This window comes from Azolla caroliniana, unplaced genomic scaffold (genome assembly GCF_043228905.1).
Source record: "Azolla caroliniana isolate FFs.n. ecotype wild unplaced genomic scaffold, voAzoCaro1.0.p SCAF_13, whole genome shotgun sequence".
Taxonomy (NCBI): domain Eukaryota; kingdom Viridiplantae; phylum Streptophyta; class Polypodiopsida; order Salviniales; family Salviniaceae; genus Azolla; species Azolla caroliniana.
This window is the reverse complement of record NW_028230448.1, coordinates 570,124-641,351: the sequence shown is the minus strand read 5'-3', so window position 1 is coordinate 641,351 and position 71,228 is coordinate 570,124. Positions and strand designations below refer to the sequence as shown.

The following is a 71,228-nucleotide window of genomic DNA, read 5'->3' as shown; positions in this document are numbered from 1 at the left end:
CCCATTCAAGCCAGCCATGGCTTGAACCGGCAATCAATACATTATTGTCATGGCTGATTATTATACCAAGTGGGTCGAAGCAAAGGCACTTGGGGACAACACGGCGGCCTCCATGGAAAAATTTGTTTATGAATACCTCTGGTGCAGATTCAGCTACCCTATCGAGTTAGTGAGCGACCAGAGAGGTCACTTCATCAAAAAAATCATTCGAGAGCTCACAACTCATTACACGGTGGTACATAAAAAGAGCACGCCATACTATCCGCAAGTGGATGGTCTTGTTGAATCGACAAACAAAACGTTGTAGATCATCCTCAAGAAAATCGTGAACGTAAATCAAACTGACTGGGATGACAAACTGCACAACGTGCTTTGGGCTTACCGCACTATGTTAAAGACCAGCATCAAGTCCACCCCTTTTCGGTTGGCATTTGGTTTAGAAGTTGTAATGCCAATCGAATTTCAGGTTCCGAGCATACGCATGCAAATTTCGGAACAACTCCCCAAAACCGAGTCCAAACAAAAGAAACTCCCCACCCAACAAATTTTCCGACAAGCAGCACGACCACGGCCAGTCTGAGGTAGGTGACACGGAGGCTCACGGGGCCACCAAGTGTTATTTAAGCACATAATGTAGAACGAGAAAAGAAAGTACAAATTGTTTCCGACGCGTCGCCTTAAAACCTAATAATGGCAGGAGAGATTTTGAATCTAGGGCACAAGGCCACAACTCAGGAAACAAAGCATATACAAAAACCAAGGCACCACACACAAAGAATTCCCTTAGGCACAGAAGCACACAACCCTCAAGCTTTCTCTCCAAGCTCTTCGCTCTCTTGTTCTCTGTATAGAAGCTCTCACTCTTACTCTCAATGAACTAGGCCACACATGCCACTCAAGGTCTCCATGGAGCGCCACACCTGGTTGAGTAGGCACGACCATCACAGATGACCAGATTCAGTCGGTGTTGGGTTTGAAACAGGGTGGCCATCATGAGATCGAGGTCCCACCTCAACACGTCCTCAAAGCCCATTTCGGGGAATACTGGGTTTCGGCAGAAGCCTATTGCACACAAGGAGGACCGAACGAGTTCTTCGGCGACCAATAGCCAAATTTCTCCTGGAAATCGCCTACGTGCACGCCAATAGCTATGATGTGTGGTTGACAACACCAACTAGATGCAAGCTGCTACTGAAGGATGTCCGACACGTTTCGGAGGTTCGTCTGAACCTGATATCAACTGGTCGGTTAGATGATGAAGGCTACATGGGTAGCATCTGGAACGGTGTTATGAAGTTCAGTAAAGGGAGCCTGATTGTGGCTCGGACCCAGAAGGTAAACACACTGTACCTGATGAATTCCCGGTTATGCCCAGAAGAAGTGAACATGGCTTCCGACACTGCCGGTGAGCTGTGGCACAAGAGGCCATGTCACATGAGCGAGAAGGGGATGAAGAGGCTTGTAGACGACAACCTCATTCCAGTGAAGAACGTGCACTTGGAGAAGTGCACTGATTGTCTGGCCGGTAAACAAAACTGGACCTTCTTCCGATCGAGGCCACCAATGAGACGTAATGCACCACTGGAGTTGGTGCATACTGTTGTATGTCAAGTCGACACGAAGTCACATGCCGGATCGCAGTACTTCATGACGTTCATAGATGACCACAGCCGGAAGCTGTGGGCCACACCGTTGAAGACGAAGGATCAGGTGTTATCCGTCTTCAAAGAGCTCCATGCGAGAGTGGAAAGAGAAACCGGCCGGAAGCTGAAGGCGGTTCGAGCAGATAACGGAGGTGAATACTGGGGGCAGTTCGAGGAGTACTGTCACTCGAAGGGAATCTGGCTCGAATTTACCGTGCCGAAGACGCCGGAACTAAATGGGCTGGCCGAGAGGATGAACCGGACCATAATGGAGAGGGTCTGGAGTATGCTGGCGCATGCAAAATTACCCAAGACATTTTGGGTTGAGGCACTGTCGACGACGACGTATGTGATAAACAGATCACCCTCAGTGCCCTTGGATGGAGACACACTGCAGAAAGTGTGGACCGGTAAGGAAGTGTCCTACCGTCATCTGAAGGTGTTCGGGTGTCTCGTGTACGTGCATGTTGCTAAGGACCGGAGAGGAAAGTTGGATCCAAAGACCCGGCCATGCATATTCCTCGGATACGGCGATGATGAGTTCAGCTACCGAGTGTGGGATCCAGTTGACAAGAAGGCTTTCCGGAGTCGAGATATTATCTTCATGGAGGACAAGACTCTTGCCGACTGGGAGTCGGAGAAGAAGATAATGAACTCCGATGAGATTCGGACACACCCGGTTAAGAGCCGGTTGACACTCGAGGAACCAGCCGGTTACGGTGAGAATACCGAACCGGCAAAAGAAGAAGTAGAGGAAGCTGAAATCGGAACCGGCCAAGACCCCAAATCGGATTCGGATGAAGAACAATTAGTGGAGTCGGTTGCCGAAGGCCAAAGACGGAGATATCCTCACAGAGAGAGAAGGCCCCCCCGGAGATTTGCGGATGCAGAGCATGTGCTGCTGACCAATGAGGGAGAGCCGGAAAGCTTCGAAGAAGCGAAGGATGACACCCACAACTGCAAATGGTTAAGTGCCATGCATGATGAGATGGATTCCCTGCATGAGAACCATACGTACGAATTGGTGGAGTTGCCGAAAGGAAAGCGGGCACTCCGAAACAAGTGGGTGTACAAGTTGAAACCGGGAGATGCCGGCAACCCCCCGAGATACAAAGCCAGGATCGTGGTGAAGGGGTTCCAACAGAAGAAGGGCGTGGACTTCAACGAGATATTTGCCCCGGTAGTAAAGATGACCTCCATCTGGACGGTGCTGAGTATAGCGGCAAGCATGGACCTCGAGGTAGAGCAATTGGACGTGAAGACGACATTCCTTCACGGTGACCTCGAAGAGGAGATCTACATGCAGCAACCGGAAGGATTCGTGGAGAAAGGGAAGGAGCACCTGGTTTGCTGGTTGAAGAAGAGCCTGTACGGACTGAAGCAGGCTCCCCGACAATGGTACCGGAAGTTCGACTCCTTCATGACCGATCAAGGGTACCACAAGACGCAGGCTGATCACTGAGTGTTTGTGAAGAAGTTCGAAGGAGGCGACTTCCTGATACTCCTTCTGTACGTGGACGACATGTTGATCGTCGAACGGGACCAAGCCAAAATACGGATGCTGAAGAAGGCTCTCAATCGAACCTTCGCAATGAAAGACTTGGGCCCGGCAAGACAGATACTGGGGATGCACATCATTCGGGACCGGTCAAAGAAGCAATTGTGGTTGTCACAAGAGAAATACGTGACAAAGGTGCTTCAGCGGTTCAACATGTTAGAAGCAAAACCGGTCGGATCGACACTCCCGGCAAACTGAAGACTATCCGGTAAGCAAAGCCCGAAGACGAAAGCAGAGAAGGCTGATATGATGAAGGTTCCATATGCCTCTGCCGTCGGGAGCTTAATGTACGCAATGGTGTGTACTCGGCTGGACATTGGATACTCGGTCGGAGTGGTGAGCCGGTTTATGAGCAATCCCGGCAAGGAGCACTAGAACGCGGTCAAATGGATACTTCGGTACCTGAAGGGCACTTCGAATATGTGTCTCCGATTCGGCTCCGGTAAACCTCAACTTGACGGTTTTACCGATTCGGACATGTCGGCTGATGTGGATACCAACCGGTCTACATCCGGGTATGTAATGACATATGTAGGGGGAGTTGTTTCATGGCAGTCGAGGCTGCAAAAGACGGTTGCGTTGTCAACCACGGAGGCGGAGTACATGGCGGTTGTGGAAGTGGACAAGGAAATATTATGGATGAAGGACTTCATCGGAGAGCTCGGTATGAGGCAAGATGAATATCGGCTTTATTGCGATAGTCAAACTGTCATCCACCTTGCTAAGAACGCAGCGTACCATTCCAGGACAAAGCACATCCAGCGTAGGTATCACTAGATCCGGGAGCGATTAGAAGATCGAGAGTTCGCGCTGACGAAGATCCACACGGTCGAGAACGGGTCAGATATGCTGACCAAAATACTGATACCTGACAAGCTGGATGCATGTCGAAAGCGGATCGCACTAGTAAGACATCCCATGCCGGAGTGAAGGGGGAGTTTGTTAGGAAACAAGTCCCTCTGGATGGGAAGTGATGAGAACCGGATGACGAGTACTCGACAAGAGCCGGATGGTGAAGGCCCGGTGAGAAGTGCTCATCGGATGAAGGGACATATTCGTAAATATGTTTTCTGAGAGTCCATCGGGGCTCTATTTGTAAATAGCTGAAAAGTCATATTAGTATAAATATGACTTAGGGCAAACTTAGTGGTAATATTGTAGTTGTCATTCTTGTTGGTGCAAGATTTGAGTGCGTGATTGTGTACAGAGAGAGAGAGAGAGAGAGGAAGAGGTCGTTGCCTCTATTGTAACCGCCGCCTGTGGCGAAGATAGCAAGCTCGAGGTTGTTGCCTCGGTGCTTTACTATTGTACATTGTGATATAGTGATAGTTTGCAGTCTGTGGGTTGATCTCGATGTTTTCTCTAGTTTGGGTTTTCCACGTAAACATATTGTGTACTCTTCTCTTCACTGTGTCGTGCGTACCTTACCCGTTTTCTATGTTTGATCCTAGACTCGGTTGTGGCCGAGCGTTGTGCTTATGGAGCGTGTATTCCTGTCAGATCGTTGGTGAATCCCTCCAAGAGGGTCTCAATCTCCGTGGTATGTGTTTGTGCTAGGGCGTGGAACTCCTCGGTGAGGTCCTCTTGAGCACTTGAATGCTACTCTCACCCATTTTAAAGAATCCGTGGCCCTCCTTTTTCCGATTCTCTGCATCTGCTCAGAAGATTTGTAATTCTGCCGCTTGTGCCGTCCATTTGTTCCATCCTCGAGCCAATGCATTTTGAGCTTCTTGTTCAACCGCTTACCATGTGTTTCGCTATTAAAGTCCTGGCTCGTTCTTCGCCCATCAAGTATTTGACACGAAGATTGTTAATTTCCTCTTTGGCGGTCACGGCACCAAGTTCAAGCTTGGCTTTTGCGACTTGGAATGAGGTGATTATTCCTTCGACTTGTGTCTAGAACAACTCCATATTTTGCTCATATTTCCGGATAATCTGGTCTTTCACCTCTTCCATCTCCTGCCTATACTTTTCTAGGTCTTGTTGTGATGTGGTCTAAAGTTCGTGGATGGAATCTTCCAAGGCATTCTTTTCGCTCTCCATCTTGCGAAAGGTTTGGTGCTATAACCCTAAGTGTCGCTACAGTTTAGTGTGCTCGTTTCAGAGAGTTAGGAGTTGGTCGTTTTGTATAGCGTATGCCTGTTGGTACCCTTCCTCTATCTCATGTATTTTGGCAGTCGATAATCGTTGGCGGCCCGAAGAGCGGGCACGCCCTGTGCTTCCATATCGTGGAGCTTGGTAGTCGACTCATCATTGGCAGCCTGAAGAGCTACCGCGGCTTTTGCTTCCATATCTTGGAGGGTTTGCGTATATTCGATCGTACTTGCATCGAGCTATTGTTGTAAGTCATCTTCTCGCTTCCGTGCTTGCTCGAAGATGCGGTCGATTTCCTCCTTGGCTATCTGGTATCATTCTTTGGCCTTCTCGGTAATTGCCTTCTGTGCTGCCAATTCTTCTTCATAGTTTAGTGGCGGTGCCACTATTATGTCGGGAGGTAGGGGTGTGTTGTGTTCGGTGGCGGTGGCCGAGGTGTGAGTTACCTTGACCTAGTAGATAGGTGGACTAACCGGTGTGGACTACTAGTGTTGGGAGGTGGGAGGGTCGTCTTGCCCTAAGCTTCCAATTTCCCGAAGCTTTCGTTCGAGCTCGGCAACTTTCCGAAGCCTTCCATAGCTCTGTCGCTTGCTTTGCTTGTTTTCGTTTTTTTGCTACTTGAAGCCATATCTTTGGCAGTGTGGGTCCTTTTAACCAATTCTTGGTAGGCTTTTATAAGGGCTGTGTCTAACTCAGGCAACTCGATGACGAGGTGGCTACTCCTATTTTGTTGTTTTCGGCCGATTTTCTATAGAACCGCATCTTCATCCGATTCGAGCTCTCCTATGATAGCCCTCTGCACCATCTCCTTGTTTGCATGTTCTTCGACCAGGCATGCTGCGACTGCTGCCTATGAGTTCATAAGATGTGTCGTGCCGCAAAATGCCACCTAACTCGAAAGCTTTGACTAGTAGATCAGGAATTGTCAGCACATCATCTTCCGAGATTCAAGAGGCCTGACCTTTTTCTAAATTCCCTTTCAAGGACAGAGGCTTGTCAGAGATAACGACTACCGTTTTGGTAGGTGCGACGATCATCTGTAGGGCTTCTGCTGAGGAGTCGCCCCTTTCCCTTTCCCCGTTGTGTCTCTTTGTAAGCGGTGGCGCTTCTCAGCTAGGCTCAGTTGTGTGGACGCCTTCGATGTCACCAAGGAATCCTCCCTCGGCCATTTCGGTCGATCGCCACAAGGTTGTGTCTTGCCTTCTTTAGAGAGTTTCCTGGTCTCCTCCCGGAGTTCTTGTCGAGGGCTTTGCAGGGCCGACCAGAGCTGCACCACCGAGATTGATGGTTTCGGCTTGTCGCGCCCCAGGATGGTGAAGTCTTCGATTGGCTCCTGTGGCCTGGTTGCATGTGTCGGCCGTGGGGATGTCGGAGTATGTGCAGGAACGACGTCCTATCATTCCACCTGGGCAAACAGTGAAGCCGCTTGTTGCTTGGTCTGAGTGGGCAGGGTCGGGTTTCATCGGGGGCGGTCATGGAATGGGGTGGGTAGAGCATAAATAGGTAGTGTGCTAAGGCAGGGATTAACTTCTTGCCTACTTGTAAGGCCAAAAGACCAGCTCGGACACCTTCCCCGATGATGGACCCCCAATCGAGCATGCCGCCTGTGTGGGCGGTGAAGATGATCCCCGCTTTCTTTTTCGGTCCTATGCCGACAATTCGGCATGTACCTTCATTCCCCATCCGGACACAACCGTGATCACCGGCTGAGTAGGATGAGAAGCATTTCCGGTCCGGGGTAAGGTGGAACGACGCTCCGGAGTCGACCACCCAGGTCATCTCGTCGCCGGCAAGGTTTAGCTCACTCTCCTCGGTGATGAGCATCAACTCTTCTTCACTTGCCGCGATTGCCGTCGTTCCCTACCGGTCTGGCCCCCTCCGGTCTTTACCGTTTTAGTCCGGTGTTCGCTTCGAATCGGTATCGTCGGTTTCCTTGTCTTTTCGAAAGTGCCGACAGTTCTTCTGGAAGAGTCCCGGCTTGCCGCAATAGAAGCAAGTAGGCCTCCCCTTTGACTTTGACCGTGTCCCCGACTTCTCCTGGTTCTAGGGACTACGGTTCCTTTGTCTTCCACGTTCCGATTCAGTAAGGAGCTCTTTGGAGTCGGAGCTCATATCCTTATCTTTCCGACGCGCCTCCTCATCTGGCAAGCTCGACTTCACTCTTGCCAGGGATAACTGTTTCCCTTCCGGCCCGGCGTTGCCCAGAGTGACAACCAACGTCTCCCAGCTATCTGGGAGGGAACCGAGCAAGAGTAGTGCTAGTACCTCATCGGTGAGAGGTACTTCCAATGATGTTGCCTGGTGGATCAACCCCTGGAAGGCATTCATGTGCTCCGCCATGCTGGAGCCATCTTGGTACCGGAGTCTTACTAGCTTCCGAAATACCGAAACCTGATTAACAACATTTTTGTTTTGAAACATAATGTCGATCTTCTCCTAGAGCTCATGAGCCTTGCTCTCTTCATTCAAGTTGTTGTATAGACTCGTGTCGATGAAGCACCGTATGTAAGCCATTGTCTTCATGTGCATCACCTCTCATATCGTGGCGTCGATTTTGTCCGGTCTCTTGTCCCCGAACTGAACCGGCAACCAAAGATCTTTAACCACGAGCATGTCCCTCATCTTCGACTTCCACACCAAATAGTTGGAGTCGGTGAGCTTGAACATGCCTCCCAACGAATCGTCCATTTTTCTATGTCGTTTCACTCTAATACCACTTTGACAGGAATACACGCTCCGTAAGCACAACGCTCGGCCACAACCGAGTCTAGGATCAAACATAGAAAACGGGTAAGGTACGCACGACACAGTGAAGAGAAGAGTACACAGTATGTTTACGTGGAAAACCCAAACTAGGGAAAAACTACGGCAGCCCACAGACTGCAAACTATCACTATATCACAATGTACAATAGTAAAGCACCGAGGCAACAACCTCGAGCTTGCTATCTTCGCCACAGGCGGCGGTTACAACAGAGGCAACGACCTCTTCCTCTCTCTCTCTCTCTCTCTCTCTCATTACACAGTCACGCACTCAAATCTTGCACCAACAAGAATGACAACTACAATATTACCACTAAGTTTGCCCTAAGTCATATTTATACTAATATGACTTTTCGGTTATTTACAAATATAGCCCCGATGGACTCTCAGAAAACATATTTACAAATATGTCCCTTCATCCGGTGAGCACTTCTCACTGAGCCTTCACCATCCGGCTCTTGCCCGGTACTCGTCATCCGGTTGTCACCAGGTCTTCCATAGCTGGGTACTCCACATCCGGTTCTCACCGGGTCTTCCGTTGTCGGGTACTCGTCATCCGGTTCTCACCACTTCCCATCCGGAGGGACCCGTTTCCTAACACGATCAACTCCTACTCGCCATCGAAATGGATGGGTATGAATGCGAGCACCTCTAGGCTACGAAGGTTGCAACGACCTCTACACAAGGAATCGAGGAAGTCTTGCTCGAAAGCGCAACACAAGAACCAAAAGAATTGCAAAGTGAGGATCCGGTGCGCCAAGCACAAGCATAGGAGCCCGAGGATTTGGTTCACCAGCAGGAGGAACAAGAAGCGGCACCATACACACTAACCCACCAGACCATTCCGGAGAATGAAATAAGGGAAGAGCAAGTCGTGCCTCTAGATTACAGGGCCAATCTCTCCGCTAAACTCATCGACAAACCAGAGGAGTCAGCACAAGCTGACAACATTTTTCCAATTTTGGAAGAAGACTAATGTGTTGACAAGTATGCGAACAGATATACGGAAGCATGTATGACGATCGGTGGTATTATGCTTAGCAAACAGCACAGAAAGTATGATAGATGAAAAGACAGAAACGTAGACACAGTTTGGAGCTCTAATTGAAGTTCTTATTTCGCTCTCTCTCTCTGTAACTCTACACTTAGAGATTCAAGAAGATTATCGTTACAATGTTAGGGTTCAGCTTATATACTCAAGCAAAGGTAGAATCGGTATATAGCCTGATTCAGCTAGTCATTTGGATCGTTTTGTCTTAATCGGTCAGATCGACTTGTTTGAAACGTTTTGTATTCAAGTCAGCTCATTTGTCTATATCGACTCATGTCCAATTCTTACTCTCGGCCTTGGGTTGATGATCAACTTACCTTCTACTCCATGCTTGACGCTCTTCGGCTCAGTCACTTGTCATAGTCCCATCCTTGTCCTTAGTGCTCCGAAGCGTTGTTCTAGGAGTGGATTTGTTAGGAAATCGGCGATGTTCACCTCGATGTCAATCTTCTAGACTTCGAGCTTCTTCTTTGTTACTAGCTCCCAGATGTGATGATATTGCACCTCAACATGCTTTGTCTTCACATGATACACAAGATTATTGATGAGGTGTATTGCGTTCTGTGAGTCGCAATAGATGGTCAACGTTGGTCGATCAATTCAGCTCGTAGCCGAGAAGTCGGCAGTCAATCGATGCAACTAGATGGCTTCCTTTGCAGCCTCTGTGGTCGACATGGCCGTGCACTCTTGCAGCTTTGACCTCCATGATATGGCACCGTCGGCATAGGTGAACATGTATCCTGATGTCGACTTCCTATTTTCTGTATTTTCGACATAGTCGCAGTCAATGTAGCCTTCGACTTCGGTCGGATTTGCAGATCCGAAAGTCGGTTGTGCATCTTCAGTCTCTCTTAGGTACCTGAAGATGTGCTTGACAGTCTCCAAATGCTTCCATCTTGGGTTTGACATGTACCGGTTGACGACCCCTACAACATATGAAAGGTTGGGTCGGGTCTCCACCATCGCGTACATGATACTTCCTACGGCCGATGCGTAGCGTATCTTCCTATTGAGCTCTCACTCCTCATCCATCGAAGGAGAGTCTCTGTTCGATAGTCACATCGATGTCAGTAGTAGAGTTAATGTTGGATTTGTATTCTCCATGTTGAAGCACTTTAGCACCTTATGAATATAGTCGGACTGGGAGTGTCAGAGAGTCTTTGCTATCCGATTTCGCTCTATCCTCATGCCCAGTATGTGTCGGGCTTCTCTGAGTTCCTTCATCGCAAACTTGTTGTGAAGACTCCACTTTAGTTTTTCGATTTCGATGATTTCTCCCTGCAATCAACATATCGTCAACGTAAAGGATCAGATAGATCTTGAACTCATCGGTTAGTTTCCGAGTATATAGACATGGGTCGGAGTCAAACTGGTTGTAGTGGAGCTGTCAGATGTAGAAGTTGAACTTCTGGTACCACATCCTCAGCGCTTGTTTTAAGCCATAAAGGCTTTTCTTCAATCAACATACGAGGTGACCTTCCTCCCTTGTCATCGTGAAGCCTACCAGTTGAGACATAATGATGTCTTCTTCCAAGTCTCCACGTAGGAAAGTCGTCTTGACGTCTAGCTACTCAAGCTCTAGGTCTTCAAATGCCACGACCCCGAGGAGGAGCTGTAGGGTGATCATCTTGACTACTAGCGAGAATATTTTGTCGTAGTCGACCACATGTTCTTGTTTGAATTCCTTCGCCATGAGCCGAGCTTTTTATTTGGGCTTCTCCAAATCGGATACATATTTGTATATGAATGCCCATTTGCAGGGCAACGACTTCCTTCCAGCTCGTCGTTCAACTACCTCCCATGTAATGTTTTGATGGATCGAGTCCATCTCGGATCTTGTGGCTTGTAACCATGTATCGGCATATGGTGCGGCTATAGCTTCTTCATATGTGCTTGGATCGCCTGCATTGATGTACTTGACGTAGTTTAGGCGTTGTTGGTTAAACTCAATCGGCCGTCAAACTCGTCCTGATCTCCTAGGTGCCGAATTGATCGGTTCGGATCCTTCGATCGGTCAATTGGAATTTGTTGAACCACTTATGTCAGGAGTCCAGTTGGATAACTTGCCCCTATCATAGGATTTCGGCGATGTTACGTCATCTTCCCCTATTTCGGATTGATTGATTTTATAGGTGGGGGACTTAGTTGACTTGGCTCAGCTTTTCCCCTTAGCCTTTGTGGGTGTGTCGGTTGAATCGACTCTGTCATTTTCGACTCTCACCTTGTCGGCTTTACCTTTCTCGATTCTAACTTATTTGTCTTTGCCTTGGTTGGCCAATATTGATCTTGTCAATACCTTAGTCGAATCCATTTCAACTAGTGAACCTCTTGCCGATTCGGAGTCGGCAAGTCTATTGTCACCTTGGTCGAGTTCGGTTGTTTGTCAAATCTCTGATTTGGCCCGGTGGGTCGGTCCTTCTACGACATCTTTGTCAACTTCGAAGGATACCTTTTTACCAACTATTTTTTGTTGCTTCTGCTCTAAGAGAATAGAGTCTTCATTGAAGACTATGTCACTGCTCCAGATCAGTTTCCGTTTCTCTGGGTTCCATAGTTGATAGTTGAATTCCCCATCAGTTCCATAACCGAGAAATATGCACTTTCTTGCATGGGGCGCCAACTTGGTTCTTTTCTCCCTGGGGATGAATGCGTAGGCTTCGCATTCAAATATATAGAGTCTATTGTAGGTTGATTGTTTGCCTCACCATAGTGCTTGTGGCACTTCAAGCCTTATTGCTTTCCACGACAATAGATTGATTAGATATACTTCCGTCTGCGATGCTTCGGCCTAGAACTCCAGCTTTAGTCCGGCTTGCTGGAGCACTGTCGTCACCCTCTCCTAAATCGTTCGGTTTATACGTTCAACTACTCCATTCTGCATGGGTGTGTATGGAACAATCTTTTGGTGCCGGATCCCTTTGTTGGACAGGTATTGTTTGAAGGCTCAGGAGGTATACTCACCTCCTTTGTCAAATTGGAGCATCTTCACTCGGTATCCTAATCGGTTCTCCCCTTCATCTATCCATCAAGTGAAGACCTTGAGCGCTTCGTCTTTTGACCTAATCGAGTAGCCCCAAACATTCTGTGTATAGTCATCTACAAATGTGATGAAGTACTAGGAGCCTCCTAGTGATTGCTCGGGCATCAACCCACATATGTCTGTGTGCACGAGCTCTAGGGGTTGCCGTATTGTCTTGTAGTGGAGCGAGTGCGGACTTCGAGTATGTTTGCCCTAGCGACAATGCTCGCAAAAATCCATCTTCGTTAGGAGTTTAGGGATGTAGCCGATCACCATTAGCTGGTCGAGTCGGCCATGCCATAGGTTTGGGTCGGATGATTTAGCTACATTCACAGCCCCTTCTGGATTGATCGTCATTATTGGATAAAAGTTATTGTACTTGTGTTTGTTTCCAATCTTTAGATTTCCTCGGTTGATCATCCATGTCGACTCACTTAGAGTCATTCTATACCCATCTCCGACTAACATGTGCAGGTACATGCCGAACTTGGTCCAAGGTGATCATATTGTCATTTGACAATCGGATTAGTACTTCACCAATTCCTGCAATTCTGCACTCTTGCCCATTTCCTAGTCGAACTATGCCACTAGCTTCGGCTGAATATTTCGAAAACCATTTGATGTTTGGGGTCACATGGAATGTGGCACTAGAGTCCAGTAGCCACGCTTGTGCATTTTGTGCATTGTATAGGACTTCTCCAATCATTGAGTTCTCTAGAGAGAGAATTTCTCCTTATCGGGTGTCGGCAACTTTTATTTGGTTGCCAACTAGAGACGGTTCGAGTTGGATCATCCTTGGTTCCGCTTGGATCGCCGGCCACTCTCTTTGCTCTTGATCAACGAGCAATTGGAAATATTGTGGCCAGCTTTTCTGCAATGCATGCAAAATCACTTGCTCGGCTATTTCCCAACTTTGACCGTTGTCGGTCTCCACTCTTACCCGGCCGACTAGTGTTCCGACCGGTTCTATCGAGATGTTCTCTCAATTCGCTGGATTGGTCGATCAACTCATTCGAGTGTTTGGCTTCTGCCGACTTGTCAATGGTCAGTCCCATTGATTTTCGCCGAATATCCTCATTGAGGACTTGTCTGATTGTCTCGTCCAAATTGAGATTTGGACAGTTGTTTGCGAATGTCGTGTAGAAAACCTCCCAACTCGCCGGAAAGCTCGAGAGGAGGGCAAGGGCTTTAACTTCTTCTTTGAAGTTGATCCCTTGTCGAATCAGTATTAACTTTGATGAGGATGATTTCTTTTTGTATATACAACCTGCATCTTCTCCCACGATGAGAACAATGTCGTCTCTTTTGCCATGCTAAAATAGAGGTTTTTAGCCAGATGCATATGAATGGTCAACCTGGCAATTTCGTCCAGTGAACATCATTCTTCTGTTGTCATTGAAGTTGTCTTGTTCCTGTGCCGTATTGCCTTGATTCGACGTTGGATGATAAGTAAATCCTGCATCATCTCCTTCCATAGAACAAAATGTTTGCGGTTGAACTTTCTGATTTCAACCCTGTACCAGATGTTGAAGCCATGTTCTCTTTTGAAAGTGAGATTTTACTGACCTGGTATTTTCTTTCAGCTTTTTCTGCTGTTTTGTTGCTGCTGAACAACAAGTTGCTCTGATACCACTTGTTGACAAGTATGCGAACATGCGTGTATGAGGACCGGTGGTATTATCTCAACAAACAACACAGAAAGTATGATAGAGGAAGAGACAAAAATGTAGACACGTTTGGAGCTCTAATGGAAGTTCTTATTTCGCTCTCACTCTGTAACTCTACACTCAAAGATTCAAGAATATTATCGTTACAATGTTAGGGTTGAGCTTATATACTCATGCCCTAACTAGAGGATGTGTTCACACTACGGTTACAAAGTGGAAGGAGTCCGCCTTTTATGTCAACATAATGTATGTCAATAGCATTTTTCGATATTTTCAAGTATACAATATTTTCGAGTTTTTCGATTTATGCCAATTTTCGGGGTTCGACGTGCAAGGCACTGTTCCACGGTGTCGTGAAGGATTCCGGCCAGAGGAAGAAAACGGAGCCAGATGCACATGAACGGAGGTGTGCACAAATGCACACAAAATTTGCCTTTATGTACAAAGTGTGTAAATAACATAGTACTAATAAGTACTAGAGAGTGTGATTTTGATGTACTTTAATCTCCCACAAAAAGAGAGGCCACCTTGAACTATAAAAGGAGGGAGAGAAGACTCAGAAGGTATCCACGATCTGGGGAGAAGTTAGAACGAAGAGCTGCCAAACCCAGCTCTGCAGGCTTCCATCTTATTCTATGTTTTCTGGCTTCCTATTGTGGTGTTGTGAGGCCCTCTGTTTCGAGTTGGTAGCCTGTGTGCTCTCGAACAGAGGCTCACTTGTGTCTGCGTGTGTGAGTGAGGGGAGCTCGAAGCTCCGTTGCCAGCCGAGACCGGTTGTAATTCTCTTGGTATAGATTAATAGACTATTTTGTTGTTTCATGGTTCTCTGTCTCTGTCGTTTTCTTATCACCGCTCCTACTCACTTGCATGTGCGTACCCAAGTGTGTGAGCCTGTGAGCTCATTGTTCACTATCTGGCACAGCTCCGGAACCGATAACGCGTGTCGAGCCTGTGTGCTCACCATTCCGCGTTCGGAGACTAGTCTGAATCGGTTACGTGTTTGGATCGTGCTTCAGCAAAGTTACCCAGAAACAGATCCGGATAATCCTCTTTCTACCAACTCCGGAATAGCTTTCCGGTTAGAGTTACCCGGACACGGATCCCAACATTTCTTCTTCCCTTACCGGCTCCGATGGTCCCGCCTTGTTTCAACACATACACGCGGATATCCACGACATCTTTGGTCAACCCAACATGAAAGGGGACGAGAGAGGAGTCCAAGATGAGAGGAAACGAACTTGCAAATGCGGTGGCGGTGAGCATCGACTATATATTGAATGTGCGGGAGAGCGTAGGTGGCCTCAACAAGGCCATAGAAACGATGGTCGGCACGATGGGCCGATTCAACGGAATGGATGTCTCAAGCTACTTGGAGGCCTATAAGGACGAGATGTTGATGCGGGACATCCCAGAGGACATGCGGCTATCCGGATTTCCCTGAGTTGTCACACCGAGCATCCATGCAGAGGTGCTCGAAATACAAGCCAACTGGCGGAATTGGTTGGAGCTCGAGGAGTGGCTCCTCAAAAGGTATGGCTTCAACGAATCGCTTCAGTTGTCTGAGAGGGAATTTATGGAGTGGATCGAGCTCCCTGAAAAGGGACGAAACACATCGGTGCTTCTTTAGGAATTTGAGAAGTGATTCGCATGCCTTTTGGCGTTGGACCGGACCGTGCGTGATACGAGCAAGGTCTTGTTATTCATCAAGTCGGTCGACCCGCTTGATCGTGCAAATGTGGGTCTCCTATTGGATATGAATGATGGACTCATGACCAACTGGACCGTGGTAAAGGGCGTTTGCAACCGTTTCGATAAACAGCAGGAATAGAACAACGAGGGCGCGACGTCGGCCAGCCCGACTGCCGTGAAGAAGCCGGGGGAACTGATTCCCACGCGGACGGAAGAGACGAGTCAGGCGCAGCTCCGGCCGACATAGTAAAGGGGCCATCCGGGGAGTCGCTTTGGAGGAGCTAACAAAGAGGGTGCGCGACCTTCATATCGCTCAAGCCCAGAGCGAAGGCAGCGCTCAATCACGCGATCGGCGCCCTCCGATCGACCAGAGATGCATGTGGTGTGATGGCATCAACCACATGCGGAGAGACTGCGTCGACTTTGTTGACGTATTTAGAAACAACGTCATGTACCTGTGGAACGGCCGGATGCACACTTGTGAGACCCAGAAACCCCTCAAACTGAACACCGACTGAGGGGGGATGAAGCGGATAATGGAGGAAGCCGCGGCCCAAAACATTGAGGCCATTCACAACTCGGTGTCGATAGGGATCCGGGTAGGCGGAGAGAAGGGCATTGGATCTGAAAGCCTACGTTCGGCCGACCAAAGTGTTGGGAAGTGTGAAGACATTGTCTAGGACATTGGATCCTTGACAGTTGAGCAAAGTGTTGGGAATAGCGAAGAAGGAGTTCCACGACGGCATCGTTGACCTTGTGAAGAGGAAGCGACTCTTGGTGGAGCCGGAGCCTGAGAAGCCGGCCGAGGTAAAGGCAGCCCACATCGAAGAGGTGGCAATGGAAGAAGAATTTCCGAATAGTCACTACATGAAGCCGCATTGGGCAAGAGCTATGACGAAGACGTCGGTCCGGATCGGTGATGTGTAGGAGCCAGTCGTGGCGTTGATCGACCACATGTCTGAAATAAATCTGATGTCCATGGATTTTTACAAGAAGGGCAGGTGGAAGATATGTGCGGCGACCCGAGCCATAGAGGAGCTACAGGGAGCGTGCCCGAATGTCCAAGTGAAGGTCAGTGACATCGAGATCAACCAACACTTCTTTGTGTAGGAATCCTCCTCGTATCCGGTCATCTTGGGTGAACCTTACATTACGGCGGCTCGAACGGAGACCAAAGTGCTAGACAATGGTTTAGCCTACGTGAGGGTAAAGAACTAGGACGACCGACACTTCGTCCAATTCTTGATGGTTCGGCCCAACCACGAGCAAAATCACGACACTCTCGGCAATGACGATTGAGAGGATTTTTCAAGAGGGCTATCAAGGTGTGGGCCGCGATAGTCCAGACTACTGGAAAAACCCCCACACTTGTACATTAAGTAGGAAATGTTGGCCCTCTGTTAATGGAGGTTGTACCATAGCTAGCATCGGTAGCCAGGAAAAGAAACTTGTTGAAGGACGTTTGAAGGCGTGTGGAGAATCATGCCGAAGGATATTTGAAGGCATGCGGAGAATTGGGCCCCGACGAAGAGATCAATGGCACCGCGGAGGCAATCTTGTTCAACGACACCCATCGAACTGGATGGGGAACCGTGTGCCTGTGTCGTTCTCTTGATTGATCATCCATTCGATTCTGCTCGGACTTGTGTCGACTGGAACTAATCGGGATACCGATTCTTGGTATTATTTCCAGATGCACAACTCCCAACCTAGCGATGCTTAGGAGGATACATACATCAAGTCCCTGAATCCGGAGATAAAACACAACTTCGGAAAAGACAAAGCCATGGCCAACATGTTATTGAGAGCATGGTACAACAATGAGGACGACATGGTATCGGAGGACGAAGAATTCGGCATGGTGGTTCCTGAGCACGATGGCGTCGGATGCGACATAGACAAAAGAGGAAGCGGCTCGGATTCGGAAGAAGGCTTACCGGTTCTTCCTATGAGACGGGAAGATTCGGCGACATTCGAATAAGCGGACCAGCACACCACTCTAGGTGGTGACGGAGGAGGAATAGTCGATGCTCGTGTCGGAATTCCACGAAAGCTCCTGGTTCAGACATTGGGCACGTGGGCAACATTTGAAAGGCTAAAAGAGAAGTACTGGTAGCCGGGGATGTACGGATATGTGCATCACTTTGTGTCAACGTGTGAGAGCTACTAGATGCATTCAACGATCCAGCACTGAGACAAGTTGCACCCAACCTACCCGCCAACCATTCACTTCAAGTGGATGGTCGATTTAGTGACAATGTCGATGGGGGTAAGGCAAATGCGGTACCTTGTGCTTGCGCGAGAAGACCTGACGAACCAGGTGGAGGGCCGAGCGTTGACAAACAAGACAACTGCAACCGTATGTTGATTCCTGCTCGAAGATGTGATTTGTTGGTACGGGTGCGTAGGGAAGATAGTAGCCGATTGAGGGGAGTTAGACGCGCAAGAAGCGGTGGAGCTATTCGACCGACTAGGGCTCAAGCTTTCCCTCACGACGGCATACAATCCGGAGGCGAACAGAAAGGTGGAACACGGGCATGGGTTGATTGTGAAGGCCATTGTACGAGCATGCCACGGATGAGATAAGAACTAGCCAAGGTTCCTACCTTATGCGCTACGGGTTGACCAAACTACACATAGTTTGGTGACCGGATACATGTCATCCGAACTCATGTTCGGACAGATGTTCGGACAGGAAAAGCTACACGTGGCGCGGGGAAGGAAAAAACAATGGTTCAATCGGCTGCACCGACTCTGGCCAAAGAAGATCGACGAAGGTGACTGGGTGCTGGTTTACGACAACAACCTCCACAACCAGCACCGGTTGACCCGGAAGTTCGCGCAATGGTGGTTCGGGCTGTATGTAGTGGCAAGCGCCAACGACAATGCGACATACCACCCTGTGGAGCTCGATGGGATGAGAATAGCAATATCTTCTATGGGAAATCAAATAAAGGCCATCAAGAAGCGACACGAATTCAAACCGGATCCAAAGGAAGAGGTCGGTAGCGCAAACGAGAATGAGGAGCCGGATGAAGACTAGATTTGTGACGGTTCAGAAGAGGACGAGTGAAGACTGACATGGAATCCCCACCACTTCACTACTTGGCACATGCCGGAGGATGTGCGGTTTGGTGGGGGTGGATGTCGTGAAGGATTCCGGCCAGAGGAAGAAAATGGAGCCAGATGCACGTGAACAAGGGTGTGCGCAAATGCACACGAAATTTGTCTTTATGTACAAAGTGTGTAAATAACATAAGACTAATAAGTACTAGAGAGTGTGATTTTGATGGGTAATTTAATGTCCCACAAAAAGAGAGGAATGAGAAGATATGATGGGAGAAAATCGAGGAGAGGATGAAGGACAGAAAGCAGTTGTCTTAACAGCCTTGAACTATAAAAGGAGGGAGAGAAGACTAAGAAGGTATCCACAATATGGGGAGAACGAAGTGTTGCCGGACCGAGCTCTGCAGGCTTCCTTCTAATTCTCTATCTTCCGGTTTCCTGTTGTGGTGAAGGGACAAAGAGTGAAGGGAACAAGTATGGCAAGAGTGGAAAAGACGCGGGAACGAACGTGAAAGGACCAAAAGAAGTCGATTACAAACAACCGAAGGTAGAAGCCGAAGATCAAGGAGGGAGTAGTTGGGAAAGTGCCGAGTCAAGGAAAAGCTATATAATCAAGAAGTGACGAACACATAAGGAGGGAGGAGGAACCAAACAGTTCATAGGCCAGACAAATTAGATTACTCTAAGCTCTAAGCTTAGATTAGAAACTAGTGGGTGAGAGTTATACCGATTTTACTCGATACTGTAATGTTATTGGATTGTATGCGTTTAGAGAGAGAGAGAGAGAGAGAGAGAGAGTTGGTTGATTCTCTTCCTTATGCTTGACTCCTCTCTCTTCTTCTTCTTTTCGTAAGTACCTTATCCTAGTAGTAAGTTGTTACACTACAAGCACTATATCTTGGGTTCGAAACCCAGTTACCTCACCTCTCTATTACATACTTCATATATACATATATCTCTTTTAATTCACTAGTTGCCACTTGTGGAATGTAGGGGGTTGAACCCATGACCTCCTGGTCTCCATTGGCTCCTCTCTCTCTCTCTCTTCTCTCTTCTCTCTCTCTTCTCTCTCTCTCTCTTCTCTCTCTTCTCTCTCTTCTCTCTCTCTTCTCTCTCTCTCTATCTCTCTCTCTCTCTCCACACACACACACACACACAAATGTTTGATGTTGTCTCTCTTGTCTTCTTCTCTTCTGTATTTCTGTCCCCACAGTCTCTTCTCTCTCTCTCTCTCTCTCTCTCTCTCTCTCTCTCTAACACAGACAGACACAGACAGAGAGACAGGCAGGCAGAGTGCCAATGCTCAGCTATGCCCTCTACCCTTACTCTTCTTCTTCTTCTTCTTCTTCTTCTTCTTCCTCCTCCTCCTCCTCCTTTGCTTCCTTTGCTTCCCCTCTCGACCGATTCGCAGAGTGGGTGCCCGAATGCCTTCATCCAGCCATCGCCATAGCCAGCGAGATGAATTATCACCACCATAACCAAGAAGAAGAAGAAGAAGAAGGTCTCGAAGAGGAGGAAGAAGAAGACGAAGAAGAAGAAGAAGAAGAAGAAGAAGAAGAAGGGCTTGAAGAAGGCTCTGTTACCTCTGCATCGTCGATCGAAGGTAGAGAACGAGAGGAAGAGGAAGAGGAAGAGGAAGACGGCGAGGAAGAAGGAGAAGAAGAAATCGAGGAAGTTTATCAGAGAGGTCTAGATTACCCACGAGACGATCACCACCTTGTTCTATATTCACATCAGTATAGGGGTAGTGGGAGTGGCAGCAGATCCATGACTTGCCTTTCTTGCAAAGAAGTCTACAGTAGGAGAGGGGCAGGGACATGTAGAGAGTGTTATGATGAAGCATCGGAAACAAAAGAAGCCCTTAAGAAAGAGATCGATGAGCTTCGGGCCCAAATCGCCTTCCTGAAGACATGGTCTCCTGAAGCCATGGATGAAGGATGTGCTGATATTGTGCTGGAATGCTCAGAAGGATCAAAAATCAGAGCTCATCGGGCCGTTCTGGTAAGAGTTTTGATGGTTTCACTCTCTGCTAGAAACTGGCAAGGTTCCGATATGTATATGTATATGTATACTACATTCCTTCAATGGCTTCAATGAATTCTGATATGAGTTTTGATGGTTTTACCAGTAACTGGCAAGGTTCTGATATGTATGTAATATGTATGTAAATATGTATATGTATATGTATACTACATTCCTTCAATGGCGTCAATGAATTCTGATATGAGTTTTGATGGTTTTACCAGAAACTGGCAAAGGTTCTGATATGTATGTAAATATGTATATGTATATGTATACTACATTCCTTCAATGGCTTCAATGAATTCTGATATGAGTTTTGATGGTTTTACCAGAAACTGGCAAAGGTTCTGATATGTATGCAAATATGTATATGTATATGTATACTACATTCCTTCAATGGCTTCAATGAATTCTGATATGAGTTTTGATGGTTTTACCAGAAACTGGCAAAGGTTCTGATATGTATGCAAATATGTAATATGTATGTAATTATGTATATGTATATGTATACTACATTCCTTCAATGGCTTCAATGAATTCTGATATGACTTTTGATGGTTTTACCAGAAACTGGCAAGGTTCTGATATTTATGTAATATGTATGTAAATATGTATATGTATATGTATACTACATTCCTTCAATGGCGTCAATGAATTCTGATAATGTGGTTTGCTCATCTTGTAAACTCTCTGAAATTATTGCGGTACATTTTAGTGTATCTTTAGGCTTTAGTTAACTTGTGGATATTTATTCCTCGTGCAAGTATATCTTTAGGCTTTAGTTAAATTGGTGCCTTGTTCTGATATGTTCCTTTTTCTCTGATTCAGATAAGTAGATCGTCTGTGTTTAGAGCTATGCTTGAGAGTAAAATGGAAGAAAGTCGGACAAACACCATCAAGATCACAGATTTCTCTTATGAAGTGTTGAAGCTTTTCATACATTATCTATACACAGCTGAAATTTATCCGGAGTCATTGGATGACTCTGCATTTGATCTATTGGCACTCGCCGAGAAGTATCATGTAAACCAGCTAAAGTCGATGTGTGAACGATACATGATTTCTAAGGTAAATAGTGGAAATGCTCTGTTCAATTTTGAGTATGCGAGCTTGCATAGTGCGAAGACACTAAAAGAAGCTGCATTAAGCACTATCATGGAAAATATCAAGGAGCTTTCTTCGAAGAGTGAATACAAAGATTTAGTAAACAGAGATCCAAAACTTGTGGTAGAGATATATGAGGCTTACTTAAGAAAGCAAACAGGAAAAGGCTCAATTCAGTAATCAAGTGGTTGAAATAGATTCTGATGCTCATGAAATTATTCTTAAAATCTGTCGATAGAGTGATTTGCATTCTTAAAAGCTGTGGATTGTAAATCATTTTGAGTGAAGAATAATCAATGCCACTAGCATTCGTATGGAAATCTTTTCTAACTGAAAGCTGGTTTTGGAATTTTCCTTATATGGGAGTAGTAGAGAATCCAGCCATATCTAAAAGTATAACTGAACTGGGTTTTCAATTTCCTGTATGAGAATAATGAAGAAATCAGCTCACATTAAGACTTCGTAAAATCAAAAGAGCCTGAAAGCAGCATATTTGGTAGCCCATACAATTGTTTGACCAATTGCCTACTGAAATGTAAATCAGCAAAGAACTTATAAATACGCATCATTTTACATAGGTTTTGAAAATGTATGCTGTGATCCTCCTCCATTCAGGTTTGTGACAGATATCTGTATTTTCTTAACTTACCACTTTAGAATAAGCCATTGGTGTGCTTGACCTCAGCTCTGCCATATCTCCAATACTACATATGGGCCTTTAATTGACTAGGTATGACTTCGAACAAATTGGAAGTTTCTTTGCATTGCATACTTTGCTTGGTTGTAACTTTGTTTAATTCGTTGCAGTTGAGGTTTAGTCATAGAAGAAACATTGGAATATGTGGTATATTTTTAGTGATTGTTTCGCATACTCACCAATAATATGTGTTCTTTTTAGCTTGCACTAGTTTTCATTTTCTATGTTGAATAGGTAGGAAGTACATAGACATCGATGTCAAGATTAATATTCCCAGGATGTGAAGGCGAAGGAGATTATTGTGAGAAAGATGTTGCTTACATATCTAAGTACTAGACACAAGGATACCAAATGAAGAGAGATTGCTGTCCCAAAAGATCGATACATCCAGTGTAGTGATGAACTAAAACAGAAGATGGAGGGATGCCACAGAACAAGACTTAAATGAGGAACCAGGTCACAAAAGAAGAAAGCATTCACTATTGTGATTAATAATACACCTTAATCTCTACACTAATAAAGTTTCATGGAATTATTAACTTTGAAGTATCGTGATCAGATATAGCTGATTTTGGTGGTGTAATTGCCCAAAAATCTGACTCTTCACCTGTTACAATCTCCATTGATGACGACTGTACTTATAATTTGGAAAGTTGAAATACAAGTGAAAGGTTATTGGCTGTGGTAGAGGTATATATTTGACGCGTTCTGTCATTCCAGCAGCCTAACATAAAAGTTTTACGCCGGGCTATGGTAGACCGTAGAGGTATATATATTTTGTCCTGTTCATGCTAAGGTTTCACCACCCCCAGTGGAGGGCAGTGGTAAGGTTTCTACCACCTCTCTTGTGATTGAAATTTTCCCTCATTTCTCCTATCCTAGCGTGAATTCAACCTGATTATAGTTGCTGTAAAAATGTAGCCGTCTCTAAGGTACACAGCTCTAGTGGTATCACAAGCTAACATCAGGAATCAATTATTTTGGTTTGAGCGATTGAGTCAGCAGATAGGATCAAGAAGATGCTCATCACATTTCTTTTCTTTTCTTTTAGCACGTTACACATGAAATCTTATATTCAGTGACATAGAGTATAGAACCATGTTATGGATGTGTCAGCTGATATATGGTTTTGGGAGACATCTTCAACTATTATAAATCATAAAAATTGTACTAATTCATTATTCAACTATTACATTGCGTTGAGTCATCATTAGATTTCTCTATTTATCTTAAACTGATCAAAATCTTGGATATTATAAATGTGGTGTACATGTGATTCTCAACTCTATTTTTGTTTATTTTTTGGATGGAATTAAAACTGTGCTAAGATAAAATGAAGAACTATTTACATACAATTGGAAAACCCTGGAGCTTAACAGAGACATTGAAAATAGATACTATCAATGACCATGGGAGATGAATGTGATATATGGACCTTGACCAACCCCATCCCATGGTGATGATAGAAGTCAATTTTATTGCTTTGATGCTATATGATGTAAATCACCAACCCAACAGCCAGAGATCTTTAACAAGTGGTGGTTGTGCTTTAACAAGCCAAGAGGCAGCAGGGCTTTAGATTGATGTACATAATTTATTTTCAATCTAGGATACAACAAATGGACTTGAAATACCATCAAAGTAATGAAGCTTCCCAATCAAGAAAGGCTTCTTTGCAGCACCAAAATGCCGTAACCTGTAAGTACCCGGTACAACATTCTCTGGAATTTCCCATTGTATTGTGGCTTGACTGTAGGCACTAAGCTTCGATGGTCGGCTCCACAAGAATTTTAGACAAAGATCATCATCATCAAATGCAGCTTTCCAGCCACTCTCTGCATCTAATGCCTCAACAAGAGAAAATGTGCCTTCAGTGAATAAATCATTGCGAGGACTTGCAGACCAGAAGCGTGCAGTTACAACATCTCCTGCTTTTGCAGAGACTTCAAGTTTAACATCTTCTATAATATCACCAAATCTTGTATTGGGTGGTGTGCTATCATACACCACACCAGGGAGAAGCTCCAGTTGATCATGGAAAAGATCCGAAGGCTGTACTCCAGGATCCACTGGTTTACCTTCTGCTAGAGATGTTGCAAGTTTATTGAATTCTTGAATGTAAGCACTTAATGTATGAGGTCCATAAAGAGTTGAAGCACCCTGAGAAGATAGAAGTTAGCACACAAGATTCACAGTTTCTGTCAAAAGAAGGGGGGAACACAAAGGTCAACATTTGAAAACACAAAAATGAAAGAAGATAAGGGCCAACTGGAGGTGTCTTTTACTCTTCTATTTGCTAGTTTATAAGATACTAAAATACATGAGATTTGTCTGATACAAAATAAAGGCACAATTTCCTATCAACCACAGTAGTAAGAATACAAAAGGGAAATTGAGTTTTAATCAACAACTAGCATCAGAGCTTTGCGTTTTGTCTTCTTTGGGCAGTTACAATTCATGTGAATAGCAATATCTGGTCAGCAGCATCAGTTTGTCCACATTGGTGTTCTAGTGCACACTGGTTCACATGAATTGACAAAAACAACCCAAAGAAAGTAGATTCAAGTATGAATAGGGAAGCTGAAATTTGAAAAGTTTGATGGTGTGGCTTTTGGAGGATGCAGATTAAAGACATCCATACCAGGAAAAGCTTAATCAACTTCTCTCAGACAAAAAGCCAGATGCTGTGAAAGCTGAAGACTAGAAACTTCTCGATAGAATAGACCTCAGAGTTATCTGATTAGTGATATCGCACAATGTTACTTTTTATATAGCAAAGGGAAACACCACGATGGTCTTATGGCTAGCCATCGGTCTCAAACAAAGTCCATTTGATGGGTTGACTGTTTAATTTGTGGATGACTAAAGGAGCTTCAGTGGCTCAACATCTCAATAAACTCAACACTGTCACAACCCAGTTGAGTTCAGTTGGAATTAAGTATAAGCATTAATTCTTTTGGCTTCACCAACTGGAGAGTTGGAATGCTACTGTCATGGCTGTGAGTAGCTCATTGGGAACCAATAAGCTGAAATTTGACAATGTTTGTGATCTGGTTCTCAGTGGAGGGATTGAACATAGAAAGAAAAGCAAGTGAATCGTTGACCTCTTTGGTGCTGCATACAAAATCAAGGGCATGAAATTCAACCAGAGGAACAGGCATGGCAGATCAAACCACTGGTAGATCAAATGGCAGGTCCAAATCTGGAATCCAAATACAAATACTTCCAATACCTCAAAGAACATCATGTTGATTGTGAGAAAAACAGGCATTGCAAAAATGCAGAGGAACCAAGAGGAGAAGGCAGAGTCAAATGTTACCTTCACTTCCAATGAAAATTATGCACTGATATTCTCTTGGAAATAAAGGAAGAATCTCGGGTGTTTGATCTGGTGCACCATTCCGGGGGGTTACTTCGGGTTACTTCTCAAAAAGAATTCTTAGAGAAGTATATTCCAGGAAAGCTTGGAATAGTAAAGATGAAGTTGAATGGGTTAGTTTGGAAGCTCATGAATGTCAGTCATATTCCCAACCTCAGAACTTAATCTCAGGAAGGCAGTTCGCTGGCAAAGGCTACACTGCAATCTTCCATGATAACAATTGGAAATTTCCAAAAGGCGCAATAACAATCGGTCAAGGCGAGAAGAACGACACCCTTCACATGATACCAAGGGCTCAAAAGCAGTTGCAACAGGCAATCAAACTACAAATCTGTGGCACTAAAGATTTATGCCACATGAGTGAGAAAGGGATGAAGATTATGCACTTGGAGTAAACCTCCAGGTCTATTGAAGCATCTTTGGACAGAACGTGTCATGTGTTGGAAACCATCTATATCTGACTGATGGAGGGGAGCCTAAAATGTACAAGGAAGCATGAAACACAAGATGAAGTCTCTAATTTCCAATGACACTTAGGAACTAGTTGAGTTATCCATGGGAAAGAACACACTTCACAACAAAAGGGCACACCAGAGCATGATGGTTCAAAGAAATACAAAGAAAAACATATATGCACGTGAATGAAACCTCAGTTGGGAGAACCGTAAGAGTCCTACGAATAAATGCAAGTCCTCTTGGATCACAAGGGATGAGCTTAAGAGTCCTATGTATTAGTACAAGCCCGTAGTGGGATCACAAGGGATGTCACTTTACTATAAGAGTGGAGGTTTGAGGAGGTTACATACTAGTTATCAAAGGATTCCAGCACAAAGGAGTTGAATGCAAGTCCTCTTGGATCACAAGGGATGAGCTTAAGGGTCCTATATATAAGTACAAGCCCTTAGTTGGATCACAAGGGATGCCACTTTGCTATAAGAGTGGAGGTTTGAGGAGGTTACATACTAGTTATCAAAGGATTCCAACAAAAAGGAGTCGAATAATTGAATTTTTGCACTAGTTGTGAAACTTGATACTATTAGGACCATGTTGAGTATTGTAGCCAATGAAGAGCCTTATTTTGAACAATTGGATATGAAGTCTGCATTTCTTCATGGAAAAAGTTTGCCAGCTTCATGCACAAGAAAGGTTCCTTGAAGTGCAATGCTCATTGTTGCTACTTCAAGAGATATCAATCTAGTATATTACCCTACTACTTTATGTTGACAATGTGTTATTAGCTTGTTCACATATGAAATAAATTGGGAGCTTGAAGCAACAATTATCAAGAGATTTTGACATTTAAGGAATTGGGTTCAGCAAAAGGGATCCTTGGAATGCAAACCACATGAGATAAGCAACAGGGAATTTGCAATTATCTCAACAAAGTACATCACATATATAAATCTATTAACCACCCCCGCTACATAGCCAATGGCTGGTCTCGTACGTACCATCACATACATTAAATTCCCAATGGTTGAGATGTAAGGGACCTTAGTCATGAATTCTCTCTTCCTCTATCTGAGGGGATTGATCCTCGGATAAACAAAAGTGACTTGCCAATAGTGTCCCATGCTAAATTTTATCAAAACACAATCGATGTACTTTGACTAAGATAACTGCAAAATCCCTCTATGCTTCTCTTGTGATTTGCATCCCAAGAATCTCCTTTGCTGGACCCAAAGCTTTCATGTCAAACTCTGTTGATAGTTGTTGCTTCAACCTTCTAATATGGTCCATACTTGAACCTACTACTAACATATTGACATAAAGTAGTAAAACGATATAGTTGGACTTATAGTGGTTGACATAAAGTAGCGGTAGTGGTCGACATTGCACTTTTGGAAACCTTTCTAGTGCATGAAGCCATCAAACTCTCTATACCACTATCTTGGGGCTTGTTTCAGGCCCTACAAACTCTTCTTAAGTTTGCATACCATGTTTTCCTTCCCTCTTTTTGAGAAACCTTACGGCTGGTGCATGTATATCCTCATCAAAGTCTATGTGAAGAAATGTAGTCTTCACATCTAAGTTTCTAACTATACAAGATAAAGAACTTCAACTGAAACAATACTCAACACTAGTCTAATTGTATTGAGCTTTACAATAGGAGCAAAAACATAGGTGCAGTCAATTCCTTCCTTTTGCTAGAATCATTTAACTACTTGGCCTTTGTATCTCTTAGAATTATCATGCTCATCTTTCACTAGACACACCCATTTGTTATAACATGCCTTCTTCCCCACGGGAAAGTTAGCTAGTTCCCATGTTTGGTTGGAGATGAGGGACTCCATTTCATTTTTCATGGCCAGCTCCCGCTTGCTAGCATCACCAGTCTAACAAGCTTCATCATTGTATCCAGGCTCCCCTATACCAATCACCAATAAATAGTTTTGTGTATCTCCTATTAGGTACATAAGGTTGAGAAGACCTTTTCAATACATGAGCTTGAGTAGGAGGTTGTAGCGTGTCGGACTGTTGTGCTCTGCTCTAACTAACCAGTTCTTCTAGTTGAGGACTTGCCACAATCGGCTCTATCACGGGTCTATCTAGGACAGCGTTTGCATTTGCAAATACTGGCCCATTTTGCATTTGAGTTATTGGCATCAATTTTATGCCCACCCTTGTAAATCACCCTTTCGTTGAAAAACACATTTGTACTGCGGATAACCTTTTTTTGTCATCCCAAATTTGGTAGCCAAACTCATCCTTGCCATAGCCATTTGTACTGCGGATAACCTTTTTTTGTCATCCCAAATTTGGTAGCCAAACTCATCCTTGCCATAGCCGGTGAAGCATTTCTTAGATTTGGGATCAAACTTATTCCTACCTTGATCCTTGATATGAGCATATGGTACACAACCAAAAACAACCTCCTCTAGTATTCTATGATCTAGTGGAACCAATGGGCCTCAATTGACCAAGTAAGCAAATGTTCTGATTGTTCTACCCAAAACTACTTTGGTAGACTTGATTGTATACAAATGCTTCAGGCTTTTTTTGTCAACGTTTGGTTCATACTTAACTACACAATTCTATTGATGTATATCCGGCATGGTTCTCCCCATTTTGATCCCATGCTCATAGCACAACTACTTGAATTCAGTGTCTTCATATTTGCCACCACTGTCTCTTCTAAGCCTTTTAATCTTTAGACTTATCCCATTTTCAACCATAGCTTTCCATGTCCTAAAAGCCTCAAACACTTTAGACTTATAATGTAGAAAGTGAAATAGTGTTTCCCACTAATAGATGAAATAGTCATCGCTCCCCAAAGACCAGAAAGAAAAAGCTCTAGCCTTGGTTTCGTTGGGGTTTTGCCACTTATTTGAAAGTTGACCTAAGTCATAAGCTCATACATACAATAAGAGCTTTTAAAGATTTATACAGGCCCTCTATATGCAAGGATTGAAAGTTTCCAAAAATAGAGTTTCTAAAAATAGACACTTCTACACCATGTCTATGCTCTTTTCCAATAATTATGAACGCCTTATGTATTATTTATTATTCTATAATATCAAATTGAACCGAGAATACTAATCGTTTTAAATGACTCATCTTGACCATCCAGGAGCTTATAATCTAGTGCATAATAAATCCGATGATAAATGGAAAAAGTAGCTCAGAACATGATAAGGCCATTTTGAATACAAGGTGATGCCATTTGGCCTCACCAATGCTCTGATAATTTTCGAATATGTGATGAACAACATATTTCAAGAGTATCGAGATCAATTTGATGTTATCTACTTTGATGATATTCTAATTTTCTCATCAAACATGGAAGAAAACCGTCCAGAGGTCTGGCTGGTTCTACCCAAACTTTGTGAACATGGACTTTATGCAAAGAGAGAGAAATGTGAATTTGATTGTACCTTGATGGAGTTCCTCAGTTACGTATCTCACTTGCTAGAATTAGAATGGATGCACGGAAGTTAGCCACAATCTAAGAGTGGCCCGTCCCAATATGGCTGAAGCATGTGTAGTCAGTCATTCCTTGGCTTCGCAAATTTCGTGATTTATTAAGGGTTTTTCCACTCTTGCACAACCCCTAATCACGCTTACCTAATAAGTTGCTCAATTTCGTTTGGACCTCAATTGCCTAGACAACTTCCGAGGTGCTTAAATAAGCCTTCATCTATGCCAAGTGCTGCTACATCCCAACCCAACAAAGCCTTTCCAAGTCGAAATTGATTCCTCTAAATGTTACTATTGGAGCCATCCTATTACAACCAGATGATGCCAGAATGCTGCACCAAATGGCGTACTAATCCTGCAAATTCACAGCCCCAGAAATCAACCACCTAGTCTATGGTAAAGAGCTCGCCACTATCACCTTCGCCTTCAATAAATGGTGACCCTACTTCGCTGCAGCAAATCATCGTGTTCAGGTGGTGACCGACCATAAGAATCTAATCTACTTCACCACAACTCGAACTTTGACTTGGAGGCAGGCTAGGTCATCGAACTTTCTTTCCAACTCCAACTTCAAGATTATTTTTCAACCTGAGGATCGACATGGGAAGGTCGATGCCCTTTCTGAACAATGGAATTTTGAACTTCAGCCAAGGGACGAAACTTACACACCACAATCACACTACTTAAACCCCATCAAGTCCAAGTATTTGCAACTTGCATGTTGTAGGATGATTTTCTGCTCAACATGATAGTTGTGGCAATAACAACCAATAAATTTGGAAATGAGATCAAGGCTAGCCTCAACAACTCATCCAGGGGGGCTTAGAGGTTGAACCTCAATCAATTCACAGTCCAGGATGGCTTAGTGTTTAGGAATAATGTCCTCTATGTCCCAAAAGGATCCTGCCAAACCCCAAATTTGCAAGAATGTCACGACACACTCGTTGACCATATCAAAGTTGTGAAAACCGTAGAATTGGTCTCGCGAGAGTATGGGTGGCTGCGACCTAGGACATTTGTCAAAGAATTCATCAAGACTTGTGATGTCTAGGTTAATTCCAAGGTGGCTCACCATCCATACGGTCTACTTCCACCACACTCACAAAAGCCAGCAGCTGCTTTGGGAAACATGCCCTAGAGGGAGGATAATGTCACAGCCAGGATTTGAACTCAAATCCTTCCTGACTTGGCTATTCACCTTTCATTATAATTTTATATTCTAGAATCCACTAACACATATTGCATCATACGATTGTTCTTGTATATTCTAGAATCCACTAGAGCATGCATATCTCTGGAACTTTCTAGAATCCGTTAATAGCATGAGCACCTCTAGAACTTTCTTTGTACAAATGCCCCTCTTCAACCTCGTATAAATATGTGTGCTCATTTCCTTGACGCTCTTGGCTAGTCATTTGCCTACTTTAAGGATCAGTTCCCTCAAAACACAGGAAAAGAGAGAATTTATGGCAAAGATTCCTTAGCTATTGGAAGTTGGATGGATGAAATTGCCTGTACAAGGCCAGGTATTGGCCATGTAGTGGGAGTAGTTAGTAGGTGTATATCAGATCCATGAAAAGCCCATTGGGAAGCAATCAATGGATTTTGAGTACAAAGGCATCATAGAGAAGTGTTCATACTTCAGCAAAGGAAAAATAAAAGTACAAGGCTACATAATGCAGACCTCAGAAGTGAAGTCGATCACTGAAGCAACACAACTAGTATATATATATATATATCTTCACTTTTGGAACTACAGTTGTTAGTTAGATGTTCTGCACATGCAAAAGGTTGCCGTTTTATCCACTACAAAGCCATAATATGTAGCAGTGACTGAAGCTAATGAAGAGATGATATGGCTTCAAGCTTTGTTAATTGATTTGGGATTCACACAGGAGAAGAATTGACTGTACAGTAATAGCCAAAGTGAGATACACTTAGTGAAGAACTCAAGATTCATTGAAGTACTAAACATATTGGACTTCATTACCACTTTATGAAGCCCCTGTTGGAAGATGAAGGGCTAATATGGAAATACCTCATAGCGTTGGATTTGATATTCCTCAAAGGTGCTGACATACTGTGAGTAAGAATTAGTTAGACCTGCTATAACAACTGTGACATTGTTGAATTCTCCATTTCCTTTCATAATTAGAGTAGCTTTTACAGAATCCCGCAGACGTCTCCCTGCCATAGTAGTGAACTCTGAAAAACAAAAAGAACAGATCAAAACTCCAACAAGGATTCATTCCTTATTTATTGTCCTTTTTATATCTCAATTCACACATTGCTTCCAATATATACTCTCAGAAAATATATAGAGATACGCATATATTCTACAAAGGCAATCATGGCCTTCAGCAGACAGTTACAACTCCCAACTAGAAATAAATCTTGCAGTACTTTCCCTGCTTATGATGCCACCAGAAAGGATTAATGGGATGTTACAACTTACCCCTTACATGACCCAATCATTTACAATATTACATATTTAAATCACCAAATAAACATCATTACTACTCACATCAGCCAATCAATACTTATCCAATAATTTCCATAATTATAACAACCATATGTGTATTATAACCCATGTCCCCCTGGTGGTAGTGTAGTAATTAAATCTCAACAGTTTCGCTTCAACAAAACACGTTAATTAGCCTCATAGATAATAATAAAAATGAGAGAAACACAAAGATGACTACGATACCTGAAGGAACACACAATATTATGAAATTCCCAAGACGTAGGATTTGCAAAGGAAGCACAGCAGGCTGTCAAATAATTTTACTGAGATTAGAGATCTTTTCTGGAAAATATGACTCTGTACTTTGGAGTAAGATGAGATAAGATTACCGCCCAAGCATACGGGAAATGAATCTCCCCAACGTCAATGAGTATTGGCTTAGGCTTTTGACAGTCAATTTGGTTTTGACTTGGTGGCTTCAATAAGGATCCAACAAGCTTCCAAAACACGTTTCCCTACATGTAACAATGAGTTTTAAATTAATGTTTTTCATTAGTTGATCCACTTCCCAAAACATATGGATTCAACAAGTTTCTAAATGTATTTCCCACATACAAGAAATTATTAAAAATGGAAATGTTTTCAGCTTAGTTTTCTATTTCAAATAAGGAAGTTGAAAAAAAAACTTACTTGGTTATCTCCCTGCTTGAAGCTGAATGCTCCTGGACCATCTGTTGTTCCAGCAGCAAAGCTGAACCCTACAGCAGCTGGGCATGTTTTCACCACATTTCCTACCGTACCTTCATATGATCCACTATGTAATATGACACTAATATTAGAGAAATCGACATATGTATGACGATAGTCAATCTTCCCGACGAGTTTGTCTGTTGCAGAATTGAAAAGAGATGATGCCTTTTCAAATTGCCTATCAGCTATTACCTTTGTGCTTGCGAAGTCATCGGGAAAGCTGAAAGTTGTATGGATTCTCATGTTACTAGACAAAACGTTTCTGGGGGGCAGTGGTAAAATAGAATGAAAAAAGAGAAAAAAACAACATGTGACTTACCCAGGCCCTCTGCCTATGCAAAGCTTGTTTTGACCATTACATGTGCTATGATCAAAATTGCAAGGTGAACCTGTATCAAGGCAATAAGCTCCCAGGACATTTGGACTAGTATCACCAACGTTTGATTGGCAAAAGGCGGCCACGAACGGACGTTTACTAATATCAGAAATCTGATTTCTGATCCGTAGATTCACCTTTCCATGAAGATCCAATGCATGCAAGAATGCATCTTTTTCTTCACCTACACGGAAAATAGGAAGTTAAAGACTTCACTCTGATATATCTTATACTAACTATATAGCAAGGTGAGTGAATCAGGCTTTCAAAGACTATACCTTTCTTGATGCTCCGGAAACTATTGCCATCTTTTGAAGCCTGATTTTCAAATTTCTTATTATATGAATCCTCCATAAGACGTGCTGCAGCACCTTTGTTATCACCACTAATCAGCTGATTTGTCCTGCCCATCGATGTCCCATGAGTAGCAAACCAATTGAAGGATCCAAGTGCACCTTCATCATTGATGAACTTCAGCAATGTCATCTCTTTATCTGTGTCATATGGGTACCGCGATCGCTCATCCAATGGATTGTTGAGGTAAGCACTCGGACTTCGATTTATATTTGCAGACAGCAGTTCACCTATCAAGTAGGCTTCATCACTTGGATTAAGTTTTAACTGAAATTCAAAAACCACAAAAAAGGCATAACTGCACAATTTCGATGTCAGACAAACACTGCAAATACCGTGAGAAAATTAGCAATTAAATTATCCAAAGACAAAAGATATTGGCTTCAGGGATGGTGCAAAGTTTGTCTTCCCACATGTGAAACTCAAAAATCCGGCATGCTAACTCTGTACTATATAGAAAATGTAACAGTCATGATAAGATACAACGTGTGACTCTTGGCAACAATGATCTATTCTTGTTATTTGTATTCTTGTGCTCAGGTTTGTGATTTGTATTGTCTTTCAGCCCCCATGTTCCACCCCTCAATATCATGCACCTAAACAACCTTTCTTCCAAACAAATAAATAAATTGGTACCTTTACATATTACTATCTATTGGTAACACATGCAATGGAAGAGAATCACAAGTTTAAGAACTCCTAGAATGAATAAAAAGTAATATTCAGCTAACCATTCACTAACCTGTGTTCACATAGACAGACCCGCCCTGTAAATTTTCATGGGCTTGCACAACACTGAGCACAATACCACTGACAAGAGCATCAAATGACTGACGAACAAATCCCAAGGATGTGATTATATACAAGACATACTGCAAGTATCCCCCCGGTCCTGAATGGGTATGTATTCCACTAATAGCCACGTTTTCCACTGTGTAGAGATCTCCATATCTGATGACATATCACCATTCTGTGTGAGATATGATCCCCAAATACATGAAAACACTATGAATATTGAGGTCATGAACATTTCTTAAAAAAATCACAGTCAGTTAAATGTGTGGATAAGTAATAACAAAAACCAAATCATGTGATCCCCCCCCCCCCCCACACCAGCATTCCTGCATGTCAGGTAATTTTCCCGAATAAATGAGATTGCTATTAATGAGAAGCTGTCCATGAGCATTTCCAGAAATTGTCGTATAGTGATTACGTCGATAAATATGAATATATATATGCAATTTCATGAGCCCTCTTCTTATTTAAGTGGGACGCAGTCTGTTTTCAAGCTCTCATAACACTTAAAACCATCGTCTACTTAATATGTAGATTATATACAATATACACATGAAATTCATCTGCTCTCCCCCTCTTTATAAAGCAATTGGGGCATAACCTATATTTAGAGCACGCTAATTGCTTAAAATCAACATCATCTACTGAAACGTCAAGTATATCCAATGCATGTGCTCTTTTTTCTTATAGTAATTGTGTAGATATAACAGAACGTAGATATCCAATTCACACGATCTCCTCTTATCTCATGCTGTGGAATCAGAGAAAGAAACCTGTTCTTCAAGCTCTCTAACACTTTGAGAGTGACAAGGTCCGAGCCCATACAAGCATCGACATTTACGAATGCAAATCGGGTTCGGTTGTCATCACGAGATGCAACCACGAAAGTTCTTGCTCTCAATCGGAAGTGAATTCCTGCGCCATTTTGGGAAGGACTTGCATATCCCATGAAATTCACATCAGCGGCAGGCCCTGTGATATCATAGCTCCCTATTCCGATCAAGAAATCGCCACTAGCGGCAACATATTTGCTACATACTAATATCATGTATGTAATTACCATGATAAAGCTTAGCTTACAAGCTGAGAGAGCATGAGGGCATGAGGGCATGAGCTGTAAACCCATATTGAAACCTTTTTCTTGGCTAACAACCTCAATGCTACTAATTTCAGAATCTTCCTCCAAAATGCTTATATCTAGTGAAATATTAAATCACAAATGACGAGTGTAAAGCTCCTCCAGTTTCCTTTTTGTTCTATTATCCATCTCCATACACCACAATCCAGATACTTCTCTTGTAGAAACCCACATTGTTTATATAGACCCTTTCCTTTCTATCTTTTCTTCAGTTACCCTCTCCTTGTTCAAACCCAGTAGGCCTAGGGTTTTTCAATTCTCTCTGCTTTTTATACCACTTTTCAAGAGCTTCAGAAGCACTAAGAGCTGAGGCTGATGCAAAATGCAGGCGTGGTGTTCCCAATGGATAGCAAAGCCATGAAGAAGAAGAAGAAGCAAAAGGGAGAGAATTGTTGCTCATTCCAAAGAAATGGTGTAGTGTAGTAGTTAATTGTTACTCTGTTCCTCTCCTTTCAGCAGATTTGGAGGCAGCAAATGTTAATTAATGTTTGGATAGGAGTTACTCTGTTTCTCTCCTACTCCAAAAAACTCTTCAGTGTTTGTTGTCTTTGTCATTCAGACAAAAAAAATGGTCTCTATGTATGTGTGTGACAGTGTGTGTGTGTGTGTCTAATGGTATGTATGTACAGGCTACTACAGCATAGTATGAACCATTCGTACCATACGTGCATTCGCATAGAGAATGATTCAATCCCTTCGAGTATGGTAAATACCATACTTTTTGTATATTCATTATTTTATTGTAAGGTATTTTTACCCAAAAACAAAATTTAAGGTGAAAAGTGTACAAAAGAAACATAAGAATGTTTTGATAACATGCGCATTCGTTTTGCATTCGTATGGAAAAAAACAGAATGTTTGCCCATGCATTCGAGTATATTACGTACTATGATGTACCGTATTTGAAACTCTAAGCTTGCATTCTCAATGTCCCGTCCGTTCCCCAACCCTTGCTAAGCCTCGTATCTCCATCAGGGCCCCACCATTGGCCTTCACAAAACATTGGGGGGGGGCATGATCGATCGATTGATCCAAGTGTTATTATGCATCTCTTTTTCTTTTATCTTTTTTCGTTCGATTCGTTGGTCCTGATTGGATTGGAAGCATCCTGGGAAACCTTGTGCACACAGCTTCATCCTTCCTTTCCTCGCAGATATAGGAGACAAACTCGGGAATTTCTCAATATATATTCGATCATGTTCTGGGAAGAGACAGAAGCAAATATGCACTCTCCACAAAGTGGGGGGTGTTGTCCTCTACTCCATGATAGATACGTGGGAGGAAGTGGGATTGCTTTGTGTTTTTTACACTAACCTTTCCACATCTCGGAAGAATGCATCTAGCATCTTTAAGTGGCTTTGCGTGGGGATGAGAGATGATCTTTATTCGCATTAATGATGTGTACAAACTTTTAACCACCCCCTTTTGATGTGTATTTCCCACGAACTCCTTCATTCCCCGAGAATATATGTCGATGAAGTTTTGATTGGATGTCATCCCCATCTACCCCCTCCAAGCGTGGAAGTTTCATTTATTTCAATCCCAAAGTTGGGCACGTCCAATTCAGAGGTGAACGAAATTATATAAACGGTCGGTGCAAAAAAGTGAAAAGTTGCGGGGAAATAATGGAAGTGTGTGAGAGTTTTGTAACAGTAAAAAAAGACAAATCTATGAAAAGAAGATGACGGTAAGGACTTTGAAATTAATGCTCGTGTTTCACATTACCTTGGCCATTTTTCAATCATTTCTTGGGTTGTGGAAATGAATTATACTACTCGTGGCGCGTGCTATTCACATGCACTGATCATAAACTCCAATCTAACGCATAGACTCCATTTAAATGCAGCATTGCGTAACTTACGTGAAAACATTCATCTATTGGCACTTCTTGGTTGCTAGTTGGCGTGAATTGCATAACTTATTGTTTATCTAAGCAAAGCTTTTGTCACATAGTGTTGTTGCACAAGGTTCCATATTGTTTTGTCATTTTCCAATAACTACACAAATAGATGTTTCATCTCTAGTAGTATAGACATTACCTTCATGTATGTCGTAACTAAAGAAAATAAACATGTCTTGTTTCTTACAAAAACCCAACAAAAGGAATGCACAATACACCAAAAATCCTAAAGTAGAAAACCCTCTAAGAGAGATAAAAAATGACAAGACCAAGTCCAGAAAACTATTTACTATAACCAAATAAAAAAAGTAACATCTTATTGTAGATACACGAGAGTGTTGCATAAAAGAATAAATCTTCCTCTAATCTTAAAATCTAACGAAGCAAAAATAAGAACCAAAAGCTCATTGCACACAACATGCCAAAGGTGTCGACGTTCAATTGGTGGCTAGTAAGGCATCAATGGAGGAATCAAAGAAGGCTTAATTGTGTTCTCGAGGTTTCCCTCAATACTCCTAAATTTGGTCATTTTCCCTCTTCCTCACCTTCCAAGAGTGAATGTGTATAATATACATATATACATACACACACAATTTGCTCCAAACTCTTTAGGCCGAACGGGTCAAATTGCCCTCAGTGTGAGACACCTAGAGACGACACATCTATTTGGCGCCACTATAAAGAACTTTAGGCCAATGCTCGAAGCCATCATTGAGCTTTTCGTAAGCTCTCCCAAGGTTAATTTTTCCTAGGGTCCGACTAAGGTCGGGGAAGGTAACATGTGATTAATAGCTATAATAATTACCCACTTATAATTGTCTAATGATTAGCATGCTAGTTGCTAGATGAAGCTTTCGGGTTCATAGTTTTTCTTTTGTATACTTTAATTTTTTATGATGATTTCACCTCAATTGTTTCTATTTTTAATTAGCATTCTTAAATTAGAGTATTTTTATTCATCTCTCTAAAAGTTTTAGGTAATTTTGGCTATTTTCCATTTTCCCTCTACTTTATTTCGTTATTATCTATTAGGAAATTTCCAAATTCATAGAAGGTACAACCATATTTAAGGAATTTTCATCTTCCTTAAAAACATTAAATAGCACAAGTACATATTATGTACATTTAATCAACGTAATATCTCAAAGCTTGAAGCTTGGAACCTCTCGCCTCAAAAGCTCAAACCTCGAAGCTTGAAAGCTCGAAGTTTGATATCCCCCAAAGCCTCAAACCTCGAAGCTCCACTAAATCCTTCACTACCACAAACACAGAAAATTAGTAAAAAGACAAATTAATAGCCATTAAAATGTCGCAAGGCAAGGCCCTTGGAGTTAGATTTTTTAAATTTTAAAACAAATCTAACTTGGCACATCTAGGTGAGGGGCATGGGGGATAGGGTAAGACCTACAAGGGTCTAGTTCATGCACAAAGTAAATCTTGATTTAGATTTAAATAGGGGTAAACAAGCCTAGGAGGAGACTAGATAACGTTAAAACAAGGTTGATTAGATGTCTTGGAAAAACTTAAGACCTTGGAGAAGGAAATTGAAATATGATATTATTCCCAACTAGATAAAGGTGGGAGATTCGAGGCAATTACCACATGAATAAGAGTAGTCATCGAAAATAAGTTCGCATGAGAAGCACTCCACAACAACTCATCCTCATAGATTATGAACTAAAATGGCAACATGGGCAGAATCCAATGGAAACTAGAGATGCTTCCCATGAGCCCACAAATAGTCCAGGTACTAACTACCCCATTAACCTCGGTCAATGGGAAGCTATATGAAGAACTCTCCCACCAACATGGTATGGGCACGAAAACCCTTATTTCCCTCGAACTCTTGGGTATTTCTTTTGCATGATCAAAAGGCCAAAGGCTGGATACTCTATTCATGCACGAGTATTATTCATGGAAGCCAACTAAAACTAACAAGTAGGTTCATGTGCGAAGATTTATAGCTGAAGGGAAGGACGACTACATTCAAGCTATGTAGCGCATTAGGAAACAAAACTGACAAAAGCTCAAGGGTGGCACACGAGGGCCACCCAATTTTGGTTTCTAAAGCATAGACGAGTATTATTCACGAAAGCCAGCTAAAACTAACAAGTAGGTTCATGTGCACAAATTTATAGTTGAAGGGAAGGACAACTCCATTCAGGCTATGTAGCACTTTAGGAAACAAAACAAACAAAAGCTCAAGGGTGGCACACGAGGGCCACCCATTTTTGGTATCTAAAGCATAATCAAGTACATGGACTAACCAAACCCAAGTACACAACATAGCCAAAACGCGAAACTCATGAGTGAAATCTCAATGGAAAAAGAACCTCATCAAAAACCTCAACATGAAGTTGAGAAGTGGATCCTAAAATGTGTTGTGTACCCTCTAGGAAAAAATGAGGCCAACAATGAATGGCCAAGGTCCACCTATGAGTGAACACAAACATGGCATCCCTTGTCAAGGTCAATCCACTAACACCACCACCACAACAAGAGCATCCCCACGAAGTCACAGAGGTTGAACAACCCAATGTGTAACAAACCACGATGATTTAATGACCTACCATTTTCAAGTGCATGACATATGACTAGGTCTTGGATTTGGGCACCCACAAAACCCCCCCTTACCATTCCATCAAGGTTTCCATGTCTATAGTTAGTATTCATGCTAATTCATGTCTTCTTGTATGCAAAGAGAAGTTCAATTCAGTGCATATGGGGTGTGTACATACATAGTCTAAGTTTAGTTGGGTTGGTTTCTTTTTCTCTTGTTGCATTTGCACCTCATCTCCATGTCCATGTCCATCCTCAACCCTATTCCCATGTCCACCCCCATCATCATCGTCGTCTCCTTCTGTTGCTCCACATGTAGGCCTAGTGTACCAACATAAAAAGCAGCAATGGCACTCACACTACAAAAAGCTTGAATGATAGATAGAGCTAGCTCCACAAAGAGAGAAGACACACACTGAGCTCTCTCTCATCACCTTGTATAGCTTAAGCTTCAATTTAGTGTTTAGGGTTACGTGCTGATTAAGTCCAAACCCTAATCACACCTCTTTTCGTATGTGTTGTGTGACTCCTTTGATTAATCGAGGTGTGGCTCCTAGCACCATTACCAGTAATCTATTGCCTCTACATGTATATGCACTTAACACTTCAGCCTCACGAGGCATAGGTTAATTTCTTAATCAAGGATAGTCTTAGTGAGGTGAGGTGAGAGTTTGAGAGGGTAGGGCCCAATAAAGCCACCAAATCGAGAATGAAGGACGACCATAATCACCCTTAGGATATACAGAAACCTAAACCCCTCGACCAACAATTCTAATGAGCGGGGAAACATTTCCCTCTCGTATAACATATATAGACATGCCCTTCGTGTGAGACACCTAGAGACGACACATTTCCACATCCCTTGTTATGATTAATTCACAAATATAACATATTCATAGTGTACCCTAAATCGTTCATGTCAAAATACTTACATAAGTCCACACTCAACTTGTGGATATGATACACAGAATGTCTAACAATTAGCATATCATCAAATACAACGAAAGAATAATAAAGCTACCTCCCAATAAGTGCATAACATATATGCACAACAATCTCCATTAGTCTTCATATAGTTTCGACTCACCATGAAGGAACCAAACTTTGTATACTATTGTCATGGTGCTACTGTCAAGGCATAGGGACCCTTTTTCAGCTTACAAAGCAAGTTTTCTTTATCGTTCTCCTCAAAGCCCTCTTTTTGGTCCAAGTAGATATCTTCCTTTAATTCATAACACAAAAAAACGGTCTTTACATCAAGTTGTTTAGAGCTCAAGGTTGAAACTAGATGTTAAACCTAAAACGACTCAAATGGAACTCAATTTTATAACTCAGTGAGAATATTTCATCATAATCAATACCTTTATTTTAACAGGCAAAGAGCCTTATGTTTCACAAATTTATCATTACATCGTTTTCAGTTTGAATACCCACTTATGTTTAAAGCTTTTCTTCCCTTAGGAAGCTCAATGAACTCAAAGGTGTTATTCTTTCTTAAAGAGGCAATTTCATCAAGCATAACTTTTATCCAATCATTTTTATCTTTATGGCACTGCACAACATAAAGACTCTCTTACTTCCCCTCTTTAATAAGTAATATCTAATCAGAAATAGGATACTTCATAGATGGTTTTCATTCTTGAGTAGACCTTCTAGCTTGTTGATTAGTTGCCTCTCATAATGATGTTTGCACCACTTGCTCAATGCTTGTGAGTGGTAAAATACCATCATGATTAGCATCAACCCCATAACCTATGCCAATTAGCTCATTAATATCATTTTGTCCTTCCTCTTGTTGAGGTAGCATTGACAAGTGTAGGAATTAGTTTGAAATCAAATTGATTGCCATCTATTGAGGCGTCTGATCTTTTTAGTTAGTCAATATTTTCAATGGTTTGATCCTTGACAATTATCATATAGTGACTCATAATGAGCTTCTGTTCCATTGGATCATAACATTTGTAACCAAACTCATCCTAGTAAAAGCAAATAGTTTAGAGTCTAAACTTAACATCTAACTTAGGCCTTTTATCTTTATTTTTTTGTCCAAAAAAGAAAAGAAAAAGATACCACATAAGTATTAAGAACCATCGTGAAGCTATACATACAAGATGTACCTTTCAGTAATGAGCCCCTTTTCTAAATTCGAACCATTAGTTAAAAATAAATACTCCGGTGTAGAGTAGAACCACTCCACCTTATCAGAAATCCGTCTATAAAATATGCCTCTGTCTCACGTGTCATGGAACTCAAATCGTTTGAGCTCCGCGTGTTGCGTATTAACCTTTTATACTATCCAAAGAACCTCTGAGATTATGTACAATCTCTGTACGAATCCCATAAATGATTTGGGCAGGTCTTTCAATCACATTTCGGAATACCTTCAAACATCGAGCGTTCCAAATATATACCAAATTCTGATACTACTTACCAATTGCCATATCTATCTATCTATCTATTTGTCTATACATCTATCTATCTATCTATTTGTGTGTGTGTCAGTCTATCTATTTGTTTGTCTATCTATCTATCTATTTGTGTGTGTGTCTGTCTATCTATTTGTTTGTCTATCTATCTATCTATCTATCTATCTATCTATCTATCTATGTAAAAATACGTATATTATGTGAACCTATTCATGTTATATATGAGAAATAATAGTAATGTTTGGGTGTCCATGGCCCAATCCGAGAATACGTACCGAGTTCTATCAATCTTTGCTCACGGAAAGAAGCATATTGATGAAGCAAAGAGAATGTATGTCTTTCACATACTTATCTACAAACACACACAAACACATACATAAAGAAAGATAGATAGAAAGAAAGAAAGACAGAGAAGAAGAAGAAGAACAACAACAACAAAGCAAGTATATATATTGTGTATATGTGTATTGTTTGCTGTTGATGTGGCTATGGCTATGGCTATGGCTATGAGGATGATTTTGATGATGATGATGATGATGATGATGATGGTTCTCTTATCCCTCGTGGGTCCTTTTGTCTCAGGAGCTTCCATTCTCTTCCGCCCCTCCGATCTGCTTCCTGCTCTGCCTCACCAGATCTCATGGCCCATCCTCAATACGTTCAGCAGCCCAGCCGAGCTTCTGCCCATCTTCGTCTCTTCCGTCAACGCCTCTTCTTCTGTCTCTTGGGAAGGATCCTGTTTCCAGCACACGGAGGCGTATCTTGAATTCACGCAAGATGGAGGCATCCTTCATTTGGAGGTGAATTCTTTTTATGATTCACAAGGTTTCTAATTGTTATCTTTTTCGTTGATTCATTTATACGAGGAAATCCTCCCTACTTTTTTATTTCATGTTTATGTAAATTGCTCTTCTTTTCTGGCGTCTCCTGCTGTTTTCTTGTAAATTTTGTTTCATTTGGGGTGTAATATTTATTTCATGTAGATTTAAATTCGTTTATTTTGTTATATTATTGTTATTTCGGAGGTAATTAGCTTCCTTCTGATGTTGGGGAGAAATCTTTTTCTTTTATTTATTTGTGTGGAGGTGAATATCTCTCTCTTGTTTTCCTGTGGATGCCTGAATACACCTGAGTTTTTCATCTTCCCACAACAACACCAGTTTTTCATTAATTTGCCAAATGCCCTTGATCAAACCCTGAAAGAGCAATTATACTGTCAATTCCTCTTTTCTCTCCCTCACTCTTGGGGGTTTGATCAAGGGCGTCTTCTTTATCATGTGGATGACTAGAGCTAAACTCTTATTTTTTCGTGAATTGAGGAATGATGGGTATCGTAGGGTATTTTTACTGGCTAACTAACTATATAAAAAAACCAACGTGCCTAAATATTTTCCCTTAACTGAACTTGAGACAATTTGTATTTTTATTCGCATGAAACTAGATTTTCCTCAAATTTATATTCAATGAAACTAGTTCGTGTTAAGCGAGACGAAAAGTTCACAGGGGCCGCTTCTTAGATTGATTCATGTCGTGATTGTCATTGTGGTAAATGTTTGCGAGCATTACTTGGTACCTAAAAAACTATGGTAGTATTGTACCTGTATTATAAAGGAGAAAGATGCCTTAAATTGAGGAGAGGTAACAAATTCACATTGCCTTGTGGGACTGCCCCCCTTCTAGCAGGCCCGTAAACAGCACCTGGTGATTATCTACACAGAGGTTTTCATGAAATTGATATGCAATATAAACTGCATCATACTCAAAAGTACTCTGGTGCCTACACAATATTTTGATCGGTCGGTACATCTGGTTTCATGTTTCCTCTTATTCATTTCATGATTTTCATTTTGCAGACTCGAAAACCCAAAAGCTGGACATGTATGGATTTGTATGTGTTTGTAACCCTTGAGAGGGTAACGTGGGATTACTACTTCTCAGCCCGAAAGCATATTCTCAACTTGGACAGTTGGGAGGATGGAGAGCTTGATTATGTATGTATGTATGTCATATTTGAGAGCTTTGAAGTTTACTCATCATGAACAACTGTGAAGATGGAAACTTCGGTTTCATATATAATATATATATATACACAACACACAATATGTGCGTATTCATATGTGTGTGTGTGTGTGTATGTGTGTGTGTGTGTATATATATATATATATATATAGAGAGAGAGAGAGAGAGAGAGAGAGAGAGAGAGAGAGTTGAATGGGGGAAATGCAGGTGAAGGAACATGGAATATCTGTGTTCTTGCTGCCAGCTGGAATGTTGGGAACGGTTGAGGCCCTGTGGGATGTATTACCACTGTTTTCAAACACGGGCTGGGGGGAGAGCTCGAACATTGCTTTTCTGGAGAAGCATATGGGCACACAACTCGTGAAGAGAAACCAGCCATCTATTTCAAATTTCTCTACTGAAGATATACATTCTGGAGATTTCTTGGCTCTCTCTAAGATTAGAGGCCGCTGGGGTGGATTTGAGACCTTAGAGAAGTGGGTAACAGGTGCTTTTGCCGGTCATACAGCAGTCTGTTTAAGAGATAACATGAATAAATTGTGGGTTGCAGAATCTGGTCATGAAAATGAGCAGGTGAGTGTGTGTCACCCTCATGATTATGGTAATTATCTATCTATTGTGTTTCCTTCTGATTTCTTTGTATGGATGTATTATTTCTCGTCGTTGAAATGAGCAGATGAGTGCTTTTGATTATGATAGTATATATCTCCTACTGTCCACTATGATTGTTATATCGTGTATCTATCTCTTCTCATGATTGTGATAGTATCTATCTATCAATTCTGATTCTGATTGTGATAGTATCTATCTATTGATTCTCATTATTATTGTGATAGTATCTATGCATAACGTTTCCTTAACGATTAAATTTGTACATATATACTGCATTCGCTTATGATTATGATAATATCTGTATGGTAATATTATGATAGATCTATTGATTACTTTTGTGCACGATTATGATTGATAGTATCTCTATCTTCTAATATTTGTTAAGGGTGAGGAGATCATTGCTGTTCTTCCATGGGAGGACTGGTGGGAATTGCAAGTGAAAGATGATGCCCATGCACATGTTGCTCTATTGCCATTGCGGGCTGATGTGCGTGCTAGATTTAATGTTACAGCAGCATGGGAACATGCACATAAAATGGATGGAAAACCATATGGATACCATAATATGATTTTTAGCTGGATTGACACAGAGACTGAAAATTTTCCACCTCCAATAGATGCCCACTTGGTATTTACTCCTCGTTTTCATCAATTCATAAAGTTCCACTGTGTAACTGAAGAAGTGGTATTGATCTGGATTGGTAATTTCAGGTAATGTCTGTGATGACTATATGGACACGCATACAGCCTGACTATGCTGCAAACATGTGGAATGAAGCTTTGAACAAACGATTAGGGACAGAGGTTGGTTTTAATTTCTCGATAGTTGATCTTTTTAATGTACTATATTTTGTAATCTCATGATGGAATTCGTCTTTGCATAAGGGTTTGGATCTTCCTAGCTTGCTGGTGGAAAGTGACAAGCGCAATATTGCTTTTGAGGAGCTATTAGCAATGCCAGAAAATGATGAATGGGTTTACAGTGATGGAAAATCAACTAGCTGTGTCGCCTTCATTCTGGCCATGTACAAAGTTGCTGGTCTCTTTGATGGTTTCTCAGATTCTATACAAGTTACAGAGTTTACGGTTTGTCTCTTATCTATCTCTCATGTATGACACATATGTGCATAGAGACATTACTTTCATAATGTTATATGTTGTATACGGTATGGGGATAACCATCTCTATGAGCGTTCAGAAAGATTAATGATAACACATGTATTGCAGTCGGACTGAGCCCATACAACTAGCTTTTTTGCATTGTCTTGAGCACATACAAGCACCTTTTGTTTAGGGAATATCATCATTGATCCTGATAATTGTCTTCACAAGGTGTCTATTGACCTTCATTCTTCATGTGGCTCTTTTCTTGGGCCATACGTATAGTGCTGGTGGGACACCTCAATTTGAGGTAAATCTCACTCAAAAGATCAGTACTCAAAATATAGCCGAGATATCTAAAGGTGGATTTCTGCAAATTGTAGATCTTCGTATGACTCTCTAGCCCCTCTAGTGGTCCATGTCTTTCAGGCCAAAAAATTGATGTAGTAGCATTCTTGTCTCATGCGTAATTTTTTGATTCTAGAGTTGAATGTTTATATTCATGAAGAGAAGATTCATCTCCTGTTTTATGTACATTCTTCTTATCTGTGAATAGTGTGAATTGAGAATATATTTTTAACGGACATTCATCCCAGTTTTTGTCTAAAAGGAAAAACATTTGCTCATGTGTTCCCGTTGTGTTTGACAGATCAGGGATGCATACATGTTGAAATTCTTTGAAGATGACTTGTCACGCCTTCCTAGCTGGTGTAATGCAGGAAATAACAATCCTCTACCTTACTGTCAGCTTCTTGGTGATTATTTGATGGAATTTCCTGGCTATAGTACAGTCGATCTGTATGCTCACATGAATGAGAATTGCCCTAGCTTGCCACCTAATTATGAAAGGCCAGACTTTTGTTGAAAATTCTTTAGTGTACAGATCTTGTATAGAAAGAACACATCTTGAAACCTTGACACAATGCTTTGTGCCAGATGTTTCCCCAAAGGCAAAATATCTGGGGATGATCGCATATCGCATATCGCATTATATTCTTCACGCAAAAAAAGTAATATTGTATATAATTCAACATTATATTTGTATATATACTCTACAGTCCATTGCACATCCCAATTTCTGTAAAGAAAGTATATTGCTGCATAAAGAAATACTAAATTGCTGCTTGTGAGTTTCAGTGCGCATGCGTGTGTAAGTAATAATCTTTTGGGCAACAATGATGGACGAAGTCCCCTTGTGAATTTCATATGGCCTATAAAATGCATCTTGGATTTCATCCCACTCCAATTAAAATTTCCATGTCATATCCATTGGAAGAGGAGTTTGGAATGCTAAAGCTGATTATAGCCCTTGGCTAATTCGATCTCCGCCTTGTTGCAATTCATTCTCAACAAGTGAAACCTTTCAAGGAGGTTGAGGAACTCTTTAAATGTTGAGCACACATTTAGAGGTTAGATTTACATGTTTTAATGGTATACCATCAAAATGGGAATAGCGAAGCGTGTTATTCGATCGTCGCCTCTTATTTAGGCAACTAAGGAAAATTAAAATGTTAATAGTCAAGATGCGCACAAAATGGCTAGTTGAAAACCTCTTGGGGGACTTTGATTTAGAGGATTTGGTCTACGTCACTTGCTCGGATGGCGTGAGTTCTACGAAGTGTGGACTTGCCATAGTTGTCTTGTTGAATGAAGTTCCCCCCCCCCCCCCCCCCCCTGCCCAACAGATTGATGCATCTTGAGAAACCTCACATTCTCAGGATAAACTTGTTCCCTAATAACACACTCGCACATTTTCAAGAGGAGCAAATGATTCGTGAGCACAATCAATCTCTCGGCCTACAGTTATGCAGCCCAATGATATTGTGATACATCAACATTGGTATAACAATGTCAAACACACACACACATCCCTCCCCTTCCTTTCCTTTCCTTTCCTTTCCTTTCCAATTGGGATACATATACATACATACATACATATTCATGTCTTGTAGTAGAATTTTTGTGAAATATATGTGTCAAGGGGCTAATTTTGTAAATTTTGCAGAGAGTGAGGCCTATTTGTATAGACTGTGAAAGACACACACACACACAGAACACAGAACATCTTTCTTTATGGGATTGCTCTGTTCCTCAGAGTCAGGGAGCCCATAAGTCTCTTTCTCCCTCTCCCTCTCTCTTCTGACTGTTCTGAACGAACGCCTCTTTGGTTTTGTTTTCTGTGAGATCTACCCCTGGAGAAATCCCCAATCCCTGTTGTTGTTGTAGCAGTGGAGGAGAAGACATTAATTAACATGGACTCTCTGCTAAGCCTGATCAAAGGAAAGCCTGAGCAGCACAGCATGGAGCCTCAGATCGATTTCTGGAGCAATCCGGAAAGGACAGGATGGCTTATGAAACAAGGAGAGTACATGAAGACGTGGCGCCGCCGGTGGTTCATCTTGAAGAGAGGGAAGCTCTTCTGGTTCAAAGAAAGCATCGTTTCTAGATCCTCGATACCGCGAGGCATCATCCCTGTCGCCTCATGCCTCACTGTGAAAGGTGCTGAAGATGTTCTCAATCGACCATTTTCCTTTGAGCTTAGCATGGGTAGAGAGACCATGTATTTTATTGCCGATTCGGATAAGGAGAAAGAGGAGTGGATTAACTCTATTGGTAGATCTATTGTTCAGCACTCGAGGTCGGTGACCGAATCGGAGGTCGTGGATTATGATAGCAGGCATGCTACCTAGCTTTTTTGTGACTTTTGTTGCTTTTTCCAACAATCTCTTGTCATGGAAAGCTATAAGGTAAGGCTATGGCCTTGCCATCTTATCATGATGGTGGTGGTGATGATGATGATGATGATGGGTCCTTACTAAGATTTGATGGCTCGTATTTATCTTGATGATGGGCATTATATGTCATACCTATTTTATGGTGAAGGGTTTTGTCGATCATGGTGATTCATCCTATCTATCTATCTATCTATATATCTCATCATCATGATGGGTCTGATCTATGGAGAAAAAATGGGTCTTTTCAATCTCACTGATGTTTCTTATCTATGACAATGGTGGGTCTCATCTGTATGATGATGATCATGATCATGACTCTCATCCATACCTTCTCCACTCTAGATCCATCACATGGAAGACCTTTAGGGTTTTCTGTGATGGTTTATTTCTTTATTTTACTCCATTGGTGTGATAATTTGGGGCTTTTCTCTAGTGATATTGCTTACTCTAGGAGAAACCATGATACTATTTAAATTTCTGTTTTTAAGGTTATGGGCTGAGCCCATGTTTATGTGTGTAAATCTGTTATGAATTGATGATTATGTATTAAGTTTATATTTATCGTTGTGATCGGAGATTGTTTTTCAGGTCCTAAAAGCTGGAGTTCATTTGTTGACTTGTAAGTTGTGATATTGGAAGAACATCCAATGCATATGTATACATATTTTGAAGCTACATTATGTGCATAATGCTATGTTTTATATAAGTGAATAAACCCAACCTCAGAGCATAAATGAACTATTAACTGATGATGGTATGTAGTAAGGATTATTATTGCAGTTCTCAATGCATTTTTGCAATGTATGTTGTCTTTCTGCCAATGCCTGATTCAGGTTGAGGTGTAAATCATGTTTGCTAATGTGGTAGGTTACCCTGTTTGTCATACTTGCAGATGGTATATAGGTTAGCTTTGTTCTGTCATGCTAATGGTCATGGTTAATCTTCTATTGTTGAAACTATATGTATATGTATATGTATAAATACCACTCAAAACGTCTTTATAAGTATATATGTATGTGTATAAGTATAAGTATATGCATGTGTATACATTACATATACTTACACTTATACACTTATATACTGATACACATATACCTATATACTTATACACTTATGTACTTATAAAGATGTTTGAATGATGTTTATGTGATGCCTAGTTACGAAAGCGCCCGTGAAAGAAAAGTGATAATGTGTGACTTACATATGGTTGAATAGGTACCTCATGGAAAAGTCATGGTACCTCATGTCGAATATAGCATGAGGCAAGGACCATTTTGTGTGTGTACTATCTCCATCTCTTGCTTCAACCACACTCTTCAAGCTTCTTTCTTTTTTTAATGTTCTTTGCGATCTTATTTTTATGTCCACCCCTATTCCATCTCATGTCGTCACAATTCTCATAAAAATCAAGTATGCTTTATATGAGCTCATTTAAGATGCCCCAAACAAGATGGGATTTTGAGGGTTTTGTGGGCGAATGAGAAGGTGAGCCAAGTACTTGTTTTTATAGTGTTTATTGCAAATTTGCATCCCAATGCTTCTTACTTGGATTGCCCTAATAACTATTCTACCAAAAGCAATGCCAGGTGCAATGCTCTGGCATAGGACCCATAATATGAATATCCATTGAAGGTAGACACAGAGCATATAATATTTCTCTTTCTCTCTCCCTCACTATTGCACGTCAAAAACCATATGTTAAAAGTCATATACATGTTTAATGATCATATGTCATCGAATATGTGCAACAAATATGAGGTGGTTTTGTCAACATGTTGGGGATAAAATAAACACCTCCTATTACATGAGTACCTCTCGTAGTATCAAAATATTACCCCAAGCCCTTTGGGAAAAACTAAAACACTATTGTCTTGCAATAAAGCTATTAAAATCGAAGGTCGAGTTCTTTCAAAAACAACGTAAATTAAATTGCTTAAAAACATGGTAAATTGTTTCTGCATTAATGTTGAATATCCAACAAATATAAATCATCCCAAAATAGAATTAATAGAGTGATAAGATCATATCATAGAAATCATCGATATAGTTCCAGAAAATCTAGAACCAAAATGATTATGGTGATGAAGCTCATATTATGCAAATCAATTATCTGAACATGTAAGCAATGCTGTGATAATGAATAGAAATTCATTGAAGATAATGGCCTTAGATGCACTCATATAACGATCAAGATCACCATACATGGTCATTTTTCTTGTAAGTTTCTTTCTCTTGTATATTCAAAATAATGTTTCAAAATGTTGTATCTAGCATTGTTGTCTTGCATTTTGTTTTGGTTTCTTAATGTGTTTTATGGGGGGTGATCTTTATCGTGTGTTTGAAGTGTGTATTCTTCATTTATGTTTCTTAATGTCTTGACAATGTCTTTCGTCCCTACTGATTTAATGTGTTTCAATAATGTATGCTTTTCCAACTAACACGACACCATATCAAGGATGACAAATTTTCTCAACTATTTTTGGAGTTTGACGTTAATCATGAATCGTGTCTAAATAGTTCAGAAAATAAATGTATTCTACATTATAGTTTCACAATCTAATCACAGACAAAGGATGCTTCAACCTTGGGTGAGGTGCTTGATAGTATTGCAAAAAAGCATGCATTATGCCTTAGCATGGTGGGGCTAGGCACAAAGTACATGTATCGATGTGTGATCATGTCACATTTCACAAAATATACGCAACATTTTAAAAGTCCACCATCATCTTTTTCGTTACATTCTTATTGTTATGTTAGGTGATAAAAAATGGCATTATTTGCTTCAAAGGTATTATTAATGTGTTCAAGAAGTTTTTCCATATGGTCCTTGAAACGTGCCTCACTCGCGTGAACAATTTTTAGTATGGTTGTGGTTCACATCACAATCTACCGCAATGAGCAATGATTGTGGCCCGTGGGTTTGCAAAATGAAAGATTGGATATTAATTAGCACCCAATAAAGAACAAGACAAAGATAAATTGAGAACTTGATGGAGTTCATAGTTAAAAATGTTAAGACTTTAATCTAGAATGAATGGAGACCACTATCACTCCACATCATAAGAAATATATTTTTTCCAAAAAAAATACTCCTTCGTTAATTATAAAATTTTACAAATGAGAGTGTTATATACAAATCCCAGTAGGGACGTGATAGTTCCATCTTATGTTGATGCCCATTGACTCAAGAAAGGGAGAGGAGGACCATTGTTGAATGAAGGCTAGTCGTCGTCTTTCAACTCCATTAGATTCGCCATTGAAGCCATCATATTGGCTCTTTAGAGTGGCTACAACTTCACTCCATATCTCTTGCATTAACATTACCGGACGCGCGGTTTGGTTAGAGAAGGCCTTTTTACACAATTGTTTCTATAGAATCCAAAGAGTTATTGTCGATGGTCGGGAAAAAGGAGTTGAGTGGATATTGTCGATGGTCGGGAAAAAAACCTCTTATGCTTTTATTACCAAAGTCATCCCCTCCTCCTGGTGTTCATACCTGTCAACTCGGGCCTGCCATGATAACCAACATACATTTCCCTACTTGATTGTGCGTTGCACCTGGCATAATTACAATAGGCGGCCAACCCCCCACCATATTCGATGGGTCAAAAATTTTGGACCATTTCTCGACTTGCGGGTGTCATAATCGTTGCACAAGGGTCACATCATAAGAAACTTTATATCTCAGTCCTTTTTTTGTATATAAATATTCTCAAAAGTAGGTATTGATACAAAGGTCATAATCTTCTTAGGAAGTGTCTAGTTTTGTTAGGAAAGAACTTTTATTAATAATGATGGGAAAGTCATTTCTTCTACAAATCAATTATAAATAAAATACAAGACTCCTAATGATGATTTTCCATGTGTTCTATGGATGATTGTACATGTAATCGATGTTGGCCTTCCAAGTAAAAAAAAAGCTTTTATGCATACAGAAACTATCAACCATTATATTTTGAACTTTGGGTTCACACGCACAAACATTGAAGCATTGAAGTAAATTTAACATCACTCAAGTTAGTCAGCCGATTACTAATCCTCAGATATTGTCATTGCTTCTTCTATGAGGAAAGGAGTTTACAGCCCATGGGTCTTCTACCACCACACGTCGTTGCTCCCTCAAATTTTCACCCATTGCAAAACATTCCCTAGAGGCAAGGCTTGTGACTGGAGTGAAGTCGTAACAAAGTAGTCATACCGGAAGGTGTAACTAGATCACCTCCGGCTCTTATTTAGGGAGAGTTAATGCATTTTCGGCACTGGGGTCTTATACTCTGAAATGCCAAATGGTCACGATTGATATGCATTAAATTATCAAATTCAAGAGAATCACATAAAACCTGGAGCAAAATCATAGAAAGGTTATAAAGCAAAAAACAGTATTCCATACATATTGATTGACCTTCACCCATCAGTACAAAGTGCACTGCATGCTGCACTTACCCCTTGAGAGAAACTATGTGAACCAAACATGGAATACAAGCACAATTTATCCCTAGGATGTCAAAAGTTTCCTTTAGCTTCTCCCATTACAAGTCACCATACACGCAGCCCCTTGTCAACACATTAGCATTCAATTCAAATGATGTGGGGCTATTGCAGCTTGCATTTCTCCAAAATGAGACCCAAGGATTGACAATGTAAGTGTAATCAACATGTCTTTCGTTCAAGAATGATTGATCAAATGGATTCACATGATGACGCCTCTTATCAGACACTATTAAATGAAAACAACTCATTTAAAAACACAAGTAATAGGTTTCTATAAATCAACTGAAAATCAAAATGCATTCAGCTATCACTTAGCCAGCCAATCATAAGAAATTAGCTTCCACTAGACAGGCTTTCAAATTGTTTTCATTATTGTTCAGACAAACATTTTGCGAGGGTTCATCCATTTGCATTTGCAATGGAAGGTATAGTGTTTAGCAATTATAAGGTAATATACATTACTTCATAGTGAGCGATTCATGTCCCTCACAATTCACCAGATTTGAAGCCCATAGTTACTGAAAGAGTTCAAGATCTGTTGGATTTTCAAGTGGTCCAATAAGGAAAAGTTGCTACCATGGTTTTGTTTCTGCACAGAATCAAGCAACTGAATATAGGGATAGATATGGTATGAAGTAGCAATCACTCACAAATTATGTGAAGGTACCTAGTCTCCGCATATGAATAAGCAGTTAGAACTTCTACAGTATGATGTGCAATGGCCAAGCAATACTCACCTCATACAATGAGCATTGCAGCATGTCAGATATTAGACAGATATTCAGGAAAAACAAAACTGAGAAATCCCTACATCCTAAGGTTTGAGCTTCTTGGTAGAAATGATGAATGTCTCTTTAGTTGTTCCCTTTTACTAGGATTTATCTTGCTGCCCACAGAATTTAAGCCTAGGCTGGACCCACAACATGTTATGGAAAAGTACATATCCCGTATGAGTTAAAGCCAAACATCATTTTTAGGCAGCATAGGCATGAATATAAGCGCTCTGGCTATTTCTTCAGGATAAGCTTCTCATATAAATCGAGTATGTCTTTCTTTGAAGGGTTTCTCAACTGCAAAAGCTCTTGTACATAGCCTGCTGCGGTCAATTCCTGCTTCAATTTGGCAATGGTGTACTTCAGGTGCTCCTGCAATTCATCACGGTGTATCTTATGAGTATGATCGTGTACAGTAAAAAGCTCCTCATCAGGATCTGCCTTACACATTTGATCACAACTCATCTGCGTATGATGTGGAAATGCCTTATGAGTTTGATCAGGATTCATCCGAGTATGATTAAGACATGTGTCATGAGTATGATAAGGATTCATCTCATTAAGATTAGGACATGCGGTATGAATGTGATCAGGATTCAACTGATTATGATCTGGACATGGTTTATGAGTATGACCAGGATATACCTTATCAGGATATGCCTTGTGAGTATGATCCACATGTGTGAAAAGCTTGCCATCGGGATAATATGCCTTATGAGTATAATCATGAAATGCTCTTTCCTGGTCCACATCTCCACGATATCTCTTATTGTTTGGAAGGTCTGTAATAGCATTTTCCCATAGCACATCTTTCAGTTTTGCCTCAAGGATTCTCTCATTTTGTTTCACTGATGCCAATTCCTTCTCCAGCATGACAAGTTTACTTTCCATACTCGTTAATTCCACTGACAAAGCCTCCGCATGGCTATTTGCTTTTGCACATGATTGCCTCTCTTTATCTAAGAGGGTTTTCAGCACCTCAAGTGGACTTGTTTTCTGCTCATGAACTGACCCAAAATGCTCATTTATCTCTGTTTGCCTCCCTTCTAGCCTCATTTCATATAATGAGGACTTCACCACTACCTCTTTCTCACAAGACCTCAATGTATCCGAATGACATGAAGTCATTCCCTTTTCCTTTCCCAGCTCTTCAATGTGCTCCTTCGGCCTCTGGATGGAAGCAAGCTTTTCAGCAGAAACTCTCTCGAGCTCTAATTTCTCTTTCTCTACTTTCGCTGCACTTTCACAAGCTCTGTCTGCAACCTCTGATGCATGTTTCGCTTCCCTTTCAGCTTTCCTACATTTACTCTGCCAGTCTGCAGCTTCTTTCTTTGAGCCTTCTAGTTGGTAAGAAAGCGATGACGATTTTTCTTCCAAGGATTCATATTCCGACCCTAACAACTCAAACCTCCTCTTCCAATCTTGACCTTCTTTCTGAGATGCGGTTAATTGCTTTCCAAGAAGCACCAACCTATCCTCTAGAGACTCATATTTCAGCTGCAAATCTGCATTATCCACAGACATCTGCTTGTTGGATTTTACAATAAAATCCAGAATTGGACCCTCAAAGCTGTTAAATAGAGCCAACAAAAACTCTTACAACACAAGATGTAAAAACGTGGAAATACTAGAAACAAATTGACAAATAAGTGCAATGAATCACCAGTTTAAACGCCAACCTTCGTTGCATATATGTTGCCAGCACTTTCCATTTTGTAGGACCATGCGTGGTTTGTTTGTACTGTGAAAGCAGCTCATGAAAAGCCTATCATCACAATATGTAAACATGTGTTGTGAGTTTCCCAAATGAGCAAATGGCATGACAACAGAAGCCATTAAAATCAGCAACTTTATATACTGATATTATAGAAATAAATCTGTTATGATAATCAGGCTGTACTATTGCATGACAGAAAGAAAGGAAGATATATAAACAGCTACTAAAGGTCAAAACCAACATATGAGACTAATCATGATTAGAAATATAGGTGAATACATGTCATCCATATACAAACAGAAACCAGAGCAATACTGACTAAAAGAGGCTTATCCTAAATTAAAAGAAAATTTGAAGCCTGCTTTATACCTCCAAACATGCTTACAAGTTATACTCCTTCCGAGCCACTCAATGAAATTGGTCAGAGTGGTAACTTACTTGGAATAAATCATTTAGAGTTGCTGACGGAGATTGAAGCATTGTATGCAACTTCTGATCCGCAACTTGTAATGCATTTACACATGCCAGTTCTGCCTCTATAACCAGTTTGTGTTTGAGATCCTAAACCATAGAATTGTCTACAATAAGTCATACGCGTTGATTATATAATATGTCAGCACTAACTCTGAAGATTTTATGGTTCATGTACATCAAATTTCTTTCTCAAGTCTGTAATGAGCAACTTTCGATGCTTGTGTCTGGCACCCCCTAAACCAACAGCTTCTTTATCATACACATCTAATGCACCATGCAGAGCCATTTCATAAAGTTCTTGAATTTTATTCTGCACATAAAGAATGTGAGTAGAACATTAACTGATGCATATATCAGCCATTTGAATCATGTGTTATCCATATAAAATTAGATCTTAGCATACAAACACACTCAATGAAATAGAGGACCAACCACATCACCAACAGAGGGCTTGTCCAACAATTTTGCATATGCTTTACTTGCAGTGACACGAGCATGTTGACATTCCTGTTCTTCAACGTTCTAGAAATCAAACAATAAAAAAATGTGGGAAAGAGAGTAAAATATAATCCAAGTGCCAAGCGAAATATGATCATACCATGGTGACATTCTAAGGAAAAGAAATAAAGTCATAATCTTCAACATAGAGGTACTGACAAATTATCTGACACTCATGAATCAAAATCATAAATGCATTTGCATCTAGATAAGAATGATTATTAGATGCAAATTTAGCATATGCAAATTATTTAGAATATGGAGATCAGAAGACGCATGAAATGTGCCCCTTTCCATCAGAACTAGAAATCCTGTTCCAGATGGTTTAAGATTATTGGGGATCATAGTTCTAGCCATACGTCCCATTCGTGTCATACTCAAACGCCAATATTCGTATCATACTCATACGTGAAAAGGCTCCAAGTATGATTGAAATCCATACGCGGTACATAGATATATTATATATACATATGGTGTATATGGTGTACATAGTGTGTGTGTGTGTGTGAGAGAGAGAGAGAGAGAGCGTGTGTGGTCTAGAGAGAGAAGCCCTGTTTTGCATGTGTGAGGAGACAGTGATTGAGTGTATATCTAGACTCTAGAGAGAGAGAGAGAGAGGAGCTATGGGTTTTGTCTGTGTGAGGGAGTATGTAATATGTATATTAGATATCTAGATTTTGTAGAGAGAGAAAATCTGTCAGTTCTCGTGTGAGAGAGAGAGAGAGAGTGTGTATGTGTGTCAGATGTCACTTCTATTCACAAAATATTATGAATATCAAAAATTAAAAAAACCAAAAAAAAGTCAAAAAAAAAAAAGAAAAGCCAAACGAATATCGCGTATCATACGCGTACGTTTGCAAACGTTCGCATACGTCCAGTAAATTGGACGTACGCGAATATTAGGAACTATGTTGGGGATGTGTTTCTTCTGGCTATTCGAGGTTGAATTTCACATCCATATGGACATGGAAAAGGCGTCTTCATTGCCAAAATATTCTGGGTGATTCATCAATATGAATACTTTTGCAACTTCTGTTTTGAAGCATTTCCCACAGAATATGTAGGCATGGGTATGTATTCTATGTTGACTTTCTACATTCAGGCAAATGTGGAAAATCCAATCCACAGATGAATTCAGAAGGGATCATTTTTAAAAGCCTGGTTTAAGGTTTGCTTTCATAGCATTTGCAATAGACCAATCGGTGGATATGCAAAGCTCATGCAGTTCTCAACTAGATTGTATCAGGACTCATCCAAGTAACAATATGCATGAATTTGTACGAACTATCCTCCATTGAATTCATGTGGAAACCCCATCTCCATATATATAAATATTATGGGATTATTTAGAAATTTGGTATAATCACGAGATTAAGACTATCCATTTTATATGATCCTGCCTATAGTGCAAGTGGGGTTGGTTCACTGTTCTAGGATCAATGCAAGTACTGTCTATTCAGAACAGAGTGGAACATGACTTAAATTTATGGGGACTAAGATATGTCGCTGTCAAACCACAGATTTAAGAGCTTCTCTGGTGCCAGAGACAGAAACTGACCGAATGATCCTATCCATCTGACAAAGCTCCAGAAAGCAAAATTCTTGCATACTCTATTTCTATTCTTTGAAATTTCCCTTCCTTTCGACAGGCTTGTTAGATATAAATGATCTAACCCCAAGATGTCAATTTATCCCCACATGTATTCTTAGAGTGCACATTTTGTGATAGCATCCAAATGAGGAGTAGCTTTTGTGCAACCCAACCATGGGTTGATAAGGTGTCAATGTAGGAAACAATAGATGAGTAGGATAGAATGTATTTAGGAAAGAGAGAAGTATGGTAATAAGATCAATTAGTCAAGTCGACTAGAATATTTTATGGGCAAGTTAAGATGTACTTAGTCTTGAAGTATGTGCCATTGACTTTAAGATGAGTACTAGGGCTGGGTCATATTAAATGACAAGTCAGTTGATAGAAAAGGAGTATCACCACTACTACAACTGACTTGCAAATTTAATGTGACATTGAGACCAAACAGAGAATATAATCCTCTCTCTATCTCTTACACAGTGGCTATGACTATTATCTATCCCCACTAATTTTGTAATCGACTAGTCCAAATCCCATCTAAGCTCTAGTGAGCGCATGGATGGACTGTCATTGTGAGCTACTCTCATATGTAATAGAAAGTTTGTTTTCAGATATACATCTCTGTGATTGTAGCTCTATATGGCTATCTAATTGATTCTCAATATTTCTAATAAGACTTACATCTAAACTTGGTTTATATCACATTGTCATGTTTACACAAGTCTACATACCCACCAGATCCTGTCCGTTCTTTATACTACAACAGCCTGAGAAGACAATTTCATAACCATTCTACCTAATGAAAAGATGGATATAAAAAGCTAGAAAGAACATAAGATAGCATCCCCATAAGTAGTCATCCTATGTGCCAAGCCTATGCGATAACACCTTGATTAATCATCCCATAGAGAGCTACCTGCCATGATGTACAGATTGTCGGCACTGCCCCAGCATTCAAAGCATCCAGAAACGATTGGGTAAGGCCTGCCAGTAGAGGTCCTGTCATCACTGTTGATCCCATCTGCTTTGGTTTTGTTCTCTCAAGAATAAATCTTGAGAGTACATCCAGGCCATTTTGGAACTCAACTCTCATCTTTTCCAGCTGTTTTACAAATTCATTAATACTGAGAGGTTATACAATGCAGTGTTGAATGAATCGTATACACAAACATACTCAATAGAATGTTTAAGCACAAAATAAGCAGGAGGATATTCACTTTACAGGAATTTTATCCAGCTGCTGCAAATCACGTTCCTCATTGAGAGGCCTAACCAATGTGAAACAATCACGATCAGGAAACAAAGCACGGATTGAATCACGTATCTGACAGAAAAGAAAGGAAAAACAAGATAAATTAAGAACAATGCCACCTATTCATAGAATCTAAGTAGAAATTACATTAATAAAAAAATGTTCCCTAAACATTACACAAGGGCACAGTTTACATCGTTCGCAAATGGATTATCCATATAAAGGCTGGGCATACAAAGATGGAAAAGAACAGCCAAAAACCTCATTTTTTGCTGCAACAGCCTTCCCGTGTCCAGTCACATGTTGCAATGCTGATTCAAGGTAATCCCGCGGAGTCATTCTTCGATCACCGTCACATAACTCCAGATAAAAGTCCTGGAGAACAAGCATTCTCAAACGTAATGTTATGTTTGCTTAACTCTCAAATCTAAGAAATTCAGACTATACCAGGCAAGTCTTATAAAACAGAAATGGTGAATTACTCGTAAAAGCCACAGAAAAAACGGAGAATATTGTCCAAGCTCAGCATTCGATGGTTGATATTCTGAAGCTTTAACTCGAATATGTTTTGCAATCTCAGTTACTAGCGACAACCGATCAAGTGCAACTTCATCGATTCCTCCCATCTAATGATAAACACGAGAATGGATTAAACATGACTAAAATTATGACTTCATCACAAAAAACGTACATTACAGCAACAATAAATACTTATCAATATCAGAGACATTTGCAACATGCCAGGGCCTTTTATATGTTGATGCAAACCTGGTTATAGACAAACATGCTTGATAGAAGCACCGCAAGAGAAAATATTTGAGTGCTGTATGTTCCCTGGTAAAGATAAGCAAAGGTCTCAGATCAATCCACCCAATACATTCTCTGATAAAGTAGAAATAAAAAACATACTGTTTGGTCATATGCATCAATGCCTTCAGTATCCAGAAGCAATAGACTGTACTCTGTCCCATCATCAGCTACCCTTTTCAGTGGTATACTCCACATCCACAGGCCTTTCGTACAAGGTCGATGAGTTGAAGACACTTGAAATCCACTGCTCCTTCCTAGGAGCTATTCACACACCAATTTCTAATGCAATGAAATGAAGAGAAGATAGCTATTTTCTTTCTGTGAAAAATAAGATTGATGGTGTGAATATACTAAGCTTAACCGATGGTAGGTGGCTCATTCAAACAAGAAATTGAAAATCTACTAAACACTAAATATAGAAAGGCCACTAAATTATGAGAACTGCAGGCAAGTGTGTACAACATCCAGAGGTAGAAACATGCAGCTTAAGCGCACATCGATTATAGATTTAAATGCTAGTGACCTTCATGTTTTACATGTCAATCTGGTTCAAAAGAAAGAATTCTCCTACCATGCATGAAAAAATGGTTCCAATGAAAGACTTTTTCTACAATAATGGGCACAGCGATTGCAAGAGGTAATATTATACAACAACAAAAAAAACTTTAGGGAGCAATCCAGGATGAACATGTGTGAGCAGAAGACAGTCAAGAAAGTCAAAATGTGGTGATGTGGGGATAAGAAAGTCAAAATGGTGGTATCTTCCAGCCTTCATAAGATTGTGATGGACTGTTAGTTGATGAATTTCATTATGGTCTGCATGAGTTAACAAATATAGTAGGGACAAATAGATTATCGGCGATACAAGCACATTTTGATTTTACTAAAGAAATTGATAGGCAGCAAAAGTATACAAGCAATCAATGAGATCTTTGAGCTATTAACGCAAAATATGTCTACAATGAGATAATGGCGGTGAAGAAATGCTGATATTAAAGCAAAATATGCCTACGATGAGATAATGGCGATGAAGAAATGCTGATATCATGAAGTATCAGTGAAGAAATGCTGATAATAAGAAGCAAGAAATGCACACGAACATGACCTTCAGGTGATCATCAGGAAGAAATAGTCAGCAGATTAGAGAAGAAGAAGGCCTGAAGTAACAATCAAGAAGGCATTCTGAAAGGATGCTGCGGAATTGTATATGATCGGGAGGTCAAAAGAAAATGCAAAGAGTTTTGAAAGCTAGTAAGGTGTGAAGAAATGGTGAAGAAACGTTCAGGAAACTGAGTACATCAGAAGCGATTCTTAAAATGATCGTGATCTTAAAGAAAACCATAGGCACACAGAAAAGTAAAGAAGAGGACAAAGAACGGGCTAGTTGTTACCTGGTTCAAGATGAAGCTTTTCCCTTGTCGAGCTCGGCCGCAGACAGAGATGACTCCGAGAGGACCTTTGAGAAGATGGAGTGCAGAGACGGCCTGGGGATCCATGTGGAACTTCCCGTTTTCATCGGAATAAACCAGTCTCAATGCCATGGCGTGATTCTCTGATGAACAGACGTAACGAGGAAGAGTAGGAACAGATGAATCAGAATCTTTTCCTTCCTCCTCTTCTTCTTCCTCCTCCTCCTGCTCTTCTTCTTCATCGTCTTCTTCGCGATCATTGTCGACCTTCCAAAGAGGCCTCCTGCGAAAGCCAAACATCTGCAGCATAGTGTGTGATTTAATCCGTCTGTTCCTCTGTGTCAAGATCGTAATTGTGGTGGAAGAAGCCACACAGACACCTGCACAGACACAGACACAGACACAGATGGAGATGGAGGGAAAAGAGAAAAGCTTTTGAATTTTTGAATTTTTGAAGGACCTTAGACCTGAAACACTTGATTATTGTGAATTTTATTTTAGTTAAGTTTTTCTTTAGCATTACACACAATGCAAGTATTTAGCTTTGTGAAGGCAAATGTTACATGAAAGCACCTTTAGCTTCTTGCTTTTTGCTTTTTGCTTTTTGATCGAGCTAAAAAGCATCGTTTCGTGATGCGCCACGTTGCCTCTAAAGCAGTAGCCAACGAATTATTAACTTGAGCTTCGTGTAGATATTTGAGATATGTATAGGGAATGGGAGAAGGACGAGCAATAACATATGATTAGTTGGCTTTAACTGTAGTAGTATCTTATTCCATTTCGTATAAACATCAAACATAAAGTCCTTTCTTTCTTGAAACAATCCTTTTGTGTCTAGTAAATAATTGCTTGCTCATCCCATCCCTGTTTGGATTCCCCATAAGTTTTATGAACCCTTTAAAACTTGTTTGGATCCCAAAATGCCGCATCCCAACTTTTTTAGTGCTAAAGTTGGGTGTTATAGTTATTATTAGGGAAAAGTACCACGATACCCTTGGAAGTTCGTCTATTTACCAGAATGCCCCTAGAAGTTCCAAATTTACCAAACTACCCCTATGTCCAAAAAATTACACTTTATAAAGTAATTATACACTCAAATCTTTGGTAAATAGGGCTAGTTTAGCTCCATTTCTTCCATCTTTGGTAAATAGGGCTAGTAGATTTGAGTGTATAATACTTTATAAAGTGTACTTTTTTGGACATAAGGGTAGTTTGGTAAATTTGGAACTTCCAGGGGCATTCTGGTAAATAGACGAACTTCCAAGGGTATCCTGGTACTTTTCCCTAGTTATTATCGCACTTGTGTTGTAGTTATGCGTGATAGTCAAGTGGCAAGCATGCAAAGGACTAGAAAATGTCATATAAAGTTTGAGTTCCTTGTTCTTCTTGTTTGTGATACACTTCCTTTTCTATTCTACTATTTTGATTCAATGACTATATTCATGTAATTTGAGTTCTTGTTCTACTTGTTTGTGATACACTTTTCTGTTCTACTATTATCTTTTATCATTGTAATGGCGTCTATTTAGCAAGTGAGAATACATGTGTGAAATAGATTTTGCCTTCCAACCAACTTTGTAGCATCAAAACACCCATGTGAATAAGCAAGCAGTTAGAACTTCTATGGTATGATGTGCAATAGCCAAGCAATACTCGCCTCATCCAATGAGCTTTGCAGCATGTCGGAAATTAGACAGATATTCAAGAAAAAAAAAACACTGAGAGAAAATGTACAAATCCCTACATCTTAAGGTTTGAGCTTCTTGGTAGAAATTGTGAATGTGTTCCCTTTTAATAGTATTTATCTTGCTGCCCACAGTATTTAAGCCTAGGTTGGACCCAAAACATGTTATGGAAAAATACATATCCGTGTTAAAGCCATTTTTAGGCAGCCTAGACATGAATATATGCGCTCTGGCTATTTCTTCAGCATAAGCTTCTCATACAAATCGAATATGTCTTTCTTTGAAGGGTTTCTCAACTGCGACAACTCTTGTACATAGCCTGTTGCGGTCAATGGTGTACTTCAGATGCTCCTGCAATTCATCACGATGTATCATATGAGCATGATCGTGTACAGTAAAAAGCTCCTCATCAGGATCTGGCGTACACATTTGAACACGACTCATCTGCATATGATGTGTAAATGCCTTATGAGTTTGACCAGGATTCATCCGAGTACGATCAAGACATGCCTCATGAGTATGATAAAGATTCATCTCATTAACATCAGCACATGTGGCGAGTATGATCAAGACATGCGTCATGAGTATCCCATTAACATCAGGACATGCAGTACAAATGTGATCAGGATTCAACTGATTATGATCTGGATATGGTTCATGAGTATGACCAGGATATACCTTGTGAGTATGATCCACATGTGTGAAAAGCTTGCCATCGGGATAATATGCCATATGAGTATAATCATGAATGCTCTTTCCTAGTCCACATCTCCACGATATCTCTTATTGTTTGGAAGCTCTGTCATAGCATTTTCCTACAACACATGTTTCAGTTTTGCCTCAAGGACTCTCTCATTTAGCTTCACTGATGCCGATTCCTTCTCCAGCATGCCAAGTTTCCTTTCCATACTCAGTTAATTCCCCCGACAAAGCCTCCGCACGGCTATTTGCTTTTGCACATGATTGCCTCTCTTTATCTAAGAGGGTTTTCAGCACCTCAAGTGGACTTGTTTTCTGCTCATGAACTGACCCAAAATGCTCATTTATCTCCATTTGTCTCCCTTCTAGCCTCATTTCATTTAATGAGGACATCACCACTACCTCTTGCTCACAAGACCTCAATTTATCCGAATGACATGAAGTCGTTCCCTTTTCCTTTGCCAGCTCTTCAATGTGCTCTTTCAGCCTGTGGATGGAAGCAAGCCTTTCAGCAGAAACTCTCTCGAGCTCTAATTTCTCTTTCTCTACTTTTGCAGCACTTTCACGAGCTCTGTCTGCAACTTCTGATGGATGTTTCGCTTCCCTTTCAGCTTTCCTACAATTTTCCTCATAACTCTTGTAGCTTTTTCAGCTTTACACATCGTGATGATTTTTCTCATTATTACATATTTGTTTTTGGATCTCATCATTATGCAATTTTTCATATGTGAGGTCTTTCTGTGCAGTTAACAGAGAAGTTTTCCCAGAGCCTGTAGCTGTTGACAATGTCTCCATGGTTCATGTGCACCAAATTCCTCCTGCAATTCAGAAAATATTAGCTTTGGGAGAAAGAAAGAATGTTGAAAACACTGGTGGCATGGCTCTGCTAGCTATCAAGAAGATATTGGATACACTTTGACCATACTCTCAAGATTTAAGAGTTGCCTTTCTACGTAAAATTTTAAAAGGTAGTTTTCAAATGTACGCTAAATGATGGATTTATTTGTACTCAATACCACAGAATGACTTCATTTTTACCATTTTACTTTGCTGACAGGCATTTCCTTCATATCAATATCTGTATTGGTTTACATATATCTGCCGTAGCCACTGGAAACCCTAAACCATACAAAACTGTGCCATGTTGCAAAAATTGTGTCGAATAGCAAGAAGAAAAACTCACATGAAAATGCGGGTTCAAATCTGTTCCAGCTTTTCCACTTTAGCATAAGCACTATTTAGCTCTTTCTCCTGAAGATGACAAGCAACACGGAATATATTCAAACAAGTGGAATCATACCATGATTCTTCAGCACCGCACACATACCTTTAATGCCATAGCTGAGCTGAAATCAGCTCTTATTGCATCCCCTTTCTCTTGGCATTGCATTCTAGCAAACTCTTGCACAGGAGACATGAATTGCTTTGATTCATTCAAAGCTGCATCATGTTTTCTCCTCCAATCAACTGCTTCTTCCTTAGCAGCGTCAAATGTTGCACGCGTGTTGGTGGTTATGCATGTATGTTTTAATGTAGCATTCTCCTTAAGTATACGATCTTCATCTGCTTTTCGTAAAGACAACAAATCATCATATTTTACTCTGCCAGTCTGCAGCTTCTTTCTTTGAGAAATAAAATAATAAAAAAACGATCCTCATTTGCTTTTTGTAAAGACAACAAATCATCATATTTTACTCTGCCAGTCTGCAGCTTCATTCTTTGAGCCTTCTAACATAACTGGTAAGAAAGCGATGGCGACTTTCCTTCCAAGGATTCATATTCCGACCCTAGCACCACAAACCTCCTCTTCCAATCTTGACCTTCTTTCTGACATGCGTTGAATTGCTTTCCAAGAAGGTTTAGGGTTTAGGGTTTAGGGTTTAGTGTTTAGGGTTTCCAACCTATCATCTAGAGACTCACAATCATTTGTTGGATGGAAAGAGAGAGTGCATATACCATCCTGAAATGGTGTGGTCATTGATTAATCTTCCACAAATTGGGATGCATTCCTATGCATGCACCCTTTGAATGTACATTTGCACTTGGTATGCCTTCTTCTCCTCCTCTTCCATGTAGTAGTAGTGGACATCTTTCTTGATGCCCATCACGAGCTAACTTACCGAAAGGAAAGTCCATCACAACAAACAATCGTACACCATTTTGGTTAGCCCGTCTATGTTAGAGAGCTCGGGGATATTTCGAGAATGCGCGATGGAAGAAGCGCATGTCTAGAACGTGTGATGGGATATGAGTGTTTTTGTGAAAGTGTGACGTAGAAGGGTATTTCGGGAGAGTGTGTCGAGAAAATGGTATTTCAGGAAAATGTGATGGAAGTAGGGTAATTGAATGAAGCGTGTTGAGAGAAGGGCACGGGCTTGAACCAAAAAAAGCTACAATTGATGACCCAAAAAAATCTTCTTCGTTTCCATGAAATTTCCTACGCACTTGCACAACAAACTCTTGGATGTATGGACTCAAACACAACCTCTAGTAGTTTACACAAAGTGCAACGCTTGATGATCCAAATCTCAATCTGGAATATTTGTGAGAATCCTCGTTCAACCACAAATCACATTAGACCTAATGGAAATCTATTCCAAATTTACATAACTCGTTACAAGAAGATTATGATAGTTTACGATTGACCTATGAAGCTTGCAACTTGATACAAGCAAAGGGTCAAATCCTCAACCCAATTACGTGAATGAGTAGAATAGGATATGGATGAATAAGAGGATGAGAAATTATGAAAACGATTATGTATTTGGAGGAGATCCTTGAGCGTTGATGTAGCGAGTCTATGATTCATGGCCACATCACATTTTGTCGTCATAACCCTCCTACATAACCTCTTGATTTGGTTTCCCCATGAGAAATTGTAGTAACCTCGACCTCTATAATTGCCTCTCTCTTTTTACCATGTACCTCATCTCCATATTTTGTGAATTATAGATCACCCTTCCAATATATTTTTAGCACGTGCCTCCTTTCAGAGATTTTGTGCACTATAGATCACCTTTCTCGTTCGACAATCTCTACGGAGATTCAAACCTCGTACCGTATTTTACCAACCATCATATGCTACCATTTGAGCCAACTTCATTCATTGGTTTGATCCACTTTCAACTTTTCCTTTATTAGAGTATTTGTTTGCAAGTTATAGGTTCGAATATTGACATAAACATATTATGACATCATCACCTCCTTTGACATCGAGTCCCATGAATCACAATGCATGAACAAGGACTTGGTTTATTGGGGTAGCGAATATGAAACTCCTATAGAAGTTCAAGGGTATCAACAACATTTTCTGTAGGTTCCCACATACGATTGCTAGGGCGTGTATCCGAGTCAATTTACAAGCTAATGTAACTTTGTTGTGGATTGTCTTGGAGTCCAAAATAGTGTATACCTCATACTCTTGTCCTTCAACAAGTTGAACCAGAGGTGGTGGTGGAACAACACAAATTGGGATAGAACTTGATGTCCATGGCTCTAATAATAAAACGTGGAATATTGGATGAAGATTCATATGTGAAGGTAGGTCCAAACAAAATGCAACATCGTTGACGTGATCAAAGATTACAAATGAAGCTAGATGTTGGAAATCCAACTTGCTTGAAACTATGTCATACATAGTTGTGTCATTGGCAAGTTCAATTTTGGTTTACCACTTCAATCATATCAACGCTAGAGAGAAATCGCTTTCGCAAGAGCCAACGACCTCATCATCTTGAAACTTCATTCCACCCCTTTGGCCACCTTACCTTGTTCTCCGCAAGAACCCCAAGGAGACGAGTTGTTGAAAGCACTTGCTTGATTAATTGGCACCTCTAATACAACAGATCTTTCAACCGTAAACCTATAATATGGCATATGTTTTAGGATCTTCTCCATTGTGCATGCCACATCATGCCATCCATCCCCAACAAAACATGCACATCCTTCGGTTTGTGGCAAAAAATGGCACGCGCAAAGGAGTTGTCATAACAAGGACCGTTGACATCTACCTTTCCTTTATCCATAACCTACGTACTTACACGGTGAACATGGATAGTTTGCCCAAACCTAATGGTCACTTATCCTATTCATTCTAATTCCACCATGCTCCGCCATAACTATCCACTTGACCATTCAATCCATTAAACTCACTTTACATATATTTCAATACTACGTTCCTATTCGTGGTTTCTTGCCCTTCTTTTCCTGAGCATAACTCATCATATGATAGGACGTGCCACCCTAATCTGTGTTATCCCTAGATCGTGTTATTGGCACCAAGCTCATTTGTTTTCCATCACTTCCTATCTCTTTCCATTCTCTATTAACCATGTTCTTACGTCAATCGTTAGATCTTTAAGAGTAATATATCGGCCATTACTGGTTTCTGTTGTGAAACTCATTGTAATTTTTGACAATGGACCCTAATGAGATTCATTTTTGTCAGCTTTTCTCGTGTTAGAGATTTGTAATTCAATTTTATTTTCTCTCATTCCTTATTTTGAAATAATCTTTAGATTCAAACCTTCCTATATAATGGCATGTGATGAGTTGGCCACTAGCCTTTTCTTCGTAAGCATGGGTCCTATTGTGGCTTGAGCATGAAGCTTTAGCGATGGTCCTTTTGCCATCACGTGGACTATCCTAACCCATCAATGCTTGGGTCTCAAGATTTCATGACATGTAAAATCTCTTTTGCTTCATCTGGTTCACGCATATATTTTCCAATTTTTGAACCTCATATTGTGAGCGTTACTAGTTTATTAAGGTTTCGAGAAAGTCTAGATGCTTGAGTTCTTTACGATTGAAAGTTGGAAACGACAACGACATGCAACAAAGTTGGAATGAATCTACCTTACGCATATTTGAGAATCAGAAGGAGTCTCGACATATGCATGCATCGCACCTCTTACCCGAAAGAACTTAAATTGCACGTACTAATAGCATGGTCGAGAACTCCTTGCCAGGGGAGTATAGGAAGAACACACACACACACATGTTAACTCTTCGGGCCGGACAATGGCCTAACACAGGGTGTCTACGTGAGACACTTCACCAAAGGGTGTTACGGCAACCGGATTAGACTTCAACGCTTAATCCGACTTAGTTAAGTTACTTATTAGGATCGTATTTCATAACACGCGTAAGATATAACAATTAAGATAGAACGGCAATTAACATAGAGATATAACAACGCTTAAGCTTTCATTAATTAACCGCTAAATATTACATTGTATCCGGGCCTTTAAATAGGTTTCCGGTCTGTATTACAAAACGGTGCCATCCGCACTTGTTCGGGATCGGTCCGGATCCGGAACGGCATACCGATTCTGGTCCGTCCGTCCACACTCATAGCTTAATTACACCCACATTCCTACTACTTAATTAGCTCTCCGTTTCCCACTCTAGACTCCTTTGCCGGCCGGTAACACATGGCACGCCCGTGGGACAGTACCTTGTACGTCGAATCCACAACTGACCCTTGCTATTCTTCGTCCAAAATGTCCAGAATGCTCTGTTCGAGAGGCTCCAATGGTTCATCTGGAAGTGGTTGTTGTTGTTGTTGTTGTTGCTGCTCTGTTGCTGTCTGCTGCGGCGGGTCCGTTGGTGGTTGTTGCGGCTGCTCCTCCGTTTGTGGCTCTGACACCGGCGTCTCCATCATTGCTCCCTACGTCGTGGTGGTCTCCGGTTGACTGGTTCCTGGCTGGCCCTCAGCCGACGACGGTTCCTCATCACTAAGGTTAACCGTTGTCGCTTCCCGTGCTTTTTCTTCCCGTACCCGGGACCGCTCGTAGCTTTCAAACTGGATTTGAGTGTCCCGCCTATCATCGTCCAATTGAGCTACGAGCTGCCTGACATGCGCCAGCTGTTCATCTGCCAGGACTTGGAAGTCGTCGGCCAGCTCGTCCCGTATGGCGGTGAAGTCCTCGGAAGTCAACGCATAACAGTCATCTCCTTCCTTCCGCCGGTTTAGGCCCGATCAACTGCATGCTGGAGCTCGACCATCCGTTCTTTATGCTCTGTTTCCAGCCGTTTGTAGTCCCGGTGCAGGTGCTCAAAATCATCCGTCTTTTGCTTGAGCCGTGCGTTGATCTGATGACGGGCCCGGTCCTCGCGGTCCTTCTGCTGGCGGAGCTCTTCCTTTAGCCGTTCAATCTCTGTTTCCGCCGTTTTCCGCAGCTTGTCCTTTTCCTGCAGCACTTTGTCTTTCTCCTCCTTTAGCCGGTCGTACGCTTGATGGCCTTTCCGGAGGCTCTCCTCTGCCCGGCAGAGGTTCTCAACAGTCTTCTTTAATTCGGCTTCGGCCGCCGTCTTCAATTCTCGTTCACGGCTCCTTAGCGCTTCTTGTGCGACAAGTTCCTCTCTCAATTCCGCAAGCTCCCGAGCTTGCGCCGCATCTCTCACCGGAACGGTTTTCGTTGCCGGGGTCTTATTGCTATGTACAAGTCATTCCGTTTCATTATTCTGTACACTTACCGGAGTCACCGGTGATTGGATCCGTATTTTGGCCATCTCTGTCGTGACCTGATCCAAATCTTTTTCAAGGCACCGGATTCTGAACCGGGCCGTCTCTAGTTGTTCGGTTGTGACGAGCAACCGTTTGCTTTGCGCTCTTTCTTCCGCCTCTATATACCCCACTGCTCCAGCTATCTGTTCGCCTATCCACCGGAGCCACAGGCTACCGGTGCCTTGTTGTGCTTGCACGGAGGTTTGATAGATGGGCTCACTTGTAGAGGGGTGGTCCCGCCTGGTTGCGCCGAGTTGCAGTTCCGTTTCTGCCCGTGGACCGTCCTGTTGTCCTGGTTCCCCTTGCGCTTCTTCTTGGCTGACCGAGGGAGGTTGCAGTGACCTTTCCGGCTCTGGCAGGATGGGACTTGCCGGTGTTGCCGGTGGTGCCGGGGCTTCTATTTCCGGTGCCATCTGCACCGGT

General features: G+C 41.3%; 5 protein-coding genes across 10 annotated transcripts; 3 read left to right on the top strand and 2 right to left on the bottom strand.

Moving 5' to 3' along the window:
• Nucleotides 1–19,817: 19,817 nt before the first annotated feature.
• On the top strand, nt 19,818–22,263 carry LOC147855907 (BTB/POZ domain-containing protein At4g08455-like). The gene is made up of 2 exons (XM_087329900.1): nt 19,818–20,550; nt 21,400–22,263. The coding sequence occupies exons 1-2, from the start codon at nt 19,849–19,851 to the stop codon at nt 21,853–21,855; spliced, it is 1,158 nt and encodes a 385-aa protein (XP_087186026.1). The 5' UTR covers nt 19,818–19,848; the 3' UTR covers nt 21,856–22,263.
• Nucleotides 22,264–23,507: 1,244 nt separating this feature from the next.
• LOC147855906 (neutral ceramidase 2-like) lies at nt 23,508–35,883 on the bottom strand. Its single transcript, XM_087329899.1, has 9 exons — nt 35,182–35,883; nt 34,356–34,564; nt 33,538–33,843; nt 33,203–33,443; nt 32,824–33,103; nt 32,523–32,648; nt 32,377–32,440; nt 31,708–31,874; nt 23,508–24,532 (listed from the first exon to the last, which is right to left on the bottom strand). Exons 1-9 carry the CDS (start codon nt 35,532–35,534, stop codon nt 23,978–23,980), a joined length of 2,301 nt encoding a protein of 766 aa, XP_087186025.1. The 5' UTR covers nt 35,535–35,883; the 3' UTR covers nt 23,508–23,977.
• Nucleotides 35,884–42,904: 7,021 nt separating this feature from the next.
• Nucleotides 42,905–47,291, top strand: LOC147855905 (uncharacterized). 2 transcript variants are annotated; one of them, XM_087329471.1, is made up of 7 exons: nt 42,911–43,231; nt 44,285–44,422; nt 44,658–45,023; nt 45,448–45,690; nt 45,774–45,866; nt 45,948–46,148; nt 46,813–47,291. In XM_087329471.1, the coding sequence occupies exons 1-7, from the start codon at nt 42,920–42,922 to the stop codon at nt 47,026–47,028; spliced, it is 1,569 nt and encodes a 522-aa protein (XP_087185597.1). In that variant the 5' UTR covers nt 42,911–42,919; the 3' UTR covers nt 47,029–47,291. The 2 variants fall into 2 exon arrangements, with proteins under 2 accessions (XP_087185598.1, XP_087185597.1); XM_087329472.1 differs by lacking the exon at nt 45,448–45,690 and having other exon boundaries at nt 42,905–43,231.
• A 959-nt stretch (nt 47,292–48,250) lies between these two features.
• Nucleotides 48,251–49,409, top strand: LOC147855904 (pleckstrin homology domain-containing protein 1-like). The gene has a single exon (XM_087328998.1). It carries the CDS (start codon nt 48,416–48,418, stop codon nt 48,851–48,853), a length of 438 nt encoding a protein of 145 aa, XP_087185124.1. The 5' UTR covers nt 48,251–48,415; the 3' UTR covers nt 48,854–49,409.
• A 4,330-nt stretch (nt 49,410–53,739) lies between these two features.
• LOC147855903 (uncharacterized) lies at nt 53,740–62,325 on the bottom strand. 5 transcript variants are annotated; one of them, XR_015530704.1, is made up of 13 exons: nt 61,896–62,325; nt 60,604–60,765; nt 60,463–60,528; nt 60,177–60,320; nt 59,956–60,069; nt 59,665–59,766; nt 59,359–59,544; nt 56,786–56,875; nt 56,529–56,663; nt 56,318–56,440; nt 55,842–55,927; nt 54,201–55,732; nt 53,740–54,126 (listed from the first exon to the last, which is right to left on the bottom strand). XR_015530704.1 is itself a non-coding variant. In XM_087329557.1 (13 exons), the coding sequence occupies exons 1-13, from the start codon at nt 62,220–62,222 to the stop codon at nt 54,397–54,399; spliced, it is 2,598 nt and encodes an 865-aa protein (XP_087185683.1). In that variant the 5' UTR covers nt 62,223–62,325; the 3' UTR covers nt 53,740–54,396. The 5 variants fall into 5 exon arrangements, 4 of the variants coding, with proteins under 4 accessions (XP_087185683.1, XP_087185682.1, XP_087185685.1 ...); XM_087329557.1 differs by having other exon boundaries at nt 53,740–54,534; nt 54,808–55,732; XM_087329556.1 differs by having other exon boundaries at nt 53,740–55,732.
• Nucleotides 62,326–71,228: the final 8,903 nt, after the last annotated feature.

Excerpts from the sequence above, each read along its gene's own strand:
- LOC147855907 (XM_087329900.1), top strand. The coding sequence starts at position 19,849 with ATGCTCAGCTATGCCCTCTACCCTTACTCTTCTTCTTCTTCTTCTTCT. Across the intron at positions 20,551-21,399 it reads GAGCTCATCGGGCCGTTCTG|ATAAGTAGATCGTCTGTGTT; the intron begins GTAAGAGTTTTG and ends TCTCTGATTCAG.
- LOC147855906 (XM_087329899.1), bottom strand. The coding sequence starts at position 35,534 with ATGGGTTTACAGCTCATGCCCTCATGCCCTCATGCTCTCTCAGCTTGT. Across the intron at positions 34,565-35,181 it reads TTAGAGAGCTTGAAGAACAG|ATATGGAGATCTCTACACAG; the intron begins GTTTCTTTCTCT and ends ATATGTCATCAG. Across the intron at positions 33,844-34,355 it reads GTCTGTCTATGTGAACACAG|GTGAACTGCTGTCTGCAAAT; the intron begins GTTAGTGAATGG and ends CCTACTTGATAG.
- LOC147855905 (XM_087329471.1), top strand. The coding sequence starts at position 42,920 with ATGGCTATGGCTATGGCTATGAGGATGATTTTGATGATGATGATGATG. Across the intron at positions 45,867-45,947 it reads ACAAACGATTAGGGACAGAG|GGTTTGGATCTTCCTAGCTT; the intron begins GTTGGTTTTAAT and ends TCTTTGCATAAG. Across the intron at positions 46,149-46,812 it reads TACAAGTTACAGAGTTTACG|ATCAGGGATGCATACATGTT; the intron begins GTTTGTCTCTTA and ends TGTGTTTGACAG.
- LOC147855904 (XM_087328998.1), top strand. The coding sequence starts at position 48,416 with ATGGACTCTCTGCTAAGCCTGATCAAAGGAAAGCCTGAGCAGCACAGC.
- LOC147855903 (XM_087329556.1), bottom strand. The coding sequence starts at position 62,222 with ATGCTGCAGATGTTTGGCTTTCGCAGGAGGCCTCTTTGGAAGGTCGAC. Across the intron at positions 60,070-60,176 it reads TTTTTCTGTGGCTTTTACGA|GACTTTTATCTGGAGTTATG; the intron begins GTAATTCACCAT and ends CTTGTTCTCCAG. Across the intron at positions 56,441-56,528 it reads ACTTGAGAAAGAAATTTGAT|GATCTCAAACACAAACTGGT; the intron begins GTACATGAACCA and ends TCTATGGTTTAG.